Source organism: Giraffa tippelskirchi, chromosome 11 (assembly GCF_054371585.1).
Source record: "Giraffa tippelskirchi isolate mGirTip1 chromosome 11, T2T-mGirTip1v1.2.pri, whole genome shotgun sequence".
Lineage (NCBI taxonomy): Eukaryota > Metazoa > Chordata > Mammalia > Artiodactyla > Giraffidae > Giraffa > Giraffa tippelskirchi.
The window spans coordinates 44,289,660-44,361,748 of NC_137285.1; positions in this window are offsets into that span (position 1 = coordinate 44,289,660).

Consider the following 72,089-nt stretch of genomic DNA (forward strand, 5'->3'; position numbering starts at 1 on the left):
TGGCATTGTATGGAGAGTACTTGTCCCCAGGGGACATGGCTTCAGGCTGATCCGTGCCTGTGGCAATAACAGGGGGTCCATGTGCTCTCTCTTGGGGGGGCATTTTATCTCTCAGTTAAACTGGCTGCCTGGGGTTTACAGGGGACATGGAAGTGCATTGAATGACTTCTTCAAAAACTCAACCTCATGTATTTTAAGAAGTAAAAAGAATGCCTTGGCCACTATCTATGATCATTGGAATTCTGAAGGCAATAAAGAGTGTTCTTGTGAGGCCTTGAATTGGGGGCTTCGTGCAGATAGTGACATCTTTACCTTTATTTAAAGTTTAGGTCTCTGTGAGGCAAGAGATTTTCAGAGTCCTTTACCTCGTTAAAATATATATATATATATATATATTTATTTATTTATTTTTGGTTGCTCTAGATCTCCGTTGCTGCATGCAGGCTGGAGGACGGGCTCAAAAGTTGTGGCACACAGACTTAGTTGCTCCATGGTTATGTGGAATCTTCCCAGACCGGGGAGAGAACGGGTGTTCCCCGAATTGGCAGGTGGATTCCTATCCATGGCACCACCTACGAAGTCCCAAAAGGAGCAACTCTCATGTAGTACATGTGTGTGTGCTAAGTTGCTTCAGTCATGTCTGACTCTGCGCAACCCTATGGACTGTAATCCCCCAGGCTCCTCCGTCCATGGGGATTCTCCAGGCAAGAATACTGGAGTGGGTTGCCATGCACTCCTCCAGGGGATCTTCCCAACCCAGGGATCAAACCCTGGTCTCCTGCATTGCAGGCAGATCCTTTACTATCTGAGCTACCAGGGAAGCCTGTGGCACTAATTAGTTTATTTTAAAAATGTACAGTAAACGGGTATTTACTGGCCTGGGTCTCTGGTCCTAAGGTGATTTCTGGTGTGTAGTCACCTGTGCTGACCCTCAGGTCCCTATCATTTATTAAGAACATACTGGTTTGGAATGGGAAGCAGCAATATTCCACTGAGCTCCAGCACATATAATGGTGACAATATGGTGCATAAACTGTGTAAAGTCCCATTAATATTCACTCAGTTGCTCCCAAGAGACTCTCCAGGTTGCCAAGGGGGCTGGGAGTACACTGACCTCCTCTAGCACCGTGACATCTGACAAGGGATTGAGGAGAAGTGAGGCTCTTCCTCCTTCAGGGTGATATGTTAGAGGGTCCAAGTTTGGCTCCAGGCTATAGAAAGGAGCCATGGTCACTGCGCAGAGCTGGTACAGTGCTGGCTGCTTCCATAATGTAAGGAACAAGGGCCAGCTTGGAGAGGGGGAATAGATGTCCAGGGTCTGTGAGAAACTGTTTTCTGAATAGCTTAGCATGTGGCCAACAGTCATCACTCTAACGGCATATAGCACAAGGCCAAGGGAGCAGTTTCCTGTATGAGAAGATCATAGGCAACTTGTGGCCTCTGTACATGGTCCAGAGATGCCAGGAGCCATGAGCGGAGGTTGCTAAAGTCTCTACAGTGAAGGAATCTCTGAGGACACTAATGGGAGTACCTGCGCATTTCAATTTGGACAGATTCTAGGCCTTTTTGTTTGAAGGTTCTCCAATAAAGTTGGGCTGATTTGTAAGCAACTGCATAAATGGGCTTAAGTAAAATTGTAGATAAGTAATATGTGGCCTCCCAAACTCCTGAAGACCTGAAAGATGTTGGATTGTATAAACATTGTAGGTGCTGAGAAGGATCAATTTCTGTTTTCATTTTTTTTTCAATTGGGATGGGGCAGCCCTCAGTTTGCCAAAGAATTTAACAGAAGTTCCAAGGCCTACCACTCTGGAGAGGGCAATGGCCCATCCCCTTTTTGTGAGCTCCTTTGTGAGAATTTGTATGTCCTAAACATGTGTGTGAGATGAATCTCCTCAGATGTCATCAGTGTAATACAATACCTGTGCTCTTGGAGAAGGCTGCATGCAATTCCTGTCTTAGCAACAAAGACTGTAATAGCAAGACTGCTGGAGTCCCATGAGTAGCCTGATAAAGGTATATTACTTTGGAGGTGAAGGCAGCATGGGCTTAGAGGTTGTTGAAATAGGCATTAAATAGAACAAAATAGCCAAATCCATAATTTTTGTCCATGGGGTTGCAAAGAGTCAGACACCATTGAGCAACTGAACTGAACTGAATAGCCAAATCTGTAGTAGTTAAATAGGTATGGGTTGTCAATTGGATTAAATCAATAATTAAAAAAAAAAATAGGTATTGAGGACTTCCCTGTGGCTCAGACGGTAAAGGATCTGTCTGCAGTGCAGGAGACCCGTGTTCAATCCCTGAGGTGGGAAGATTCCATGGAGAAGGAAATGGCAACCCACTCCAGTATTTTTGCCTGGAGAATCCCATTAACAGAGGAGTCTGGCAGGTTACAGTCCGTGGGTTCACAAAGAGTTGGACATGACTGAGTGACTAAGCCCATACACACACATACTAGGTTTTGAGTGTGGGGGTCTTACTGGATTGAACCGCAGCATTAAGGTTGTTGTAATCTACCATGAGGTGCTATTTATTTTAAATTGGAAGCTTGAAATGAGCTTTGGGTTCATGAGTAAAATCTTATGAGTATGACAGAGAATGTCATGAAGATTCACTAGATGAGAGAGAGTTTGTGGGATTCTTGATGGTATATTTTATATTGTTACTAAGGCTCTATGTGGAGAAGGCAATGGCACCCCACTCCAGTACTCTTGCCTGGAAAATCCCATGGACAGAGGAGCCTGGTAGGCTATAGTCCATGGGGTCGCTACGAGTCAGACACGACTGAGCGACTTCACTTTCACTTTTAACTTTCATACACTGGAGAAGGAAATGGCAACCCACTCCAGTATTCTTGCCTGGAGAATCCCAGGGACGGCAGAGCCTGGTGGGCTGCTGTCTATGGGGTCACACAGAGTCGGACATGACTGAAGCGACTTAGCAGCAGCAGCAGCAAGGCTGTATGGAAGGCACTGATATGTTTGACAATGGGTCATACTTGGAAATTGATAATCTAAATACAAAATATAAGTAGTTTATTTCTTTCATCACAAATCAATAAATGAGATCACAAAATATAATATATAATCCCGTTTTCTCCAAAAGCAACTATTATAATCATTTATTTTTCATTTTGATTAGTAACAATTTTATCCTTATCTTGAGATTGAGTGGAACTTTTTAGTTCAATAATGATAATATCAAATGTGATATGCATTTGTTCTATTTGATATAGATTAGAATGGTGATTATTTATACAATTGTCTTTAAAGCTATAATTACATACAAAAATTTAATTTAAAGCCTGATAGAGCTTTTCTCTCATTACTTTGGTTTACTCAGCACATTACTCTAGTTTGAATAGCATCTGAAATTAGTGTCCAAATAGTATCAGGCAACTTGCAAGCTTCAGTCCTTGAGGTCAATTTAATTACACTGTGCGTGACAGAAACTAGGCCATTTGGGTATTGCCTTTGCCACCAGCAATTGACACCTGAGTGTTAATGAGCTGGTAATTAAGAGCTGGCACATACAGACACATTTTACTGTTTGGGACTAGGATAACCATATGCTACATAACTTCAGTGCTAAGTATTTTGTTAGCTCCAGAATTTACACAATTATGTTTGTGAGGGATTTATTTTTTATCTCAACTTTTTCATAGTAAAAAAGGACAGTTATTTCAAAGATTTAAGGAACTGTACTCACCATTTTCAAGTTGTGAAACTTTCTGTAACTAGCGGGATTATAATTGGAGAGCAAATATTCAAAACAAAATAAACTTGCAAAATTTGTGTAATAGCAGTTACTTTCCATTTAAAACCACATTTTCAGGACTTGTATTTTGGAAATTCTTTGATGATATTTAAAAAAATACCAAAAGTGACTTAATATGAGTATGTTTCAGTAGGGAAGGCAGCCTCTAGGATGGCCCATGATGATTTCTACCACCTGGTATCACACACTTGTGTTTAGAGGTTCACAAGTATGTGATTACCCCTTCCCTGAAGGTAGGTGGGAGGGAGCAACCCACTTCAAAGAGGGCTTCCCAGGCGGCGCTAGTGGTAAAGAACTCGTCTGCCAATGCAAGAGACATAAGAAATAGAATGTGGGAGAGTGAGGGGATGTCACTTCTGACATTAGTTACAAAAGGTGATGGTTTCCATCTTGCGGACCTTCTTGTATCCTCTCTCACTCTCTGTTGGATTGCTTGTGGAGATGCCACAGAGGCAGCTCTGTGAGACCCAGGTGGCAAGAGATTGAGGCCTAACAACCACCATGTGAGTGAGCTTGGCAGCGAACCCTCTCCCTCAAGCGAGTTCATCTTCAAAGGACACCATGGCTCCTGCCAAGAGCTTGACTGTGGATCTCAAGAGAGACCATAGTTAGATGCATCCAACTTAGCCTCACCAAGGATTTTTGAACCCCAGCAATTGTGGGCTGTAGTCCATGGGTTTGCAAAGACCCTGGACACAACTGAGTACATGGCACATACACACCCACACTCACATGATTATGAGATAATAATATGTTTGGGGGTATATTTTTATGTAGCAATAGATAACAAATACAATATATAAGTGAGAATGCTAATACCTGCTACACAGTTATAAGTGTTGATTTTTCTAGTGTGATGTGGCCATTTTCAATAAATAATTTGTATAATACATTTGTACCACCTCATCGCTTTCCTCCTCCGTTTTCAGGTATCCATTCCCCTTCTCTTCCCTACCTCACAAAAAAGTCCCCATCAGTTTCTGGATTCATCTTCTAGAGACTTAAAAAAAAAAAAAAAACTTCTTATCAGACAAAAAATGTATTAGCGTAAGTGAATTTTAGTTGTGGGAATTACTTCTAATTTTCTTCTTTGAAAGAGTTTGCATTTCCATCCAACCCTCTGTAGGACATATAGCCTTTTATATGCAGATTGGTATAATTATGCTTTGAAATAGCTTTGAATTCCCTGTAGCTGAAACTGAGAACATGAAAGGCCAAATGTTATATCGAACTGAAAGATATAAAAGTGCACGTACATCAGTCCAAAATGAGATATAGAAATGAACAGCTCTTTACACAGTGATGTCAGTTTTTGACAGATTATTGAAGGATCTTGATAACTGCCGCGACTGCCTTGGGTAGGATGAAAACTCCGCCTGGGGACAGGCTTATCGGTTTGTATTTTTTATTCTTTCAGCACCAAAAGGTGAGTAGATGTTAAGTGAAACAAGAAAAATACTCTGTGACAAAAGCTTTAGCTCTTTTCTCCGAAGATGACACCTGGCCCCAAATGGTAAAACACAGTGGGATCAGATGATGGAATCATCTACCCAATCTGTCACGCTAGAGATGGCAGCCTAGATGAGGAGGTTACATTTTAGGAAGTCGATAGAAAACCCACATGGCAATCTTCATCTCCGAAGAGATCCCAGTGACAGACAAGGGCCTTCTCTGCACAGAAGGCGAGTTTATTGTGCTAGTGGCAGATGCATCTAGAGGATTTAAAACACCCACATTCTTCCTTATCACCAGCAGGAAGATAAAAGAAACACAGTGAATTTTTGTATGTTTAAAACCTTGAAACCAACACCATGTTTATTAAAAACAGATCCTTAAAAAAACCTGAGTTTATACTGAAAGAGTATGTCCTGTGAACATTTAATATCCTGACTGCTACAAGTTAAGTGAAAGTACCTCTTAGAATTTCCTTTTGTATCAACTATAAATAAAGATTTTTTTTTCCTACTTAAAGGGCATATCTTCTCCTGAAATTACAATGCAAACAAATGAATGGAATATCCACCTCATCTCAGTTTGTAAAGTAGAAACGAATATGTCTTAAAATTGAAGATAAAAATGCTCTAAAATTCTGGTGTTTCTAGAATGTACAGATATTATGTACAATTGAAATCATAACAAGAGGGGTTAAAACATTTTTTCACAAAATATATAGTTCGGATGATAAAGAATCTTCCTTCAATGCAGGAGACCCAGGTTCGATCCCTGGGTGGGGAAGATCCCCTGGAGAAGGGAATGGCTACCCACTCCAGTATTCTTGCCTGGAGAATTCCATAGACAGGGGAGCCTGGGCTACAGTCCATAAGGTTGCGAAGAGTCAGACACAAATGAGCGACTAACACTTTCACTTTCACATACATTGAAATTATACTGATTCCATTCCATCAGAACTGAGTAGGTGATGCATGTAATACTTGTGTATTCAACCTAGTCCAGGAAATTTTACCGTGTTTGGAACTTTGCAAAGCAAACCACTTACTAATTTGCAAAGCAGTTGTTAAGAAAAACGTAATTGTTAATTAGCTCTGACACTGCAATTAAAATAATCTAAAATGCCTCTTTTCTGAAATAATCCGCATGAATTTGAGAACAATTAAAGGCTTTAAACATATAACTCAATGTAGACATTAGGTTAGTACCACTCTCCATTAACTTCGATACTGTAGGAAATATCATATAGAGACAATGTGTAAAGGACAGAATGATGTCTCTGAAATTATTTCAAGTTGGGTTTTATTCTAGTTCTGCCACTTAAAATGATGTGGCCTTGGTAAAGTTTTGTAGTTAATTTGGAGACCGAGATCAGTTCTCATATCTAAATTAGGGTCATGAATTGAATTTTAGTTGGAAACGATGTCAGACAAAACAATCTCCATTTTGTAGGGAGAATCTTCTATGTTCTGGGAAGGGGGAACATACTCATCCAATAAATTTACATGCATTTCTCTGTTCAGTGGAAGTTTTGGGTAGAAATAAAAACACACAACACCCTCCCCCCAACTACATTCTGAACAATCTACTAAAATGTTTCTAGTTATTAGTGATAGGGAATAGCAACTTCTACGTTACACTGGCAGGTGTTACCGGAAAACTTCCTGACAAAGATGATAAAAATGCATTCCTACCATGAATTTTTATACAAATCCAAACTGTAGCACAAACCAAGATAAGCATAGAGGAGTTGCCTTAAGATCAAAACTAAGATAGTTCTAAAGTTGCAGTGAAAGTTAATGTTATTGAGTGTGCCATGTGACAAGTATTGTGCCTGTTATTACAACACTTATATGAAAAAGATGATAGTTTTAACCCATTTACAGATGATGAAACTCTGAGAAGCTTATATACTTGACTATTAATTATAAGGCTAGTGAGTGTTGGAGCTGGCAGCTAACTTCTGTCTTAAGGAACCCTGCTGTTAGCTACCTTAAATAGTATGGAATAAGATAAAATAAAATGAAGCAATTAAGCAAATAATATTTCATTAGAAATGTACAAAATAGATTTATCATATACTGAATTTTAAAGAGAAACTATTTTTAGATACATAAATTCCTCTCACATTTAAACCTCAAAGCCTTGTGATTTAAACAAAGCTTATGCTCCAAGTATCAGAAATGATAAAAAGACTTTAAGATATAAATTGTAGGTTATATTGCTTTTTCTCACATTTTCAAGCTATAATAGTATGTCTCACACTACACTGAGTGTGTGTGTGTGCGTGTGTGTGTGTGTGCCTGCATGCACGCTCTTGTGTAAAATGAAATTGTGATTGAACGGTCACAATATTGAAAATAAAATATTATAGAATAGCATATGATGGGGTATACCAGAGTAAAATAGGATTTAGAGATCTCCTTGTCTAAAATTCCTAAATCAACATTCCATGAACCCTTACCTAGATTGAAGGTGGGAGAAAAAGGAGTATAAAAATTTTCATTTTCAACAAATGGATGTTCAGCCTAGTATTCCTTACAATTGACCACGAAAATCTCTTTTTTGCTACAAAATGAGCATATCAAAAGGAGAATTTTGACGTACAAACTTCAGGAAATGTTAATTTATCATTTCACATATTTTGTGGAAGAGGAAAATCAAGCCCTGTGGAGTGTGAATTAAAGTGTAGCAACCTAGTTGCAGAAATGAACTATCCACAGGCAGTGCATTTTATACACATGTCAAACTTAAGTTATAAAATTAGATGGTCTGGGTTAAAATGCATTTTATAATACTGTAAATCTGTGTGGCTTTTACAATATCACTTAAGCAATCTGTTTTGCTTTTTTTCTTTGTAATTTGCAACTGTTGATTTAACTTTTTGCACTGGGTTGTTGGCATATTCTATTTTTTAATTCTTATGAAATTTATATTATTGAACATATGTATAATAAGTGTAGCATCCACATTACTTTTTTTATTGTAGTATGCTATATATGCTTATATGTATATTACAGAAGTGAGAAGAAACATTACAAGGCACTTTGTGCTACAGATTCTATATACCTCTTTTTTCTGAATCTTGCATACAGAGCTCTAAGATTTAATTTTGTATTATGAGTAATATAGAGACAGTCCTATTGAATTTTTACCTTAAAAAAGCAAAACCTTGGGCACTACCTTAAAAGAATTTCATGTCTGACACACTAGTAGTAATCTGGCAGTAATTAAAATGGCGACATGGGCTTTGATATCCATGTATGTGGATTCTAATTTTGGCCAAATGACTCATTGTAATGGACAAACACTGACTGTTGGAGGATTAAATAAGTCCTTCTGTAAATAGCAATTTTTAACAATATTTGAAAAACATATCCATTGGTTCTGATTATCATACTTGTAGCAATGATTTTTCTTCTAGAAGTCAAAATGAATCAGACCACTTGTCATGGACATAATAATGCCAGTGGTGTTTGAATTTCTACTGGAAGACTTATTGGAGAATATTGAAAAGAAGGAGATGGATTGTTAAGTCTACATGAAGATAATAGAAATGGTTTATCAGTTTAAGAATATTTAAAAGGTAAAAGAGAATCCAAAATGACTATAATTATGACAATAGTGAAACACTTTAGAATCTGTTTTTCAGACGTTTTACTTTTTCAGAAAAATAGTGCTTATCTTCACCTGACTACCCTTTTCCTCCTCAATAGTACAGATTTGATAGGAGTTACGTCAATGGATGAATGTTATATTTGAATTTTATCTAACTAGACCTTAAATAGGCTTCCCTGCTGGCTCAGATCATAAGGAATCTGCTGGCCGTGCGGGAGGCCTGGGTTCAATCCCTGGATAGAGACCTTAAATGGGCTTTCCAGGTGGCACTAGTAGCAAAGAACCCACCTACCAATGTAGGAAATGCAGGAGACCCTGGTTCAATTCCTTTGTCGGGAAGATCCTCTTGAGGAGGGCATGACACCCCATTCTTGCCTGGAGAATCCCATGGACAGTGGAGACTGGTGGCCTGCAGTCCATAGGGTCACAAAGAATTGGACACAACTGAAGCGACTTAGCACACACGCATACCCTAAGTATTTACATAGAAGAGCTTTAGCTGAGCGTTCGGTTTGTAACAACGTTGACTTTCATAAAATTTTTTTATATTATCAACATACACAATTTCAACCACTTGAAGAATACATTGTTTTTACATGGTGTATAGGGAACCTGGGAATGCATCTACAAGATTATGTCTATAAAAAAAGTGCCATGTTTTAAAAGTTCATCTTAAGTAAAGGAATTATTTGCAAGTTGGGGACTGTTGAACAGTAAATTTTTTAAACCATATCTTTTGAATAGTACCAATGAAAATAAAATTAAATGCTTTTTATTTCTCTTTCTGCATATGTAGATTAAAAAACTTTTTATTGATATGACTTTAGAAAATTGCTCTGGGGTGTGATTTCTTTTACATAGAAATACAATGAATACAGGCATAGAATTTATTTTTATTTTCACATACTGATATGTTTGAACTCTCATAATTTCTAAAATCAGAAAATTAAAAAAAACTTGTTTTTACAAAGTTATGTATAGAATATGTACACCCATATACTATATTTTAGGTGTATGTGTGTGTAAATATATACATAAACATAAATATAGAGACTCCTGTGTTATATTTACATATCTTTACACACATATATAATTTATAGATGCTTCACCAAATGATCTAAAAGTATATCCATCATCCTTCAGAAACCATGTGAAAAAACAATACTCTTTGTTTAAAAACAGGTTATTAGTAATCGATTTGCATGTAATCAAGGCCAATAAGGATCTCTTCATTATTTATTCTTAATTAAAAAAGGATTGAAAACACACCTTAAGGGAGAGAGGGGAATTAATGTAAGCATTTGAAGGAATAATTTTTCCCCTTTCTAATAAGAAGCTTTTCTAACATGATTTACCTGATTAATATTTGATGTGAACAATTATCAGCAATAGCACATCATGTAACTATTTTTTCAACTTTGAATAGTTCATGCAGAGTAAGAATGCATACATTCCCAATTCAAAAAACAAGGAATATGAAAACCAACATAAAATTAGATTTAAGAAATTTGTTCTGAGAAATGTTTTTCACTAAATTCGGTTTGTCTTACATAGTTTGTTAAATTTCATTAAATCATTTAACATATAGTTAAATATTGCTCTGCAATCTCATTGTAGTCTATTTTCAATTCCTTTCCTTTTCAAATGTTACATTATAACTACTTTTCTCAAACCTGAATCCAAGTCCACCTCACTCACACCTTTCAATGGATGATCTTACTTCCTAGTTCAGAACTTCCAACTTCTTCTAAGAGTCTCATAATCTCAGCATTATCAGTCCTCATCCTTACATCTTAAAAGGAAAATTTTATGTCACCATTTGTATTAATCAGGACTGCTGGGATTACAAGCCACAGAGTGTCAACCTGTATTGCCTTAACAGAAAAAGATCACTTTGGCTCAGGTAACTGAAAGAGCTATACATGGGTTCAAAGATTCAGATAAGAAAACAAATTGTCTAATTCCAAGGCTGATGCAAGCACCAGTGTGTTTAAGGTCGTTTCTTCCTGTCTGCTTTCTTTGAAGTCATTCTCCATCAATCATCTCTTTAACCTCCTCTCCACTATTTTTTACCCTCAGTACATATTTATATCTATATTCAAACTTTCCTAACTTAAAACTATATCCTTCCATATCTAGATTCATTTACATGTGTATCAATACACTCACTTTGTTTCAATACACCTCAACTCAACTACCAGGTGTACCTTTACCTCAAACCCTCAAGTTCAATATATCTGAAAACGAACGTCTCTCCTTGGACCCTGCAGAACTTGGGCTGGGTGCTACTGACTTACTTCTGCCACAGAAATGATTAAGGTATTTTTTAAAACCAACACCACTCATAATTCAGTGTCTGAGCACCCTTGGTCTCTAACTCCTCTGCTCGCCGTTTAAGAGGCTTTCAGGCTTCACTTCGAACTCATACAAGCCAAGGCCTCTTCTTCATTTCAGTTCAGTCTCTCAGTCATGTTTGACTTTTTTCGACCCCATGGACCACACAGCACTCCAGGCTTCCCTGTCTATCACCAACTCCCGGAGCTTACTAAAACTCATGTCATTGAGTCAGTGATGCCATCCAACCATCTCATCCTCTGTCGTCCCCTTCTCTTCCTGCCCCCAATCCTTCCCAGAATCAGGGTCTTTTCCAATGAGTCAGGTCTTCGCATGAGGTGGCCAAAGTACTGGAGTTTCAGATTCAGCATCAGTCCATCCAATGAATATTCAGGACTGATATCCTATAGGATCGGTTGGTTGGATCTCCTTGCTGTCCAAGGGACTCTCAAGAGTCTTCTCCAACACCAGAGTTCAAAAGTATCAATTCTTCAGTGCTCAGCTCTCTTTATAGTCCAACTCTCACATCCATACATGACTACTGGAAAAACCAAAGCTTTGACTAGACGGACCTTTGTTGGCAAAGTAATGTCTCTGCTTTTTAATATGCTGTCTAGGTTTGTCATAACTTTTCTTCCAAGGAACAAGTGTATTTTAATTTCATGGCTGCAGTCACCATCTGCAGTGATTTTGGAGCCCCCCAAAATAAACTCTGTCACTGTTTCCACTGTTTCCCCATCTATTTGCCATGAAGTGATGGGACCACATGTCATGATCTTAGTTTTCTGAATGTTGAGCTTTAAGCCAACTTTTTCACTCTCCTCTTTCACTTTCATCAAGATGCTCTTTAGTTCTTCACTTTCTGTCATAAGGGTGGTGTCATCTGCCTATCTGAGGTGATTGATATTTCTCCCAGCAATCTAGATTATAGCTTGTGCTTCATCCAGTCCAGCACTTCTCATGATGTACTCTGCATATAAGTTAAATAAGCAGGGTGACAACATACAGACTTGACATACTCTTTTCCCAATTTGAAACCAGTCTGCTGTTTCATATCCAGTTCTAACTGTTGCTTCTTGACCTGCATACAGATTTCTCAGGAGGCAGGTAAAGTGGCCTGGTATTCCTATCTGTTTAAGAATGTTCCACAGTTCGTTGTGATCCACACAGTCAAAGGCTTTGGCATAGTCAATAAAGCAGAAATAGATGTTTTTCTGGAACTTTCTCACTTTTTTTGGTGATCCAACAGATATTTGCATTTGATCTCTGGTTCCTCTGCCTTTTCTAAATCTAGCTTGAAAATATGGAATTTCACAGTTCATGTACTGCTCAATGCTGGCTTGGAGAGTTATGAGCACTACTTTGCTAGTTTGTGAGATGAGTGCGGTTGTGCACTAGTTTAAGCATTCTTTGGCATTTCCTTTCTTTGGGACTAGAATGAAAACTGATCTTTTCCAAGCCTGTGCCCACTGTTGAGTTTTCCAAATTTGCTGGCTTATTGAGTGCAGCACTTTCATAGCGTCATCTTTTAGGATTTGAAATAGCTCAACTGGAATTCCATCACCTCCACTAGCTTTGTTTGCAGTGATGCTTCCTAAGGCCCACTTGACTTCACATTCCAGGATGTCTGGCTATAGATGAGTGATCACACCATCCTGATTATCTGGGTCATGAAGATCTTTTTTGTATAGTTCTTCTGTGTACTCTTGCCACCTTTTCTTAATATCCTCTGCTTCTGTTAGGTCCATACCATTTTGTCCTTTATTGTGTCTATCTTTGCATGAAATGTTCCCTTGGTATCTCTAATTTTCTTGAAGAGATCTCTAGACTTTCCCATTCTATTGTTTTCTTCTATTTGTTTGCAGTGATCACTGAGGAAGGCTTTCTTATCTCTCCTTGCTATTCTTTGGAACTCTGCATTCAAATGGATATATATTTCCTTTTCTCCTTTGCCTTGAGCTTCTCTTCTATTCACAGTTATTTGTAAGGATTCAGATAACCATTTCGCCTTTTTGATTTTCTGTCTTGGGAATGGTCTTGATCACTGCCTCCTGTACAATGTAAAGAACCTCAGTCCATAGTTCTTCAGGCACTCTGTCTATCAGATCTAATCCCTTGAATCTATTTGTCTCTTCTACCATATAATCATAAGGGATTTGATTTAGGTCATACCTGAATGATCTAGTGGTTTTCCCTACTTTCTTCAATTTAAGTTTGAATTTGGCAGTAAGGAGTTCATGATCTGAGCCACAGTCAGCTCCTGGTCTTGTTTTTGCTGACTGTATAGAGCTTCTCCACCTTCGGCTGCAAAGAATATAATCAATCTGATTTCAGTGTTGACCACCTGTTGATGTCCATGTGTAGAGTCTTCTCTTATGTTGTTGGAAGAGGGTGTTTGCTATGACCAGTGCACTCTCTTGGTAAAACTCTATTAGCCTTTGCCCTGCTTTGTTCTGTACTCATGGCCAAATTTGCCTGTTACTTCAGGTATTTCTTGACTTCCTACTTTTGTATTCCAGTCCCCTGTAATGAAAAGGACATCTCTTTTGGGTGTTAGTTCTAGAAGGTCTTGTAGGTCTTCTTACTGGTCAGGGCATATACTTGGATTACTGTGATATGGAATTGTTTGTCTTGGAAACGAGCAGAGATCATTCTGTCATTTTTAAGATTGCATCCAAGTACTGCACTTTGGACTCTTTTGTTGACTATGATGGCTAATCTGTTCCTTTAAGGGATTCTTGCTCACAGTAATAGATATAATGGTCATCTGAGTTCAATTCACCCATTCTAGTCCATTTTAATTTGCTGATTCCTAAAATGTTGATGTTCTCTCTTGCCATCTCCTGTTTGAGCACTTTCAATTTGCCTTGATTCATGGACCTAACATTCCTATGCAATATTGCTCTTTACAGCATCAGATTTTGTTCTATCACCAGTCACATCCACAACTGGGTGTTTTTGCTTTGGCTCTGTCTCTTCATTCTTTCTGGAGTTATTTCTCCACTGATCTCCAGTAGCATGTTGGCCACCTATTGACCTGCGGAGTTCATCTTTCAATGTCCTATCTTTTTGCCTTTTGATACTGTTCTTGGGGTTCTCAAGGCAAGAATACTGAAGTTGTTTGTCATTCCTTTCTCCAGTGGACCACATTTTGTCAGAACTCTCCACCATGACCCGTCTGTCTTGGGTGGCCCTACATGGCATGGCTCATAGTTTCATTGAGTTAGACGATGCTGTGGTCTATGTGATCAGATTGGTTAGTTTTCTGTGATTGTGGTTTTCATTCTGACTGCCGTCTGTTGGAGAAGGTTAAGAGGCTTATGGAAGCTTCCTGATGGGAGATACTGACTGAGGGGTTAATTGGGTCTTGTTCTGATAGAGTTATGTCCCCTCTCCTTCTCTTACTGAAGGCCCTTTGCAAAAACGTGAAGCCGCTATCTCCACATAATATCATTTCCTTAAACTTAGAGGACAGAGCTGCTTGCGGTAAGGGAGGCTACTGTGATAGGAGGTTAGACAACAAAATCTTTGGTCACCATTTCAACTACTGGTGTTCTGTTTGTATCTGTTTTATGTCTAAGGTACTAAACTATATTCTAAATACTTTCACTGTGAAAGACTATTTGAACACTATTGCTTTTTAAAAAAAAAATTTGTTTATTTTTGACTGTGCTGGGTTTTCATTGCTTCTTGGGTTTCCTCTAGCTGCAGCTAGCATGGTCTACTCTCTAGTTGTGGTGAGCAGGCTTCTCATTGCGGTGGCTTCTCTTGTTGCAGAGCATGGGCTCTAGGCCTGTAGGCTTCAGTAGTTGCTGCACGGAGGCTCATAGTTGTGACTCGCAGGCTCTAGGGTGTGGGCTCAGTTGCTCCACTGCATGTTGGAATCTTCCCGGACGAGGAATGGAACCCATGTCCCCTACACTGGCAGGTAGAGTCTTATCTACTGCACCATCAGGGGAGTCCTGAACACCGTTGTTTTACTGGGTAAAATATAAACAACATCAGTTCATACTCTGTCCAATGAATTTAACCTTCATTTTTATATTTTTGCTTTATATTTTTCAGTTTAGGAACCCTGAATTGTATTTCCCATTGAACAACCCTCCCTCAACCACTGTGCCCCTTACACTTGATGTGCTTTTTCTGTGCAACGTGCTCAGTCACATTTTTGTTTGGCGAACACCTCTTCATCCTTTACTCCTTTATGATGCAAGTGTTAATTTCTCTGACATCTTTGCCTTCTATAGATAAGTGTCTACACTTCTTTTACTTGATTCCCCTTTACTTCTCAAAGTGACTTGAAAGTGAATCCCAGCATGATTTTTGCCTTCATGGTGTCTATAATCTGGAGATATCTAAGAATCTTAAACAAAACGCTTAGGAATGTGTAGGACAATATACAAGCGTTGTCTAAGATATGCTCATGATGTAAGAGCTTACTGAGTGAAGCTCTATGTAAAGTTTATCGGAGACTTTTTTTATAGAGATTAGTTTAAGTAGAGATCAGAGAAGACAAATGAAACTATATCATGCATGAGTTGATTATCTTTATTATACTGTAATTTGTCAGTAATAATCTGTAAGTTCTTTATAAATGTGGTGGTGGAGACCACTTCATCTTATTTTCTTGATGCAATAGTGCCTACATATTAAAGCAATATGTTGACAAGTGAACAGTTTAATATAACAACCATAGAGGAATTTTAAATTATTTTGTAAATATTCATTTGTTGTTGAATATGTCAGTTACAGTCTTATCTACATACTGCCATCAAATCAGAGCCTAAACTTTTCAGAATATTGAAATAGAAGGTATTTTGAGTTTCTCCCTCAAGTTCATCTAAATTACTTGGGAAGTATTTTTCTATTTTTAGGGTTTAGTTTGATGGTTGTGTTATCAATATTAGCAGCTATGAAGAATTCACTTTTTTTTCATCTCAAATGTTTAGCAACATGCCCATCATTTAGTGTACTTAGTTTAATAAATTAGGATGCTTAGCATGGATAAATATAAATTGAAAGGCTTTATTAATGAAACTATTTAATTCAGATTGATGTTCTCTGTTAATCAGAGAAGTATTGTACCTTATTTTCATGGAATACAGAGACCAACTTATTTGGGAACAGAAGGGATATATGGAAAACTTTTCAAGTTAAGTCTTCATAGTGTGACTTAACTGCTTTTAATGAAATGTAAATTCTTCAAATAATTTACATATCTTATGAGAAAAGTGCACATGTTTGAAAACAGCTATCAAAAAAGTTCACTATTTTTTATTTTTCATGTTATATTTTAACATAAAAATATACAAAATATTTGTGGTTGGGTTTTTGGCTTGTTTTTTTCTGTGGAATCTGCATTTTTCCGTTTAGATGCATCTTATTTTCTCTGATATTCCTCCATTTCTTACTACAGTGTTATTTTGTTTTCTAAATACGATTATGTAATTTAATCACAGAGAGAAAATAGGCTTCAAACAGGAAATTCCTATGGGATGTTTTTTTCTTTAAAACAGAGGAGAAACTTGAACAGATACAAAAGCTTTAGTTACACAAGCAGGAGAATCAGTAAATCCCCATTGTGCTCAGTTGATTAAAAGGGTAGTTGGGAAAGGCAAATAGTGGCAACATCTCTAGAATGCCATAGTAAAAGCACTATTTTACACTAAAGGAGCTTTCTGTTATTCATTCCTTGAGTTTTCTTAAACAAACCTGTGTTTAATGTTCAGCTTTGCCGTTTTCAAAGTTTGTAACCATGGATGATGTCTCCTCCTCTGAGTCCCCATGGGTAAATTTGGGTTTGTAGTACTCTTCTCCAAGCCTTGTTATATGGACAAACTATAAAGTGACAATAATAAAACAGCAAAATAATAAAATTTATAATAGACATTTTACTGTTTCTAGGATGTTGATGACAAGAATGGTGATTTTTAAGTGAGTCACCATACCAGGCTCTGAGCTTGAAGGTTAACCTCATATTCTAACGTTCCTATTACATACACACACACACACACACACACACACACAACTCTTCCATACTTTTGAAAAACACAGTGATGTAAACTAAGACTGAACTATCTTCATATGGTCTGAATGTCTCACTTTCTTCTTATATCAGATGGAGCAGAAGACTATCCTTTGTCTTGAGATCAATATTTAGATGAGTAAGCTTGGAGTACAGCTGAAGAGAAGTTGTATTCATCATTCAATCATCAAGTATATCATGTGTTCCACACTCTGTTTAAAAGCCAGTGATCATATATTTTTTTAAAGAACACAATCTATTTTTTTCTTGAGATACAAATGTTCAGTTTGGATGATTAGAATGAACTAGCTCTACCATTTACTCCAATGAATTCCGATGGAGGAAGAGGATAAATAGTCTCTAGACTATTCAGTTTATCAAATCTACAGCCTGGTATTTCTATAGCAGGATTGACCCAACAAGGCCAGATATGACAAGTGTTGAAGAATATGGTGAATATGGACAAGTCAACAGGTACATGCAGTCTAGTCTGCTATCTCTGTACGCTCTCCAAAATTCTGTATTTGGTCAGAGCTGGGAGTGATACCGTGGTGCTGGCCCATCTTGGCTCCACTGCTCTTCTGAATCTACTTTGCTGTTTTGGGAGAATAGATTCAGATCCTTTAGGAGCTGGTGGAGACCATTCTTTTGGCAGCTTGCTGGGCTAACTAGTACTTATATCTTTTGGTCTTGGGCCTCCCAAAGTTCAGGACAGACATAGGTACCCTCACAGTGACATTGACCAAGTGAGACAAAATTCATATTTTATGGCAAGACAAGAAAAATATAAACATAAAATTCTACTCTGCCCTTTGGCCTCCCCTCTCCCCACACTATGCATTGTGTATTTGCATTATGTATTGCCCAAACCTCCCCCATGAGCAGGTATAAATGGCAACATTCTCCTAGCACCAACAAGACAACTCCTTAAGGGATAACATTACTTCTTGATCTTGTAAGGGGTCATATGACCCACCAGGATGTTGCTTAGAGCTGAATTATATAAACAGTCAATAATACATCATTTGATGCTCAGTCCTCTGTCTCAAACAATTTTACATAACCGTGCCTTGATTTCTAACTGGCAGAACAGTTCTCAGAACTTTCTGATATGCTCTTCTCAGGTTATAATCCTCAAATTTGCCTTGAATAAAATTTTCTAATTATTTCTTAGATTGACTTATTAATTTCATGAGAAATCGCCACCTCATACCAATATTCATCCCACTCTGTGATGGACTATTCTGGTAACTTCAATGCATGTGGGGGTAACCACAACACCAGGATTCCTGTGGAAGTGGCAACAACTACTTTAGAATTTATCTCTCATTCAACATTATTCTTCACCTCCATCTCCAGGTGACTTCTTTTTAGATATTTCACTGTTATCTCACTTGCTTTGGCTTCCCTGGAGGCTGAGCCAGTAAAGAATCTGCCTGCAACACAGAAGACCTGGGTTTGAATCCTGGGTAAGGATGATCCCCTGGCCAAAGGAATGGAAACCTACTCCAGTATTCTTGCCTGGAGAATTCCATGGACAGAGCCTACAGTCCATAGGGTTGCAAAGAGTCAGAAACAACTGAGCCACTAACACTTTCACTCTCCCCTGCCTTGGTCTGGATTTTCTCTCAATCTCCTTCTTAGCAATTTCTCCTTTTCAAACAGATTCTTTTCTTTTTTTTTAAGGAGCTTCTTTTTTTTTTTTTTTAGGAGCTGCATATATAGCCAGTCCTTGAGGTATAGTCCATCAGAGCCCATAGATTATTTTCACTGAGCCCGGATAACCTGGGATTCCCAGTTCCTCCTCCAATTGCGTGAGGACGAGCTCCAGGTTGTCTCGGGGATGCTGTTTCCCCGTCCTCCACCAGACTGTGGAACGGTGTTGCCGATGTCGGCTAGGGCTGCAGGCTCTCACTTTCCACAGGTGCAACTAGCAATGCCAGTTCCTCGATTGAGAGAGGGGCTGAAGTGGAACTCTGAAGACGTAGGCGGGGGCAGCCTCATTCAAGCAGCCAGGAGCTCCCCACCTCCTGCTCGCAGCAGCTGCTCCGTCCGCCCCTGCCAGGCCACGTAGGCGCTGCCACCATGTTCCCTGCAGGGAAGACAGACCGCACAGAGGAGTCTGGTAGAGTGTCTGATCTGTAACTGAGTAAGAAGGCATCAGAATCTTCCGCTAGGATGAGGTCAACATCCCCAGATTACAATAAACTGCAATAGATAATAAGGAGAAATTGCTAAAATTGGCCAGGAATTTCTCAAATTCTCATGAATTTCTTTGCCACTTAACTTTGGTCAAAAGTATTTCATCTATTGGCTTCTGTGGTGGCTCAGATGATAAAGAATCTTGCAATGTCGGAGACTCAGGTTTCATCTACAATTGCTTTATATCTGTTGACTGGGGAAAAAAAAAAAAAAAGCACAACCTGAAAGTTGAGCGTTATGTTTTATTCATGCTTCCCAGGTGGCTCATTGGTAAAACAATCTGCCTCCCAATGCAGGATTGCAGGTTCAATGCCTGGGTTGGGCAGATCCCCTGGAGGAGGAAATGGCAATCCTCTCCAGTATTCTTACCTTGGAAATCCCAGGGACAGAGGAGCCTGGTGGACTACAGTCCATGGGGGTTGCAAAGAGTTAGACACTGAGCTTACACACGTTTTATTCATCGGACATTCTTAGGACTTCAGGCCTTGGAGACGGCATCTCAACTCGGAGAGACTGCTCCAAAGAGGAAGGGAGGAGGGCAGGATGTCTAGGATATTTCTGCAAAAGAACCAGGTAGCGGAACATCCGAACATCAAAAGATTATTGTTAACAAAAGAAAACCAGATAGCTCAAGTAAAGGAATTTAGCACTTTTCCTTGTATGGGAAAATGGAGGCGTCTGGGCTCATTGAAATCATTCTTTTGATATGCACCCCAGCTATCTGGGGCCAGTATCCTGTGGTTTCTCATTTGGGGTTTCCTCAGGCTGCACCATTAGGAATGGCTTCAGTATGAAGCCTGCTAAAAGGTGGGAATTCCTTGTTTCCTTCCTGAGTTGCCATCCAGCATCTGTAATGTGATAGTTTGCAAATGTTGTAGCCACACGTTCTGGGAAACAAACTCACTCAGAAGGACAATGCAGGTAGTGGAGTGCAGTTTATTACACAGGTGGGCCCAAGGCAGAGTCTTCTCTTAGCCAAGGACCCCAGCCAGCATTTGTGAAAATATTTTATACCCTACGTGTACGTGTCTGAACCCACCACCCCAAATTCCTTGAGACTTACATAAACAAAGGAAGGGTAAATACAATCACAATAACCCCACCGTTCATGTGTTATAAGACTAGATAAACAGTGGACATTTATCAATAGGCCTGTGGTCATATCCTGATAAACATAATGGAATTTATGACTTTGTTCTGTTACAGAGATAACTAGCATATTCTTTTAGGCAACGGAGAGTTCAAGTACAAGTCCTAAGGCTGTTTTATCTGGGGGGGTCTGGTTTTCCATCGGTATGCCATTTCTATAGACACTGGGCACAAAGTTCAGAGTCCATTGGGAGCGTGACCATGCGTGTAGCCTAATGTTCGCAGTCTGGCCTAAGATGGAGTCCAGCTCGGTCTGTTTCCTCCTTCAAGTTGATGGCTGTGACATCCTTTGTTTACTGATATGGCAGGCAATAATTTAGTTCTCATACTGAATACATATTTGAATTCTCAATAATTGTGATACAAACATTTGTTGAACATTGATTATTTCTCAATCACTGAGTTAAACAGTTTATATTTCATTCTTACAACACACACTATTGGTCAGATTACCGTGAGAAGGAAAAAAGTCCCTCCAGCTATGTTAAGCAGAAAGGAATTTATTATAGATTATTAAATATCTCACACAATCCTGGGCAGGGTTAAAGAAAGAGAGATCGCTGATTGATATAACCCTTTTCAAAGCTATACAGTAGGAATGAGTTTCTAAGGGAACTGTTGTCTATGTTCAATACGTGTATCAACAGTACACTGCCATAATCAGGAAACTGCCTCAATGAGGAAGCCATCATGACTTTGTGTATGAAAAACTTTACTAAGCAAAAAGCTCTCTAAACTATTCAGTTCAGTTCAGTTCAGTTCAGTCGCTCAGTCGTGTCCGACTCTCTGCGACCCCATGAATTGCAGCACGCCAGGCCTCTCTGTCCATCACCAACTCCCGGAGTCTACCCAAACCCATGTTCATCGAGTCGGTGATGCCATCCAACCATCTCATCCTCTGTCATCCCCTTCTCCTCCCGCCCCCTTTCTACATAAATAAAACAAACACATCCTTTTGTGTTTATGAGATACATGTTAGCATAAGGCCACTAAAGAAGAACTTCTCTGTATAGAGAGGAATTGTGTGCTATTATTTCCTAAAAACTGGGAATATATGTGTCTTGAGCAAATTCTCTGCTTTGAGTTCTGCAGTGAGCTCCATAGTATACAAAGCATCCTTTGAGTTTGAAGTCAAATCTAAAATGGAGCATAATATGAGTAGTCTGATGAAGTTTATATAGGCAACAAGTGCTGACTTTTTTTACTCATCAAAGTTAAGCATCAGTGGTAATTGATATTGACATACTTCAAATCTAAAAGAAACTGCTAATAATGATATATTTGTTGACTCCTTTAAAAGTTAACTGGGCTTTTTCAGAGACAGATTTTTTTTTGAGATTTTGTGTTTCTTTATTACAAATAGTTTGAAATGTCAGTGTTATTTCACTCATACACATGAAATAGTACAACTTGATATCTTTTATTATTTACTATAAAAATATCTTGGATCATCTAATGAGTTGTAGACCAAATAATGTGTTCAACAAGAGAGCCTGCTAAAAATCTCTCATGCAGATCTGCTTCTGATATTATGTTTGTCATTTCACATTCACTAAATTTCTTTACGTTTTCAGACATTGTATCAGACTACGTGTCCTTGGCAAGTAACATGATGTGATATATACTACAAGGCCAACATAGATGACATCATTTCTAATATGTACAAGAATCAGAGAAACAGAGCTGCCACATTGATTAATAACTTGATGTATTCTCAAGTTAATATTCTTTAGTGGACATCATCAGAAATTTACTAAAGATTTTCATAGGAGAAAACAGAGCAGAATGTTTAATACTATGTAGTGACCATGCTTTCTTTCGAAAACCTCCACTAACTATATCTCTTTTGTAAATCTCTCTACTCTGCCTTCCAGCCTCTGTGCCTTTGTTTGCTCCTTTTCTTCAAAGCCCAGTGTTTGCTGTGTGAGTATCCCTTTCCTGGATAACTTCCATGAGGATGCAAATTTAGTTGGTGATCTGTGTTCAGTTGTAATTAACTCTCTGTAGTCGGAGAAGGCAATGGCACCCCACTCCAGTACTCTTGCCTGGAAAATCCCAATGGATGGAGGAGCCTGGTGGGCTGCCGTCCATGGGGACGCTAGGGGTCGGACACGACTGAGCGACTTCGTTTTCACTTTTCACTTTCATGCACTGGAGAAGGAAATGGCAACCCACTCCAGTGTTCTTGCCTGGAGAATCTCAGGGACGGCGGAGCCTGGTGGGCTGCCGTCTATGGGATCGCACAGAGTCGGACACGACTGAAGTGTCTTAGCAGTAGGTTTCAGGATGGCAAGGGTCTTCTTTTACAGCAACATTATTTTGCTTGTTAAAACAGTAAAAAAAAAAAATTTCCAAAGGTTTAAGATTTAGTACTTAGAAATAATGAGTTATATAACACTTAGCGGTAAAAACCATTCATTTACACTGTATAAGAAAAAACTGAAATAAATAGAGTCAGCTGGATGCACTCTTGCCTCACATCTTACACAAGTCAATTATAGACTGAGTGCATGCTGCTGCTGCTGCTGCTGCTAAGTCGCTTCAGTCCTGTCCGACTCTGTGCGACCCCACAGACGGCAGCCCACCAGCCTCCCCCGTCCCTGGGATTCTCCAGGCAAGAACACTGGAGTGGGTTGCCATTTCCTTCTCCAATGCATGAAAGTGAAAAGTGAAAGTGAATTCGCTCAGTCGTGTCCGACCCTTAGCGACCCCATGGACTGCAGCACACCAGGCTCCTCCGTCCATAGGATTTTCTAGGCAAGAGTACTGGAGTGGGGTGCCATTGCCTTCTCCTGATTGAGTGCATACTTTAGAGAAAATATCATGCAGTGTCTTTGTGACTTTGGAGTAGATAGGATTTCTTAGACATAACTAATGATAAATGGAAATAATAATTTGTACTGCATTAAATTATTTGACCTTCCAGATGTTCAAGCTGGATTTAGAAAAGGCAGAGGAACCAGAGATCAAATTGCCAACATCCATTGGATCATCAAAAAAGCAAAAGAGTTCCAGAAAAACATCTACTTCTGGTTTAGTGACTATGCCAAGGCCTTTGACTGTGTGGATCACAACAAGCTGGAAAATTCTGAAAGAGATGGGAATACCAGACCATGTTACCTGCCTCCTGAGAAATCTGTATGCAGATCAGGAAGCAACAGTTAGAACTGGACATGGAACAATGGATTGGTTCCAAATCGGGAAAGGAGAACATCAAGGCTTTATATTGTCACCCTGCTTATTTAACTTATATAGAGAGTACATCATGGCTTTATATTGTCACCCTGCTTATGTAACTTATATACAGAGTACATCATGTGAAATGCCAGGCTGGATGAAGCACAAGCTGGAATCAAGATTGCTGGGAGAAGTATCAACCACCTCAGATATGCAGATGACACCACCCTTATGGCAGAAAGTGAAGAAGAACTAAAGAGCCTCTTGATGAAAGTGAAAGAGGAGAGTGAAAAAGTTGGCTTAAAACTCAACGGTCAGAAAACTAAGAAAATGGCATCTGGTCCCATCACTTCATGGCAAATAGATGGGGATTACATTGCAAACAGTGACAGACTTTATTTTCTTGGGCTCCAAAATCACTGCAGGTGGTGATTGCAGCCATGAAATTAAAAGACACTTGCTCCTTGGAAGAAAAGTTATGACCAACATAGACAGCCTAGTAAAAAGCAGAGACATTACTTTGCCAACAAAGGTCCGTCTAGCCAAAGCTATGGTTTTTCCAGTAGTCATGCATGGATGTGAGTTGGACCATAAAGAAAGCTGAGCACTGAAGAATTGATGCTTTTAAACTCTGGTGTTGGAGAAGACTCTTGAGAATCCCTTGGACTGCAAGGAGATCTAGCCAGTCAATCCTAAAGGAAATCAGTCCTGAATATTCATTGGATGGACTGATGCTGAAGCTGAAACTCCAATATTTTGGCCACCTGATGCGAAGAACTGACTCATGTGAAAAGACCCTGATGCTGGGAAAGATTGAAGGCAGGAGGAGAAGGAGACGACAGAGGATGAGATGGTTGGATGGCATTACTGACTCAGTGGACATGAATTTGAGCAGGTTCTGGGAGTTGATGATGGACAGGGAGGTCTGGCGTGCTGCAGTCCATGGGGTTGCAACAAGTCAGACCTGACTGAATGACTGAACTGAACTGCATTAAAAATAATAATATCATTTGTCTCATGCATCGAACATGGAATAGTGTTCTGTTTCACATATGATAATATACATGTTTCAATGCTATTCTCCCAGAACGTCCCACCCTCACCTTCTCCCTCAGAGTCCATAAGGCTGTTCTATGCATCTGTGTCTCTTATTCTGTCTCACATAAAGGGTTATCATTACCATCTTTCAAATTCCATATATATGCATTAGTATACTGTATTGGTGTTTTTCTTTCTGGCTTACTTCACTCTGTATAATGGGCTCCAGTTTCATCCATCTCAATAGAACTGATTCAAATGTATTTTTTTAATGGCTGAGTAATATTCCATTGTGTATATGTACCACAGCTTCCTTATCCATTCGTCTGCTGATGGACATCTAGGTTGCTTCCATGTCCTGGCTATTGTAAACAGTGCTGCGATGAACATTGGGGTACACGCGTCTCTTTCAATTCTGGTTTCCTCGGTGTGTATGGGGCAATGGGATGACACAGAGGGATGGGATGGGGAGGGAGGTGGGAGGGGGGTCCAGGAAGGGGAACACATGTAAACCCATGGCTGATTCATGTCAATGTATGGCAAAAACTACTACAATATTGTAAAGTAATTAGCCCCCAACTAAAAAAAAAAAAATAATAATATCAGCCTTCACGAGACACTAAAGATAGGGTTACAAAGCACCCTACATAAGGAAGATGATTTCATAGTACGTGTATCCAAATAAAGTACTTTTATCCAAAATAAATAAAGAACTCCTACAAACTAACAGTAAAAAGACAGCAACTTGGTGAGTAGAAGGTTTCAGCAGACAGAAGAAAAAAATCCAAATGACCAATAACAGTAAACATGAAAAAGTGCTAAGTAAATTGGTCATCAGACATTGTATAATCCTGTTTTGAATAGCATAACAAAAGAGGCAAATTTGAACTATTGTGTAACAGTTTAGGCTAATGGTTATCATTTGTTCTGTAATACCTGAAAGGGGATCAAGAGGAATTCTAGAGTGCTAGGATAATTCCATTTCTTGATCTGGGTGCTGGTTATTTCAGTTCAGTCGCTCAGTCGTGTTTGACTCTTGGCAACCCCATGGACTGCAGCACGCCAGGCCTCCCTGTCCATCACCAACTCCCGGAGTTTACTCAAACTCATGTCCATTGAGTCAGTGAGCTGGTTATTTAGGTGTGCTTAATTTGTGAGCAAATCTGTGATTATGTCAGATGCATTTTTCTATATGCAATTTAAATTATAGCCAAAAGTTAAAGAAACTGAAAGAACACAATTACTCAATAGAGACACACAAATAAGGCTCTTCTCAGACTGCTGGATAATTTTGTTGTGGGGATAAAATGCATCAGATGCGCAAACTGGTAGTAGTCAAGAAAAAAAACAAAAAACAAAAACCTGTGATAGAGACGAATCATTTGTGCACAAAATAGCATAAAACATGGAGGTACAAGTTCAGCTGTTACCATGTTACTCTAAATTAGAAATACCTCTCATTAGAGGGAAATTTTCTCTCATATTAAAAGAATGATGCATGCCACTCCCAGTTGGCTCCCAACTCAATAGCATTGACTGTTAGTGTCATTTTTTATTTTTTTTAATTACTGAAAATGTAAAGAATGGAGGGGTTGTTCCTGATGGGGTTGTATGACTGACAAGTTGTCTTCTGTTTTGTGCTAGATAGTCATATTCAGTTCTGCTGTTGATTGAAGTTCTGTGTTGTAGGTATACTCCAGTACCTGTGTGTGGCAGAAACAGAACATTTCCTGATTTCCTAAATTAAATTGCACATGACTCTACTATCACTTTTACCGGACTAAGTAGATGTCCAACTCATGTGGACCTTTCCTCTTTTGCTGCTCATCTTCTTTTGACAAAAGCTGTTAAGTTGTGTGTGTACACTCAGATCAGTAGAAAAACATGTATATTAACAGAAATTTTTCTTTTGCTTTAAACGTATATACATCATAATTACTAAATCCAGCATGCCCTTTGATTTTGTTTGTTAACTTGATATTATGATGGCATTTAAAATATTTTCTCATCAGATGCTTACTTTTTAAAATTGTATTCTGAAGAATTATTTTTTCTGATTTTCTTAGGTCTTTATAACTTCTCCATCTAAGTTTTTAAAGATGCTGTCTTATTCAGTATTGGGTTTTCCCAAAGTTCCTTTCTGGATCTTCTTTTTATCTTACCTTACATCCTGTGTCTGAAAAGTATCTCTACCCTTTCATATTTTTAACTGATACCTACACTTTTGTATTTTCAGGACTGGCAATTTATCTTAGTTCTCAATCCAGGATTAACTGCTGCCTGATGATCATTATTACATATGGTACCTTACTTTTCTATAGTCACTAATCAAGATGAATAAAATTATTTTCATTGTTAAACCAAAAGTTTTCCTCTTTCTGAAATATCTGTATAAAATTAACTTTTTCTTTTAATTTATCAGTAAAACACATTCTAGACCCACATCTCTTTAATGTCTGTCTCCTACCATCCCAGTCAGCTTAACCTAATTAAAGCTTTCTTCACTGTTTCCCATAATTCATTGCAATGATTTTTTTTTTTTACTCATTACCAAACCTCATCTCTTTCCCTTTTAATACATCAGCATCAAACTCATGTTTCAAAAGATAACCATCACATTATTTGTTTTGCTTAATTTTATCAGAGATTCCCCATGTTATAGCAGGTGAAGGATAAACTTCCTCCAATGTGAAAACACTCCTTTCAGCCTCATTTTGTACTACTTCCCACTATATGCTATGCTCTGTCTACTAAGGGAGAGTTGTTTACCATCTGTTGATGTCTCCTTATCTCATTCCAAATTCATTCTTCTTACCTGGAATACTTTTCTTCTGCACTTTGCACTTTGAAAATTTCTACTCTATCTTTTGTTTTCATGCAATTATCACTTGTTCTCTTTTCTCCCTGATAGGTTTAAGTGTAAAAAGGTGTAAGGTGTACAAAAAGACAAAGTCCCTGCCCTCATGGAGACAGCGTTCTACCTAGAACTGGAGACAAAATAAATAAATGAATGAATAAATAAGAAAATCACATGTTAATATACATGCTTGGAAATAAAAAAAGTTTTAGGCTCTGGAATGTAACTGGTTGGGGGGGAAATAAAAAAAGTTTTAGGCTCTGGAACGTAACTGGTTGGGGACAGAGTTAAAATAAGTCTTATGTATGAGTGCAGAACTTTAGCAGGGGTTTTGTACTGGTTAGTAATGACGTTTAAATATAGTTTTTTTTTTTTGGTTTTCTAATTCTAGAATTCTAAAAGTAGTCTGTTGCTACAGTGGTTTGGTAGTTCAGTGATGAAACCATGATTTAGTTTTCCTTAGCTCTTAGCTTTCTACTTTAAACTTATTGCTTCATGGTTATCTCATGGCTGCTGCATCTCCATTCATCCCACCACTGTTCAAAGCAGAAAGAATTACCTCTTATTGAATAGTTACATGTCTGTTTTGGGAGGAGCAGTGGACTTTGCAGAAAGTGTACAACATATTTTTACTAACATTATATTGCCAACAACTGGGAAATATGTATGCACTAGTAGTAAAAAAAGTTTAAGAAACTATAGACTTATTGTTATATTTGGCTTGGAATAAGTATGGTCTCATCTTCTATACAAACTTTTGAGCAAGAAGATAGAAAAGAAGCGTACTGAATAGGCAACTGTTAGTGGATGCTGTAGACCTTAAGGTTGAGAAACAGTTGGTCATGTCAAGCATCCCAGGTGGAGAGAAACTCCAGGGGAAAGCTTTTGTGTATCTGAGGAATAAAGTAAGATTGAAGTCTGATAGAAGTGAGAAAGATGGGGTTTGGTAGGTGATGGATTCAGAGATACAAAGTCTAGATAATATCTATTTCCTGCATGGGCTCTTCAGTTAGTCAAGTTGAAGGCCTACTTTTTATGCATTTCTTTATTCTAAGCACCTTGCAGAGTTCTAGGCTAATAGTAAGCCTCCTTTTTTTTTTTGATGAGTGAATTTAGGGTAACACTTTATATAAATATATCGAAGAACTCTGTGATTTACTTTTTTATATATAGTTTAAACTGTATTCACAGGAATATATGTTAATTGGTCAAAATCTTATGATGGCTAGTCTTCATTTTAGCATCAGTTCAGTTCAGTTCGGTTGCTCAGTCATGTCCGACTCTGCGACCCCACGGACTGCAGCACGCCAGGCCTCCCTGTCCATCACCAGCTCCGGGAACCTGCTCAAATTCATATCCATTGTGTTGGTGATGCCATCCAACCATCTCATCCTCTGCTGTCCCCTTCTCCTTCCACCTTCAATCATTCCCAGTATCAAGGTCTTCTCCAATGAGTCAGTTCTTCACATCAGGTGGCCAAAGTATTGGAGTTTCAGCTTCAGCATCAGTCCATCCAATGAATATTCAGGACTGATTTCCTTTAGGATTGACTGGTTTGACCTTGCAGTCCAAGGGACTCTCAAGAGTCTTCTCCAACACCACAGTCCAAAAGCATCAGTTCTTCGGTGTTCAGCTCTCTTTATAGTCAACTCTCACATCCATGCACGACTACTGAAAAAACCATAGCCTTGACTAGACGGACCTTTGTTGGCAAATTAATGTGTCTGCATTTTAATAAGCTATCTAGGTTGGTTATAGCTTTTCTTCCAAGGAGTAAGCATATTTTAATTTCATAGCTGCAGTCACCATCTGCAGTGATTATGGAGCCCCCAAAAATAAAGTCTGCCACTGTTTCCCCAACTATTTGCCATGAAGTGATGGGACCAGATGCCATATTCTTAGTTTTTGAATGTTGAGTTTCAAGCCAGCTTTTTCACTCTCCTCTTTCACTTTCATTAAGAAGCTCTTTAGTTCTTCACTTTCTGCCATAAGGGTGATGTCTCTGCATGTCTGAGATTATTGATATTTCTCCTGGCAATCTTGATTTCAGCTTGTGCTTCATCCAGCTCGACATTTCTCATGATGTACTCTGCATATAATTTAAATAAGAAGGGTGACACTGTACAGCCTTGACGTACTCCTTTCCCGATTTGGAACCAGACCATTGTTCCATGTCCAGTTCTAACTGTTGCTTCCTGACCTGCATACAGATTTCTCAGGAGGTAGGTCAGGTGGTCTGGTATTCCCATTTCCTGAAGAAAGATCTACACAGTCAAAGGCACTGGTGCAGTTAATAAAGCAGAAATAGGTGTTTTTCCTAAACTCTCCTGTTTTCTGTGATCCGGCAGATGTTGGCAACTTGATCTCTGGTTCCTCTGCCAGCATAGATTTCTCTAAACTTAATCATATTATTTGAAAACACAAAGGCCTACCTTTAATTGTCAATTGTTCTAATGTTATAATTTCTGCCTACATATGATATTTTGTTTTGTTTGGTAAAAGAAGTCATATGAAAAATATATCAGTATGTTGGTCTCAACTATCAAAATAATTTCATAAATTCTGTTTATTTTTAACTGTGGAGCTGTGATCACATTTGATATTTCACAGCTGTGAGAAACTCACAAATACCTTTGTTCAATAATATTTGATTAAAAAATTATGGATTCTGATTTTTAAAATTGGGCACTGAATTTTGAGTAAATGGTCTATTTAATGAAATGTTGTACTGAATATATGATACATTAGCCCTGTTTTAGGTGGTGTGCAGGTTTTAATCATATGACCTGAAAAGAAATGATTGACCCTATTATTTTCAAAGGTAATATGCTAAATTGCAACTAGTTTCACACATCACATTAAGCAGGACATATTTTTTCTTTGTAATTGCTCTTTACAGTTCTTTTTAAATACAAAGTCTGAGGTCCAATGAGGAAAATATTAGCAGTAATTTTTCTTATAGTCATAATAAACAGCTATTTGTGGAAAAGTTGATAATATGCTGCAGTTTATTTATATTCAGTAAGATACTATGTGTTATAACATTCAGAAAATTTTTGTGATTTATTTATTTTTCAAGATCTATGGAACCACTCAATAGTTTCCATTTTCTGTTTCACTTCATTAGGACCAAATATGTTTACATAAATATATATACATATAATTTTTGGTTTAATTTTTTCCTATCCAGCACTAATTAAAAATGTCTGCTAAATTTTGTTTAACTAACAAATGTTTATAAAACATGGAGTTACTTTCAAGGTTCCCATGTACCTTATACTGAATTATTTTGAAAGTGTGATTTTTGTTTCTTGTGTCTCCTATCTGGTCTTCTTACATTATCTTTCTATTATCTTTTTCCAAAATAATGCTGGGAAATGGAGTGTTGATTTCTTCTTTACTAAAATATATTTTCATTATTTTTGAAGTAATGAAAACATTTCTATTTTTGTTGAGTTAGCTGACAACACCTTTTTCCATTATTTTATTTTTAGCTGGCTAAGTTTAAACTTGACTGTGTGCCTTTTAAAATTCAAAGTGAAATAATCAGACCATTTTACTTCCATTTGCCATCAGCTGAAAGATTAGGTACTTCAACTAGAGGACAATATAATCAATAATGACTAAATTTATGCCCAAGATGACCATCCTTGAAGATATCTTTTTCCTTCTTGGAAGCATAGTTAAGTCCATCATAAATTTGGCCAGGAAAAATACCCTCGATTCTTTTTAAGTATCTTACTCTCCTAGAGTCCATTTTTATGGGAAGGAGGTAAAATAATAAATCACACACCATTAGTTATGAAAAGTCAATCATATCTTCTGAAAATATTCTACTCTACCACTTAAGATCTAGAGAGTTTTTATACATAGCCAAGAAAGCAAACTTTTTGCATTTTCATTCTAATGGGATCACCAAAAAGTGCATAATAAAACTTGGAATTTTCAGGATAATTTAGATTTATATTATTTTCCTGGTTTAAAAAAATAATTCAGTAGGCCTGTACTTCTTTTGTTACTCTACTATAGTTTCAGTCTTCATATGGTCCCAGAGTGTATGTCACAGTACCTGGTAAATATTAAATAAATATTCTAATGCTTATAATACTTCTAGGTTCAGAATCAATTGAAGATAAAAAGCAAGATTTTACTGTGCTCACCATACTCATTCTAGAAACACGAAACTATATCAACAATTGAAATACAGAGGAAATATAGAAGTAACACAACAGTATTACTCTCTTATTACTGGAAGCCAAACCTGTTTATTCTTGTAAAAAGCTATAGTCAGGTAGTCTGCAAATAGAATCATGCATATTTATTTTTTCTGACTACAAAACCTACAAAGTACTTCATTAAAGCATTATTTTTCTCAATTAAACATTGCCATTCCCTTCAGTACCATAATGTATGTCTTTATAACTTCTCCTTACCCCTTCCCTTTTCAAACAAATTCAAGTATGTATTTCTTTTTGTTAGTCACAGATTCGTTCTATCCTCCCAAATTAGAATACAGCATTTTCCAGTGAAATATTATTCTGTTCTTAACTTCTTAACACTTCATGGTGTATTCCAGAGGAGGTGGTCCATGTAAGAGCCCTTCATATAAGTAAGGACAGCTTGGAGAAGGACATTAAATTATCTTTTCTACAGACTGAAGATCTCTATTTTCTCCATAATCTTCTATTGCTGTGTCAAGTTTTCAATCATTCTAACTAATGTTAAAAACCACCCCAAAGAGCTGCCTCTTAAATTACATTGTTCAAAAGTGTATGCACTCTCCTAGCAAAATCTTGACCATTGCTCATTATGGCAGAAAGACTGCTGGATTCTTTTCCTTTGTTTTGCATCAGTATATCAAAATGTTATATCATAACATCATTTAAATGTTATGCTTTTTAATTTATAATCGTGTCATCTGGCATTACTGATTCTCCTCTCCTCAAAATACTCTCCTCTCTTGGTTTTCATGACACTGCCTCCCATTACTTTCACATATTTATCTCTGTCTGTGATCGCTCCTTCTCCTCTCTTTGTGTACTTTCTTTTCTTGGGTTCTGCTTCTGGTGTTAGCCTCTCTTTACTCTTGCTGGCTTTTCATAGTCACAGTCATATCGTAAACTATCATCAATATAACTATACTTTATGGGTTGCATTTCAACCTTTCTCCAAATCCTTCCATCCTACTAGACATCCCCATTTGGAGGTCCCAATCTTCCTTCCATCTTTCCCTCAGCACATCCAGGTAAATGAATGGTGTTATCTGTCTCCAAATGTTGAAGTCTGAAACTTGGAAGCCCCTCTTTATCCAATGTCACTGTCTTAGTTCAGAGAGTGCACTTAGCTTATTCTACTGGCTCCCTTATTCTTTTATTTCTGTCTCTAATTTCCTATGATCTTCTCTTATCCCTACTACTGACGTTTTCAATGTATCTTTAAATATTGCCACAGTATTTTCTGTAATATGCCAGTTAGATAGTACACTGTTTCTCTTGCCTGGACTGTCCTTTCTCACTCTTTGGTTATTGCTTTCGTGTAAAATATAACAAACTAGGATGTCTCTAGAACATCCCACTTCATGTTTCCATTAAACTTTGTATGACTGCCACTTTATTGAGTGTAAAGCGCTGGTTGTTATTTCTGTAGTATGACTAGACTCCATCACTGGACAAGGTGAGGCATTATCCTCCTATGCCATGCCTTGCTAAGTCGCTTCAGTCATGTCCAACTCTTTGCGACTCTATGGACTGTAACTTGCCAGGCTACTCAGTCCGTGGGATTCTCCAGGCAAGAATACTAGAGTGAGTTGCCATTGCCTTCTCCAGAGGATCTTTCAGACCCAGGGATTGAACCTGTGTCCCTAAACTCTCCCATATTGGCAGGCAAGATTTTACCAATAGTGCCACCCTCCTTGAATGTCTAGTAAAGTGCTTGTGGCAGGTAAAGACTCAATAAATATTTGTCAGAAATCAATGAATGCATGCATGAACACAAAAAAGAATGCATATGTTCTTCACAGCCAGAGACTCTCATGATAAATAGCTACCAAAGACACTTCAGGTGTAGCATTGGGAACTTAAATTTTCTTAGTCATTCCAGAGATTTTTATATTGTAGATAAGAATGAATGCTATTTCAATTTACATGAAACATTTCAATTTATGAATTTATTTAAGGAGTTCTTTTTTCAGTATGTGAAGTGCTCAGATTTCTTCTTTATAGCATCATTCCTCCTCATGTGGAATAACTTGGAAGATACTTAATAAATGATGAACTAATTAGAAAACTACATGAAGCGCAAAATGTAAGAGACGTAGATTCTTCATTCATTTATTTGCTCAGCAAATATTCATTGAGTGTATACAGTGGGTCAGGAACTATTAGGTTGTAGATGCACAGTAGAGATAATGTACTCCCTCCAAGTTTCCTGACAGCTGCAGATGTGTCTGGGCTTCTCAGTTGTCTCAGTAGCAAAGAATACACCTGCCTGTACTGGAGCCGCAGGAAACGTGGGTTTGATCCCTGGGTCATGAAGATCCTTTGGAGGAGGCAATGGCAACCTGCCCAGTATTCTTGCCAGATAATCCCATGACCAGAGGAACCTGGTGGGCTACAGTCCATGGGGTTGCAAAGAGCCAGACACGACTGAGCAGGCACAGATGGTCTATCGAGCTTCATACTCAGAATTCCCACTCAGATGTTCAATATGTGACTAAAACTTTACATATCTAAAACCAAGGTTTTGAAAACATTTTCCAAACTCCTATTGCTGTCAAAGTCTTTCTTATCTCAGTTAATGGAACTACTGTCTACATAGTTTCCCTTGCAGATATTAAATACCTGTAAGTCATTATTAATTTTTCTTCATATCTTAAACCCAATGCAACAGTGAATGTATCAACTCTATATTCAAAGTATTTTCTTTTTTGTTGACTTATTTGCCACTCTAATTCATGCCTAGACTTTTACAGTAGTCCACTAACTAATACTTCCATTTTTGTTCACTAAGTATTACCCTTGTACAGAGACTAGAAACCTCTTAGAAAGTTAACTTGAACATATTACTACCTTCCAAACCTCCTTTTTTCCAGCCAACTTCCATTGGTTTCTCTTTGCATCCAAATTAAAAATAGTTTGTTAAATAGTATAATGGCTTTATGTAATACAACCTCTCTTTTCCCTCTGAATGCATTTTCTAACACTCTCCTCTCATTCTCAGAGCATGAACAACAGTGACCTTTGAATACTAAGCTTTACTGTTGTTGCCTGTTCCACTCTTTCCATGAGTCTTTCCTATACTAGCTTCTTTTTGTCAGTCAAATCTTAGTTAAAAAGTCACCTCTGGGAGGCCGTTCTTTACTTCACTAAAATTCTAACTTACTTTTCACAAGTTGAACTTCCCAGCTCTGCATGCCAAGAATCTGCATGCCAAGCCAGAGAAATGGGTTCCATCCCTGGGTTGTGAAGATCCCCTGGAGAAGGAAATGGCAACCCACTCCAATATTCTTGCCTGGAAAATCCCATGGACAGAGGAGCCTGGCAAGCTACAGTCCATAGAGTCTCAAAAGAGTCAGACATGACTGAGTATGCACACACACACACTCACAAGTTCCTTTCTAGACCATTTCTTTATTTTTGTTTCATAATACATGATAATTAGGACTCATCTTGTTTATTTTGTTTACCTGCTTGGTCTCTCTATCCAACCAGTGCTATAGATAAGCACTATGCAAGCAGAAATTCTCAGTTTCATTCATATTTTCAGTGTGCAGAAGAACACTCTTGTGAAATTTAAATTTTGGAAAAGGTCTCCTAAATCTTAGAAAAGACACTTTGATGTTCATACCCTAAAATATTTGATCTCCTTTTGATATTCTTTTCTTTTCTTTTTTTGGCTGCACTGGGTCTTCATTGTGGCATGTGAGCTCCAGTGCACCCATGGGTGCCCACTAATTGTGGGGCACTGGCTTAGTTGTGGTATGTGGGATCCTAGTTCCCCACCAAGGATTGAATTTAGGCTCCCTGCTTTGCGACCATGGAGCCCTAACCATTGGACCACCACAGAAGCCCCCCTTTTGATATTCTTGATTTCCATATCTGTAGTGCCTCTCCTATTGAAAGTACTCGGCTCAGGCTGAAAACAATTTTGCCTGCCCATAAAATCAGCTTAGTTGCCTATATAGAATTGCATTTGGTTAGATACATCGTATGTATCTGTGTTTATGGGGTTCTCAAGGCAAGAATACTGAAGTGATTTGCAATTCCCTTCTCCAGTGGACCACGTTTTGTCGGAACTCTCCACCATGAGCTGTCCATCTTGGGTGGCCGTACATGGCATGGTTGATAGTTTCACTGAGTTAGACAAGGCTGTGGTCAATGAGCAGTATGAAAAGGCAAAAAGATAGGACACTGAAAGATGGACTCCCCAGGTCGGTAGGTGCCCAGTATGCTACTGGAGATCAGTGGAGAAATAACTCCAGAAAGAATGAAGAGATGGAGCCAAAGCAAAAACAGCACCCAATTGTGGATGTGACTGGTGACGGAAGTAAAGTCTGATGCTGTAAAGAGCAATATTGCATAGGAACCCGGAATGTTAGGTCCATGAATCAAAGCAAATTGGAGGTAGTCAAACAGGAAATGGCAAGAGGGAACATCGACATTTTAGGAATCAGCAAATTAAAATGGAATGGAATGGGTGAATCAGATAATCATTATATCTACTAATGTGGGCAAGAATCCCTTAGAAGAAACGGATTAGCCATCATAGTCAACAAGAGTCTGAAGTGCAGTACTTGCATGCAAACTCAAAAACAACAGAATGATCTCTGTTCGTTTCCAAGGCAAACCATTCAATATCACAGGAATCCAAGTCTATGCCCTGACCAGTAATGCTGAAGAAGCTGAAGTTGAATGGTTCTATGAAGACCTACAATAACTACTAGAACTAACACCCCAAAAAGATGTCCTTTTCATTATAGGGGACTGGTATGCAAAAGTAGGAAGTCAAGAAATACCTGGTGTAACAGACAAATTTGGCCTTGGAGTACAGAATGAAACAGGGCAAAGGCTAACAGAGTTTTGCCAAGAGAACACACTGGTCATAGCAAACACCCTCTTACAACAACATAAGAGAAGACTCTACACATGGACATCACCAGATGGTCAATGACAAAATCAGATTGATTATATTTTCTGCAGCCAAAGATGGAGAAGTTCTATACAGTCAGCAAAAACAAGACCAGGAGCTGACTGTGGCACAGATCATGAAATCCTTATTGCCAAATTCAGTCTTAAAGAAAGTCGGGAAAACCTCTAGACCATTCGGGTATGATCTAAATCAAATCCCTTAGGATTATACAGTGGAAGTGGCAAATAGATTCAAGGGATTAGATCTGATAGACAGAGTGCCTGAACAACTATGGATGGAGGTTTGTGACACTGTACAGGAGGCAGTGATTAAGACCATCTCCAAGAAAAAGAAATGCAAAAAGGCAAACTGGTTGCCTGATGAGGCCTTACAAATAGCTGTGAATAGAAGAGAAGTGAAAGGCAAAGGAGAAAAGCAAAGATATACCCGTTTGAATGCAAAGTTCCAAAGAATAGCAAGGAGAGAAAAGAAAGCCTTACTCAGTGATCAATGCAAAGAAATGGAGGAAAACAATAGAATGGGAAAGACTGAGATCTCTTCAAGAAAATTAGAGATACCAAGACAATATTTCATGCAAAGATGGGCACAATAAAGGACGAAAATAGTATGGACCTAACAGAAGCAAAAGATATTAAGAACAGGTGGCAAGAATACACGGAAGAACTGTACAAAAAAAGATCTTCATGAGCCAGATAACCACGATGATGTGATCACTCACCTAGAGCCAGGCATCCTAGAGTGCAAAGTCAAGTGGGCCTTAGGAAGCATCACTACGAACAGAGCTAGTGGAGGTGATGGAATTCCAGTTGAGTTATTTCAAATCCTAAAAGATGATGCTATGAAAGTGCTGCACTCAATAAGCCAGCAAATTTGGAAAACTTAACAGTGGCCACAGGACTGGAAAAGGTCAGTTTTCATTCCAATACCAAAGAAAGGCAATGCCAAAGAATGCTAAAACTACCGCACAATCACACTCATCTCACACGCTAGTAAAGGAATGCTGAAAATTCTGCAAGCCAGGTTTCAACATATGTGAACCGTGAACTACCAGATGTTCAAGCTAGATTTAGAAAAGGCAGAGGAACCAGAGATCAAATTGCCAACATCCGTTGGATCATCAAGAAAGCAAGCGAGTTCCAGAAAAACATCTATTTCTGTTTTATTGACTATGTCAAAGCCTTTGACTGTGTGGACCACAACAAACTCTGGAAAATTCTGAAAGAGATGGGTATACCAGACCACCTGACCTGCCTCTTGAGAAATCTGTATGCAGATTAGGAAGCAACAGTTGGAACTGGACATGGAACAACAGACAGTTTCCAAATAAGGAAAATAGTACATCAAGGCTGGATATTATCACCCTGCTTATTTAACTTATATGCAGAGTACATCATGTGAAACACTGGGCTGGATGAAGCACAAGCTGGAATCAAGATTGCTGGAAGAAATATTAATAACCTCAGCTATGCAGATGATACCATCCTTTTGGCAGAAAGTGAAGAACTAAAGAGCCTCTTGATGAAAGTGAAAGAAGAGAGTGAAAAAGTTGGCTTAAAACTCAACATTCAGAAAACTAAGATTATGGCATCCGTTCCCATTACTTCATGGCAAATAGTGACAGTGACAGACTTTATCTTTGGAGGCTCCAAAATCCCTGCAGATGGTGACTGCAGCCATGAAATTAAAAGACACTTGCTCCTTGGAATAAAAGCTATGACCAACGTAGAAAGCATATTAAAAAGCAGAGACATTACTTTGCCAACAAAGGTCCATCTAGTCAAAACTATGGTTTTTCCAGTAGTTGTGTATGGATGTGAGAGTTGGACTATAAAGAAAGCTGAGCACCGAAGAACTGATGCTTTTGAACTGTAGTGTTGGAGAAGACTCTTGAGAGTCCCTTGGACTGCAAGGAGATCCAACCAGTCCATCCTAAAGGAAGTCAGCCTGGGTGTTCATTAGTAGGACTGATGTTGAAGCTGAAACTCCAATATTTGGCCACCTGATGTGAAGAACTGACTCATTTGAAAAGACCCTGATGCTGGGAAAGTTTGAAGGCAGGAGAAGAAGGGGACGACAAAGGACGAGATGGTTGGATGACATCACCGACTCAATGGACATGAGTTTGAGTAAACTCCAGGAACTGGTGATAGACAGGGAGGCCTGGAGTGCTGCAGTCACAAAGAGTCGGACATGACTGAGCAACTGAACTGAACTGAATTGATGTGTCTGTGTGTTTACTTGCAGATAGCAGTGATTCTCAAGCATTTGGTCAGCAACTCTGAAATACTCCTGAAAATGACTGAGGACACTGTTGAGCTTTTGTTTACATGGATTTTGTCTTTAATATTTTCTGTATTAATAAAAACCAAGGGAGTTCCTGGCAGTCTTGTGGTTAAGATTTTGTGCTTTCACTGCCACAGCCTGGGTTCTGTCTCTGGTCGGGGAACTAAGATCATACAGACATGTGGCATGGCCAAAAAAAGGGAGAGAAAAAGATAAAATTTTAAATATTTCTATAGTAACTTACTATGAAAGTAAAAATCATTACATATTACCATAAATGATGTTTTTATAAATAATAACTATATTTCCAAAACAAAAGGATATTGACAAGAGTCATCTTATTTCACAACTTTGTAAAGCTTTGATGTCTAGATATTACCAAACGGATTCTTATAAGTGCTCCCACGTTCGATCTCTAGCTCTATAATTCTGTGATTAAAGAACATAAAGTAATCATCTGGAGAAGGCACACAGATGTGTAGCTGGAAAGGGGTGTTTTAAAAGCCTTTTCAATGATATGGGTATTTTTCTTTGATACTACACTCAAACTTGATGGATTGTTTCTAAGTTAGTGGCAGTGTAGGAGCTGAGTCAAAAGCATTTTCAAACTCATAGTATTATGAAAAGAGTTTTGACATTGTGGACCCCATGGAAGTGGCTCAGGAAACCCAGAGTTCGTGAACCATATTTTCAGAACCATAGGCATATAGAATCATGATATTTGAGAGTTCATTTTATCATGTACAATCATGGTATTAGGTGCTCGGAAGACAACAAAGGGATGGCTAGTCAGTTTCAAGGCCACACCACTACAACTATGAAAATGTTAGTTAACTAAGGGGAAGGTTCATAGCAATACAGGCGTACCTCAAGAAACAAGAAAAAAATCAAATAAATCAACTAACTCTACACCTAAAGCAACTAGAGAAGGAAGAAATGAAAAACCCCAGGGTCAGTAGAAGGAAAGAAATCTTAAAAATTAGGGCAGAAATAAATGCAAAAGAAACAAAAGAGACCATAGCAAAAATCAACAAAACTAAAAGCTGGTTTTTCGAGAAGATAAACAAAATTGATAAGCCATTAGCCAGACTCATCAAGAAACAAAGGGAGAAGAATCAGATCAACAAAATTAGAAATGAAAATGGAGAGATCACAACAGATTCCACAGAAATACAAAGGATCATAAGAGACTACTACCAACAGCTATATGCCAATAAAATGGACAACTTGGAAGAAATGGACAAATTCTTAGAAAAGTATAACTTTCCAAAACTGAACCAGGAAGAAATAGAAGATCTTAACAGACCCATCACAAGCACGGAAATCGAAAGTGTAATCAGAAATCTTCCAGCAAACAAAAGCCCAGGACCAGACGGCTTCACAGCGGAATTCTACCAAAAATTTAGAGAAGAGCTAACACCTATCCTGCTCAAACTCTTCCAGAAAATTGCAGAAGATGGTAAACTTCCAAACTCATTCTATGAGGCCACCATCACCCTAATTCCAAAACTAGACAAAGATGTCACAAAAAAGGAAAACTACAGGCCAATATCACTGATGAACATAGATGCAAAAATCCTTAATAAAATTCTAGCAAACAGAATCCAACATCATATTAAAAAGATCATACATCATGACCAAGTGGGCTTTATCCCAGGAATGCAAGGTTTTTTTAACATCCGCAAATCAATCAATGTAATACACCACATTAACAAATTGAAAGAAAAAAACCATATGGTTATCTCAATAGATGCAGAAAAAGCCTTTGACAAAATTCAGCATCCATTTATGATTAAAACCCTCCAGAAAGCAGGAATAGAAGGAACATATCTCAACATAATAAAAGCTATATATGACAAACCCACAGCAAACATTATCCTCAATGGTGAAAAATTGAAAGCATTTCCCCTAAAGTCAGGAACAAGGCAAGGATGCCCACTTTCACCACTACTATTCAACATAGTTTTGGAAGTTTTGGCCACAGCAATCAGAGCTGAAAAAGAAATAAAAGGAATACAGATAGGAAAAGAAGAAGTAAAACTCTCACTGTTTGCAGATGACATGATCCTCTACATAGAAAACCCTAAAGACTCTACTAGAAAATTACTAGAGTTGATCAATGAATATAGTAAAGTTGCAGGATATAAAATTAACACACAGAAATCCCTTGCATTCCTATACTCCAATAATGAGAAAACAGAAAGAGAAATTAAGGAAACAATACCATTCACCATTGCATCAAAAAGAATAAAATACTTAGGAATATATCTACCTAAAGAAACAAAAGACTTATATATAGAAAACTATAAAACACTGATGAAAGAAATCAAAGAGGACACAAACAGATGGAGAAATATACCGTGTTCATGGATTGGAAGAATTAATATAGTGAAAATGAGTATTCTACCCAAAGCAATCTACAGATTCAATGCAATCCCTATCAAGCTACCAATGGTATTTTTCACAGAACTAGAACAAATCATCTCACAATTTGTATGGAAATATAAGAAACCTCGAATAGCCAAAGCAATCTTGAGGAAGAAGAATGGAACTGGAGGAATCAACCTGCCTGACTTCAGACTCTACTACAAAGCCACAGTCATCAAGACAGTATGGTACTGGCACAAAGATAGAAATATAGATCAATGGAACAAAATAGAAAGCCCAGAGATAAACCCACGCACATATGGACACCTTATCTTCGACAAAGGAGGCCAGAATATACAATGGAGAAAAGACAATCTCTTTAACAAGTGGTGCTGGGAAAACTGGTCAACCACTTGTAAAAGAATGAAACTAGAACACTTCCTAACACCGTACACAAAAATAAACTCAAAATGGATTAAAGATCTAAACGTAAGACCAGAAACAATAAAACTCCTAGAGGAAAACATAGGCAAAACACTCTCCGACATAAATCACAGCAGGATCCTCCATGACCCACCTCCCAGAATATTGGAAATAAAAGCAAAAATAAACAAATGGGACCTAATTAAAATTAAAAGCTTTTGCACAACAAAGGAAACTATAAACAAGGTGAAAAGACAGCCTTCAGAATGGGAGAAAATAATAGCAAATGAAGCAACAGACAAACAATTAATCTCAAAAATATACAAGCAACTTCTGCAGCTGAATTCCCGAAAAATAAATGACCCAATCAAAAAATGGGCCAAAGAACTAAACAGACATTTCTCCAAAGAAGACATACAGATGGCTAACAAACACATGAAAAGATGCTCAACATCACTCATTATTAGAGAAATGCAAATCAAAACCACAATGAGGTATCATTTCACACCAGTCAGAATGGCTGCTATCCAAAAGTCTACAAGCAATAAATGCTGGAGAGGGTGTGGAGAAAAGGGAACCCTCTTACACTGTTGGTGGGAATGCAAACTAGTACAGCCACTATGGAGAACAGTGTGGAGATTCCTTAAAAAACTGGGAATAGAACTGCCATATGACCCAGCAATCCCACTGCTGGGCATATACACCGAGGAAACCAGAATTGAAAGAGACGCGTGTACCCCAATGTTCATCGCAGCACTGTTTACAATAGCCAGGACATGGAAGCAACCTAGATGTCCATCAGCAGATGAATGGATAAGGAAGCTGTGGTACATATACACAATGGAATATTACTCAGCCATTAAAAAAAATACATTTGAACCGGTTCTACTGAGATGGATGAAACTGGAGCCCATTATACAGAGTGAAGTAAGCCAGAAAGAAAAACAACAATACAGTATACTAATGCATATATATGGAATCTGAAAGATGGTAACGATAACCCTATATGCGGGACAGAATGAGAGACACAGATGCATGGAACAATTTTATGGACTCTGAGGGAGAAGGTGAGGGTGGGCCGTTCTGGGAGAATGGCATTGAGACATGTGTATTGTCATATGTGAAACAGAGCACCATTCCATGTTCGATGCATGTGACAAGGGCTCGGGGCCGGGGCAGTGGGATGATCCAGAGGGATGGGAGGGGGAGGGAGGTGGGTGGGGGGTTCGGGAAGGGGAACACATGTAAACCCATGGCTGATTCTTGTCAATGTATGGCAAAAACTATTACAATATTGTAAAGTAATTAGCCCCCAAGTAAAATAAATAAATTTATTAAAAAAAAAAAAAAAAAAAAAAAAGACCCTATGCAGCTAAATAAATAAATAAATATTTAAAAGAAAAAAAAAAAAAAAAAAAAGAAAATGTTAGTTAATGTTAGGTCAGGAGCTGAAACAATGCAGGTTATAGTGAGCTGGCTTCCACAGGGTGTAGATTGTGTTGGATTTAAGAAAGAAAAGATCTCTGAGCTCTCAAATTCTAATATTTTAGACAAGTGATTTTTTTTTTTTAAACTGGAGGTATGGTGGCAGCTTTCAGTTAATAGATCCTTAGTTTTCAAAACTGCTTCTTATATGTTATTTTTTTCACAGATCTGTGACCATTCTGATCACACTTTTCTGGAGGAACTCTAATTTGATAACATTGTTAAAATGTGATAATCAAAAAAAAAAATCCAAAAGTGAGTGTTCTAGTACAGAGTATATCTTACATACATAAATAATGTGAAGAAATTGAAATTCCTCATTGATTTGTAATAAATTGTTAATTGTACCCTGGAAAACATTATTTAATCTCTGACTAACTCAGTTTTCTCATTAGTAAGATAATATTTTACCTAGAGATGACCTCTAGGCCCTTTCTGGTGTCTTCATGTAATTCTATGATATTATGCTGTAGGGCCAGTGTAACATATTACTCAATATTAGTGATATTTTAATAATTTGTTATATATTACTGAAAAAAACTCACTGATTATTGTTTTACTTAAGTTACAATTAATATCACATGCTGTCAACAATACATTAAGTAGGTTGTTATATTTTGGATATTATTCACATAAAATTGACTCAAAAATTTGTAAATTAAATCAAAAGCTAGTTCATTCAATAATTGATATTTTTCTAAAATAGTCATTTATTCTATTACTGATCAAGAAGATCATTTATTTTAGTTCAGTTTCAATGATCTAAAATAAAAATGGAGAGAATACATTTGTTTTTAAAAAACTGTTTAGCATGCAATCATTAATAAAAGTCTTTTGATACATGAAATTCCTCTTTATAGCTTTTAAGACAGTTATCATGGCTTTATTTAAATATTTTGAGTGCTACATAGTTTATGAAGCCCTCATTGAATTGTTGTTCTTCACTAGATAGGTTTTTAAAAATCTTTGTCTGAAGTCAAGTTCTGTCCAGTTGTAACTTCAACTTAATATTCCTAACGTGGCCTTTGGAACTACAGCGGCTCCTCTTCTAACAAATAGTCCCTTAAGGATTTTTTAGGGATCGTTAGGGATCAAAACTGTCCCCCCTGCATTGAGAGCATAGTCTTAACCAGGGAAATTCCAGGATGCCTTCCAAAGTGTCTATGCTTTTACTAGGCAGTGATCTAAGTTTCTGAATCAACAGACTACTTTATGAAGCTAATTTACACACACACATCTTAGGTTTTCTAGTATAACATGATGTTAAAATAATTTCATTTTGAGAATCTTCTATTTACTTAGAAACTACTTCAGTGGGAAATTAAATTTTCAGATAGTGCTTCACTAATACTGCAAGGAAAAATATATTTCCTTTACTGTATATAACATTTTATGTAATCAACATTTTTATGTCTTATACAAAGAGGGAAAACTTATTTGTTGATACTTCGGTTATTACTACTATCAATCCAATTTGTTGTGACTGGCACAAATTGTTCATAATTGCCATATACTAACAAAATGTTTAATGCTTTATTTTTATCTTACATCAAGTTAGAGATTTTTAAGGCTTTTCATTTGCAAACTCTCTGATTTTAATTTTCTTCAAGTCTATAACTCCCTTTAGGATGTGAATGACCTTCTCTTACTTATTTTATAGGAAATGTTTCCATTTCTATAATTTTGTCATTTCAAGCGTTTTCTACAAATAGATTCATTTCATATAGTATATAACTTTAGAGGAAGTTACAAGTGTTAATCACTTAGTTGTGTATGACTCTTTGGGACCCCATGGACTGTAATCAGTCAGGCTCCTCTGTCCATGGGATTCTCCAGGCATGAATACTGGAGTGGGATGCCATTCCCTTCTCCAGGGGATCTTCTTGACCCAGAGTTTGAAGCTGGGTCTCCCACATTGCAGTTAGATTCTTTACCATCTGAACCACCAGGGAATCCCCATGTAGCCTTTGGGGATTTTTTTTTTTTCCACCCAGAATCGTTCTCTGGAGATTCATCCATGTTGTTGCATGTATCAGTAGTTCATTTCTTGGTTATTTCTGAGTGCTACTCCATGGTATGGAAGTACCATGGTTTGTTTAGTCATTCACTCATTGAAGAGCATCTGAGTTGTTTCTATTTTCTGACAGTATGAATACAGTTTCTATAAACATCTGAAGTGAACGCAGATTTTTATTTTTTCTGAGCTAAAATCCCCAAGAGTATAATTCTTTGGCTGTAAGGTAATTGCATTTTCAATTTTTTAAGAAACTGCCAAACTCTTTTTCAGAATGTCTATACAATTTTATATTCTAGACACCAAATTATGTGATAAGAGTTTCATTGTATCCATGCTGGTATTTGTTATTATCAAATGTTTTAATTTTAGCAGTTCTGATAGATGTCTAGTGATACATCCTTGGAGGGGTTAATTCCCATTTTCTTAATGCCTAACGTTATTGAATATTTTTCCATGCACTCACTTGGTATCCATATGTCCTCTTCAGTGAAATTTCTCCTCATGTCTTCTGCCCATTTTCTAACTGACTTTTAAAATATATTTTTTTCTGTTGAGTTTTGAGACCTCCTTTGTATGTTCTAGACACAAGTATTTTGTCAGATATGTGGTTTACAAACTTTTTCTCCCAATCTTTAACTCACTTAATTTTTCTAGTTTCTTTGAGGTCAAATTTAGCAGTTTTTGCTCTTATGGCTAGTGCTTTCTGTGTTAAGCTACAGAAGTCTTTGCTTATAGTCCTAAATCCTTAAAATATATTTACTATATTTATGTGTATATGCATATATACACACATGTATATATGTATTTTGTAAATAATACATTTTATATATGTATGTGGGTATACATATACATACATACATATATGTGTGTGGGTATATATATATATATATATATATATATATATGTTCTTGGTAATTAGCTAATTCTGATTTTTGGCCAAGAGAACCAAGGAATATTGCTTTATTCTTACAAGAAATTACAAACTTCTTATGTGTGTGTATCAGAAGTTGGTGAAACAAATCTAGCTGAAAGGGTTACAGCTGGCACTGAAATTCAGAGCAGAAAAACAACACAATAGCAGAGATGGGTTTGTGTTGGATGTAGGGCCATAATGACACTGAAGTGGTACAACGAACAGTGCTACAGCAAATACACACCAATCCACGTGAGTCAATAGACTGTACTTTCTTACAAGAAAGAGGAGGGAGACAGATCCTTCAATTTACAAAGAAATGTGGACTATATATAGATTTGTTTAATTAAACATAGTACCTGCCTCTTCCTAGCTACTACATGTAATTTATCCTAGTAGAAGAGATGTGTGTGTGTGTGTGTGTGTGTGTGTGTGTGTGTGTGTGTGTGTGTGTGTGTGTTAGTCACTCAGTCGTGTCTGACTTTTTGCGACCCCATGGACCATATAGAGCTTACCAGGCTCCCCTGTCCATGGAATTCTCCAGGCGAGAATACCGCAGTGGGTTGCCATTCCCTTTTCCAGGGGATCTTTCTGACCCAGGGATCAGACCCAGGTCTCCTGCATTGCGGGCAGATTCTTTACCATCTGAGCCACCAGGGAAGCCCAGGAGAAGAGACAGGTGTACAAAATATAGGAAACACTAGAAAGATAAATAATGATAAAACTGGCAAAGTCGTACTGTAAAAATATTGAATCAAAAGTGATGGTGATGTGGATTGCAGGTAAGAACTTCAAGCATGCCTGAAGTTTATTTCTTTTCCAGTTAAATTGCCTTCACTTCCAAGTGTGTGAAGGTAAACATTCATGGACTGTGACGGAGTTTAAGGGTTAGAGAAGGTTATCTAAATGCAACATACTGATCTGTCCTCTGCTCTGCTCTGTATAGCTTCTTTTGTAGAGAAAATTTTTAAAAGTCCTTATATTAAAGACTAACCTTTAACCTGTCATTGTTTTTGTTGGTTTTCTACAATCGAGTGTTGTCATTCTTGTGAAAAAATTGCTATCAAGAAATAATCCAGAATGGCATTCTAAATAGTGACTGCCATGGCAAAGTGACTCCATTAGATTGGAATGTAAAAGAACAGCTTCTCATGGGAATGTCATTGGAGTTGAAACCTGATACAATTCATTTAGTACACAATAATTGAGTGTAAAATTCCAGGGAGATTGAAGCATAAAGAGGAGAAAGAAGAGCAGTATGCATGAAGCATAATGTATAAAAGGGAGGAAGTAGGAGAGGAAAGAAGAAAGTGACCAGATCATGGATCAAACTTTAAACCACAGTAAGAATTTGGGGTTTTAATTTGCATGCAATGGTAAGGCTTTGGGTTTTATATAGTGGCATGGTATTCAAATGGCTGGGTAGAAAAAGTGTTGTAGGGGTATTGTCATAAAAATTGGATTTGACTCTCTCAAAATTGTGTTTCATCTGCTGTTTATTTCCTAGGGTTGGGAAGCTAACTTTTATTTTTTTTACAGACTCTTTTTTAAGTAAGGTTTTGAATACGAAGAAGGTTCTGTTCATTAGACACTTTACGTGGAAAGAAGAAGTGATGTGGACACTAACTCTTGTGGTTCCTGGATTTGGTAGATTCAACAAAGTTGTGAGATTTTTGAAAAAGCTCTAAACCTGAGGTCCCCTAGGTTTCAAGAAAAATAGCGGGAGGGAAAACCTGTTGATCAGACACAAAATACCTGAATCTGAGCTTCAATTCCTGTTCCCCAGTTTGCAGGTATCAGAGATTTCCCTGAGGCAGTAATAATTTCAGACCTTGAAAAACAAAGCTACACTCATGACGTCAGTGATAGTAGCTCCAGTCTCAGGAAGGTTTTGTACCATTTTGTGAGTGTATATGAGAGGCATAACCCAATCTACCTGCCTTTACAAAATTGGTAACCAAATTTTTGTTGTTGTTCAATAGCTAAGTTGTGTGTCTGACTCTTTGCAACCCCATGGACTGCGGCATGCCAGGCTTCCCTGTCCTTCACTATATCCTGGAGTTTGCTTAAATTCATATTGCTTGAGTTGGTGATGCTATCTAACTATCTCATCCACTGTCTCTTCTCCTTTTGCCTTTAATCTTTCCCCCAGCAACAGGGTCTTTTTCAGTGAATGGTTCATCATATTAAATTGTTTCTTCCATAAAGATTACAGTAGTTTTGTTTCCTGAACTCAGGATGAGAGTGGGATCAGGGACACCAGTGTTAGGATTCTGTTTTGGAATTTAGACTTGTGAGGTTGGCTGGATCATGATATTATTACTGTCAATATTGACAGGTGATCATATGTTGGATGTATTTAGAAGGCAGGGGATTATCATCATGGCTGGATGGGGGATGCTCTGTTTATGGGCTTCTAGTTTTTCATTTTCACTACAACTGCTCTTCCTTTACAAGTCAGGAAACCAATGAGAGTGTTTGGTCAGCTGCTAAGTATATGCATTCTCATTATAGACTAAGGGATTAAGAAATGACCAATGCATGCACGTAATTATCAAGAACTATGAAGAGTCTGATTTTGCACTATTTTCAAGATAAGAAGTTAGCCTTCCACAGTGTCAGGGTTGCTGACATATCCTTGGATCAGAGACAGAAGACAGTTGATTACTAACAGCGGTAGTTGTTTATGAGTTCCTCAAGCTCTAATTCCCACAGGCTAATATTGATTATGTCAAAGCCTTTGACTGTGTGGATCACAATAAACCGTGGAAAATTCTGAAAGAGATGGGGATACCAGACCATGTTACCTACCTCCTGAGAAATCTGTATGCAGATCAGGAAGCAACAGTTAGAACTGGACATGGAACAATGGATTGGTTCCAAATCGGGAAAGGAGAACATCAAGGCTTTATATTGTCACCCTGCTTATTTAACTTATATACAGAGTACATCATGTGAAATGCCAGGCTGGATAAAGCACAAGCTGGAATCAAGATTGCTGGGAGAAATGTCAATCACCTCAGATATGCAGATGACACCACCCTTATGGCAGAAAGTGAAGAAGAACTAAAGAGCCTCTTGATGAAAGTGAAAGAGGAGAGTGAAAAAGTTGGCTTAAAACTCAGCACTCAAAAAACTAAGATCATGGAGTCCGGTCCCATCACTTCATGGTGAATAAATGAGGAAAGAGTGGAAACAATGGCTGACTTTATTTCTTGGGCTCCAAAATCACTGCAGGTGGTGATTGCAGCCATGAAATTAAAAGACTCTTACTCCTTGGAAGGAAAGTTATGACCAACCTAGACAGCATATGAAAAACCAGAGATATCAGTTTACCAACAAAGGTCCATCTAGTCAAGGCTATGGTTTTTCCAGTAGTCATGTATGGATGTAAGAGTTGGACTATAAAGAAAGCTGAGCACCAAAAAATTGATGCTTTTGAACTGTGGTGTTGGAGAAGACTCTTGAGAGTCCTTTGGACTGCAAGGAGATCCAACTAGTCCATCCTAAAGGAGATCAGTCCTGAGTGTTCTTTGGAAGGACTGATGTTGAAGCTGAAACTCCAACACTTTGGCCACCTGATGCGAACAGCTGACTCATTTGAAAAGCCTCTGATGCTGGGAAAGATTGAAGGTGGGAGGAGAAGGGGACAACAGAGGATGAGATGGTTGGATAGCATCACCGACTCAATGGAGATGAATTTGAGTAAATTCTGGGAGTTGGTGATGGACAGGGAGGCCTGGTGTGCTGTGGTCCATGAGGTCACGAAGAGTTGGACACGACTAAGCAACTGAACTGGACTGAACTGAACTGAATATGAAGAGGGCCATCACATAAATGAGTTGCATGATATCAGAGGAAGTCTGAGCTTAAGGTACCTGAATCATTTACAATGAGCAGTAAGCATGTCTTCTCTTTGCACCTGAGGGACTCAGATTTTATTATATTGAGCAGCAAACCTCCCTGTCATTTGCCCCAGAGGGAGACATTATCCCTGTCTTCTAAGGCTTCACTCAAGGCAAAAATACCAACTCTACCTTCCAAGGCTGTTTACTATATAATACCTTTGAAAAGCTGATGAAGAACAATGGACAGACAGAGCCAGTGCCTCATTCATCAGAGGGGCAGAAATGTGAGAAACACGTGGTCTGGCTTATCTTCAACCCAGAACTTCCATTAACACTTCCAGAAGTTATGGTGGTCTCTGTGATGTATTCTTTCTGTCTGAACCTTTTTGCCCTTTTGCTTTTTTTTAAGCTTACTACTCTCTTCTCTTCTAGTACGTCCCTTATATCTGACAAAAAATATACTATCATTCTTATAGTTTTCTCTAGGAAAAATGAAGCTTTTTTTCTTTTGGTTGATTTGAAGACTTGCTTTTTATAACTGTTTTTAAGTCATTTGATTTTGATGTACCTTGGCATAGGTTTCTTTGTGTTTCATTTTGGAGTGTGTTGGGTTCTTTGGATATGTGGCTTTATAGATTCAGTCGAGTTTGAAAAATCTCAGCCATTAGTTCTTCAAATATTTTTCTCTCCCACCTTTTTCTCCTCCCCATTGGAGAATACAATTATATTTTCTCCTCCCCATTGAAGAATGCAATTATATTGCATATTAGGCCTCTTATTGATGATCCATTTGTTTCTTTCTTATTTCCTTTATTTTTCATTTTTGGTAATTTCTATTGCTGTTGCTCTTCAAGGAGCTGGTAAGAATAGGAATTATTGTCAGCCCTATGTAATACACAGATAGTGTTTCCGTTAATCTTTGATCCCACCTTGGGTATTTTCCTCAAAGGTATGTCTAAAAAGGATTCATCTGTAGACTCAAGAGCTTCTCTCTGCAGATCTAAAGGCTCCTCATTATCTCTTCTCTGATATTCTTTCTTCAGTGGACTTCAGCTTCCTTGTTCTTTCTGGATTCTCGGCTTCATCTCCTCCCCTTGCGGAGGCTATCAGGTTTCACCTGAATGCTGTCTTACCATGGTCTTCAAAATGTAATTGCAAGGGCAATTGTAGAGTTCATCTTGTTTCCCATCTCTCAGGGATTAATGTCATTCATCGTCCAATGTCTTGAACACTGATACTTCACATATTTTGTCACGTTTTTAGCCATTTCAACTGGGCGAGTCAATCCTTTGTCTGTTACTCCACCTTGACTGGAGGCCAAGTTTCCTGGATCATTCTGATCCCAATTGTTTTTGGTTAGGTTCCTGTGAAGTAGAATGTAGACAGGGATTCAGGTGAAAGTGACTTTTTGATGGACCATGTATTTGGGGGAAAAAAACAACTTTAAGGGAGTAAATGGATTCTGACTTTTTAACAGTTGTGTACTAAGATATGAGGAGAGTAGAACCCATTTAACTTTCAGTAGAGAGAAGCAAGGGTATACTCAGCAGGAATGAGAATTCAAAATTAAGAAACTGAGTAAAAATTATAAGATTTCATTTAGATAGTTAAAAGACAGAAATAGCAAACCTCAACATAAAAAACCATTGCCTCAATTTCCTCCATTGAATTGGAAGTCTGAGTGCATGTACTATTTAAAAGCATAGATTCGATATGTAAAACTTCATTAAAAAAATCTTGTTAGATAGCTAACATAATTGTAAATGATATTCTGAGTATATATATATTTAAGTTTATTTCATAATCATGCATCTAATTGTGTGTTAGAAGGAATGAACTTTTACATTTTGTAGGTAAGTGCCTAGATAACTTTCATTTGTTTTTTTCTTATTCCTACAATTCCAGTCACAACTCTGAGTTCTCTTTTCAAATCAATAAACTTTTATGTATCTGATTTAGTGAATGCTAAAGTTTTCAGCAAAAGTAAGAGATATGAAATTAAAGAATATTTGTGAAAATCAGACTTTATTTCTTATTGATACTTTCAGATGTTTTCAGGTAATGTTTTAATTTAGTGTCTTTCAAAAACAGCTTTATTAGAAATGCAATTTACATCACAGTCTAGTACTTAAATACATACATAGAGACATAGAAATAAACATAATCAAAACATAAGTTTCATCAAGTACTTCTTGGCTCCACTACATGATATTTATACATCTGGTATTTATTGGTGCATCTTCTGTTTTATAAGCTTTTATGCTAAGGAAAAAAGGGATAATGTATGTCAAATCCACAGTTTGGAAACATGAATAAATGCCAAAAACAAGAATACTGTTAAGCAAGTTGGGCTTGTAAATTTTGTTTGCACTGTTCTTACCAACTATTATTATTCATCCAAAGGGTGGACAAACTACTAATTCTTTGGAAGAAAGATGCTTCTTCATTAAGCGTGTTGTTCTTTCTCAGTAGAATGACATTTTGGGCCTCAACTAATGAGTAGGTAATAGGTAACTCTAATATATATTAGTAGGCTTTAGTGAAATTCATTTTTAAACAATAAACAAAGGTTCTACAAAACGGTTTCTTTTTCCCTTCAGAATAACAACAGCAAAATATCTTTTGCATCAATTTACAGTAAATAGAAGCAAACTCCTATGTCATTAGTTTAGAATACTTTCCTCTACCTACCCATCATAGGTAACTTATTTAACCTACCACAATTTTAATGCCTTTGATCATATTAAAATATTCAACTAGACCTCCAAGGAAAAAATTTTGCACTAATTTATGTGCTTTCCAGTTGGCTCAGTGGTAAAGAATCCACCGCCAAGCAGGAGACACATGTTTGGTCCCTGGGTTGAGAAAGATTTCCTGGAGGAGAAAATGGCAACCCACTCTAGGATTCTTGCCTGGAGAATCTCATGGACAGCGGAGCCTGCTGGTTTACAATCCATGGGGTCGCAAAGAGTTGGACATGACTTTAGCGATTCACAGCAGCAGCATGTTTAACATTAAGCATAGGCTCCCAAATGACTTAGAAGAAAAATAGTTTTGAAAATGTTTGAATCAGTTTTATCAGCATTAAGATAAGTATATTATCTTCCAATGGGTTTATGAGCCATCATAATGACTTAAATATCACCTGCTGATATACACCCTACTCAATAAACATAAACACACATCATAACACATGTTTCTTTTGATTTATGACCTTTCCTTCTTTCCTTAGCAACTAGATCTGGCGATCTGGCATATACAACTGGCATATACGATGTACTCAATAAATAGTTCTACTTAACTGAACAGCACTGTAACAGTTTTATATAATCATATTCTCATAAATTATGACATACATTGAATGTTATATTGACCAAGAGGAAATAGCTTTGCAAGACAGTAAAAACTTCAAGAAAGGAACAGTGCTATTTTAATGAGTTATTGATGAATTGCTCCAGGATAGCAGAATAGCATTTATATACTGTAGCTAGTTTAAAGACAGGTGACCTTTTAAGGGATTAGTTAACCTTTCTGAAATTTTGGAGAGTTACTGTTTGGAAAGATAAAGGTCAGAGTAGAACTCAGAATGCAGTTATTGTCTCCTCTGTTTGTTGCTATGCCTCTTAATTTCCGATAAATTAATTCAAAATGTTGAGTCTTCAGAAGTAGATCCAATTTTAAGATGAAAGAATGGTTTCGGTTCAAGTATTTTTCAGGTACTAGAAATAAATAATCAAAACACGAAAGCTCAAAATCCTAATTTACTGGAGAATTTTCTCTTTAATTTCATTTTGTGCTAAACGTTACTAAGACAAAATGTGTTGGATTGGAAGAAAAAAGCATGATGCTTGTAGCTATTATTTTTGGCCAGGAGGCATGTGGGATCGTCCCCAACGTGGGAGACCATGTGCTGCCTGCATTGGAAGCGCAGAGTCTTAACCATTGGACCGCCAGGGAAGCCTATTGTTTCTCTTTAAGAAAAATTTATCCCATTTTTCACCCCCAAAATCTTTTTTCCCCCTCACTTAGTCATCATAATTCTTTTCCTATAAGCCCCTGCAGGTATAAACCCAGTGTTTACATATATCCTTAGATGTGTTAACACCAAAAGGAAAATTGGATGGAGTGTTTAGAAAACAGTGTATAAAATAGCACTGCTGTGCCAAGCTTTCAAATACTTGAAACACTTCAGGAAATAATGTTAAAATATTTTAACGTTTATAAATTTTGGTCAGGTTGTGATAAGCAAAGGATCATTAACCTGACCTACATGCTGTCTTTCTTCTTTGTAGTTTCCTATATCCATATTTTAAAATGCATATAATTTTCTTCTTGACTTTTTCATTTCCAAAGAAAGCACCCTCTAGTTTGCAAATGAAGAAAATGTGTTTTTCAGCTATGTTTGATGATATTTACAAAGAGGTCAAGCCAAATTTACATTACCTGAACATATAACTTAGTTTCTGATGTTTTATTCATACTCAACTCGGAAATAAATATAGATAATACACTTCCCAGACTTAAGAAAGCTTAAAAAAATCATAGGGTAAAAACACCGTAGTTTAACAGCGATAGTCCTACTTGAATGAGCTAGCAGTATTTTGGAGATGGCAATAAACATACTGATAGAACTTTTAGTTATTCAAAAATCTGTCTGTGTTTTTACAATAAATTTCATTTTATAAGATAATTATTATTCATTAGTTCTCATCATTTCAACATCAATGTAATCTTAAAAATTAAAGAAACCTTGATTGATGTTTGAATTGTCTGGACATTCATTAAATAAACACAAAGAGGAAAGGAGAAGAAAACTGAACTTAGGTGAAGGATATTTTAATTAATAAGATTTTTTTTCCAGTGTAATTCATGTGAAAGTCTGTTTGAGTGGTGGAATAGTATTAAAAACATGGGCATAATCCTTATTGGTACACAATTCTGTAAGAAGGCCATATTGAGGGCAACTGCCAAAAATATCTCTCATTGTTAAAAAGTCAGGTGGTAACTCCTGGTTTGGTAAAGAGATTCTTCCATCCAACAAATATGATATCTCTGAATGTGAGTACTTTGTGCTTCTGTGCTGAGATGATCATACTGTATGAAATTACATCATATTCTAAGCAGCTGAGTAGAGGGATGGACAAAGACACAGTGGCAAGTTGGTCCACCATTTGTCTTTGACCCTCAGTATACTCTTAATGAGCAGTGTGTTTAATTTTAGTTTTTGCTTCCATTTCTGAACATTTTAAACTATTTGCCATGTTTAATATTTTACGATTTTCTTTTGAGTCTTCTGAAGTTCAGAGAAAAATATCTTTAAAATATTTTTAATATTTGAATAAAATTCACTGTATCTTACAATTACTTGTATGGGTTTATTGGATCCTCTTATATCAAATGGATTGTGCTCAGTTGTGCAGTTGTGTTTGACTCTTTGCCACCCCATGGACTGTAGCCCACCAGGCTCCTCTGTCCATAGAATTCTACAGGCAAGAATACTGGAGAAGGTTGCCATTTCCTACTCTAGGTTAAATACATTATGGGTTCTTAAATTCTTTTTTTTTTTGTCTTGAAACTTTTGCTGTCATCATCTTAGGAAGTATTTTATCACTCATCAGTTATTCTAAAACATGCTAAAAAAGATGCATATGAAGAGATGTTATAATAACGTCACCAGTTTACTATTCAGTTTCCCCAGGTATTGCCTTATTATTTAAAGAAGGTACAAAGGAAACCGTTAGCCTGCTTTTAGCTTTCATTGAACACAACTGAGAATTCAGAGTTTCTCATTTCCACCCATAACGGCAAAGAGAAGAAAATTCGTGAGGTTAGTTTTGTAACTGCTAGAAAATAAAAACAAGAGACATTGAATTGTCTAGAGCTCTGTTGTCCCGTATGGCAGCCACTAATAGCCAGATGTAGCTAGTAAGCTCCTGCTTCTGCTGCTGCTAAGTCGCTGCAGTCGTGTCTGACTCTGTGTGACCCCACAGACGGCAGCCCACCAGGTTTCCCCGTCCCTGGGATTCTCCAGGCAGGAATACTGGAGTGGGTTGCCATTTCCTTCTCCAGTGCATGAAAGTGAAAAGTGAATGTGAAGTCGCTCAGTCATGTCCAACTCTTAGCGACCCCATGGACTGCAGCCTACCAGGCTTCTCCATCCACGGAATTTGCCAGGCAAGAGTACCGGAGTGGGGTGCCATTGCCTTCTCTGAAATGTGATCAAATTAAGATATTTATCACCTGGTGGTGGTTTAGTTGCTAAGTCACATCAGACTATTGTGACCCCATGGATTGTAGCCCATCAGGTTCCTCTATCTATAAGATTTTCCAGATGAGAATACTGCAGTGGGTTGCCATTTTCTTCTCCAGGGGATCTTCCTGACCCAGAGATCGAACCCAGGTCTCCTTCACTGCAGGCAGATTCTTGGCCAACTGAGCTACCAGGGAATCCCGTTTATTACATATAAACTACATACAATGTTTTGAAAAATTTGCATAAGGAAAAACCAAAACAAAACACCTCATAATTTATATTTATTTTGGATTGGAATGATAGTATTTTGGATGTATTAAATTATTTAGTAAAATAGTTTTGGGGGGAGGGATAAATTGGGAGGTTTGGGTTGACATACACACTACTGCATGTAAAATAGGGGCCTTCCCTGGTGGCTCAGCAGTGAAGAATTTGCCTGCTAACGCAGGAGATGTGGATTTGATACCTGGTTCAAGAAGATCCCCTGGAGAAAGAAATGGCAACCCGCTCCAGTATTCTTGCCTGAGAAATCCAATGGACAGAGAGGCTTGGAAGGCTACAGTCCATGGGGTCACAAAGAGCCCAACACAACTTAGTGACTTAACAACAGCAGCAGCAAGAACAACAACATATATAAAATAGATATAAAATAAGAACCTACTTTATAGCACAGGGAACTCTACTCAATAATAGTCTATAATGACTATATGAGAAAGAATCTGAAAAAGAGTAGATATATGGATACATATAACTGATACACTTCTCTGTACAGAAGAAATCAAAACAAATTTTAAATCAACCATACTTCAATAAAAATTAATTTAAAAAATAGTTTCATCCATTTTTTTAAACATTTTCAATGTGACTCTAAGAAATTTTAACATCAGACATTTGGCTCATATGATTTTATTAGGCATCACTATCCTAGGATCTAACACTCATAGTGAAATTGACCCTATAAATGCAATCTCAGGTTACAAATTCTCAGACTACAGTGTACTAGTTAAATTTTCTAAAACTCAAGAATCAGTTTGTAAAATATGTTTCCTAGTAAATATATATGATATCCTCATCCAGGTAGTCATTCAACAGAAAGAATCTCCTCGTATAATACATTTCTAAAAGAACTGGACTATCCTTTTTCGTTATATGGAAGAATGGCAGTGTCCTTTCAGCCTTTATGATACTTGTGTTCCAAAATATACCTGGTACAGAAAGGTTTGCTTATTTTTCTAACTTTTAAAAATATTTATTCATATATACATCATTTACAATGTTGCGTATTATACTTATTTTTTATTAAAATTCCTAATAAAGAATTTTTTTTACTCTCCCTTCATTCTTACTCTACCAGTATTCATAAAATGATTTTTTAAAAACTCAAAAAGGTCCTTTGCAGCCAGGTGGTAACTGGTGATAACAATTTCCGGGTATATTTAGGGTTAAGAATTTTTTTTCCAGAAGATGTGGCTCAAAAATTTGTATATTTCACTGTCCAGAACTTTGTCACATCTACTGGTAAAGTAGTTACCAGGAATTACAGTGTCCATTTAAAATGATTATGTGTTTTGCTAAAATACTTAGAGGTTTTTATTTCTAAAGCAGTAGGAAAGAGTAGATATTGGGCCAATCTCTGCCAAAGACCACCTGACCTGCCTCTTGAGAAACCTGTATGCAGGTCTGGAAGCAACAGTTAAACCTGAACATGGAACAACAGACTGGTTCCAAATAGGAAAAGGAGTACGTCAAGGCTATATATTGTCACCCTGCTTATTTAACTTATATGCAGAGTACATCATGAGAAACGCTGGGCTGGAGGAAGCACAAGCTGGAATCAAGATTGCTGGGAGAAATATCAATAACCTCAGATATGCAGATGACACCACCCTTATGGCAGAAAGTGAAGAAGAACTAAAGAGCCTCTTGATGAAAATGAAAGAGGAGAGTGAAAAAGTGGGCTTAAAGCTCAGCATTCAGAAAACTAAGATCATGGCATCTGGTCCCATCACTTCATGGTAAATAGATGGGGAAACAGTGGAAACAGTGGCTGACTTTATATTTCTGGGCTGCAAAATCACTGCATATGGTGACTGCAGCCTTAAAATTAAAAGACGCTTACTCCTTGGAAGGAAAGTTATGACCAACCTAGACAGCATATTGAAGAGCAGAGACATGCCTTTGTCAACAGAGGTCCATCTAGTCAAGGCTATGGTTTTTCCAGTGGTCATGTATGGATGTGAGCATTGGACTATAAAGAAAGCTGAGTGCTGAAGAATGGATGCGTTTGAACTGTGGTGTTGGAGAAGACTCTTGAGAGTCCCTTGGACTGCAAGGAGATCCAACCAGTCCATCCAAAGGCGATCAGTCCTGGGTGTTCATTGGTAGGACTGATGTTGAAGCTGAAACTCCAATACTTTGGCCACCTGATGTGAAGACCTGACTTATTTGAAAAGGCCCTGATGCTTGCAAAGATTGAGGGCAGGAGGAGAATGGGACAACAGAGGATGGGATGGTTGGATGGCATCACTGACTCAATGGACATGGGTTTGAGTGGACTCCAGGAGTTGGTGATGGACAGGGAGGCCTGGCGTGCAGCAGTTCATAGGGTCGCAAAGAGTCAGACACGACTGAGCGACTGAACTGAACTGAACTGCCAAAGTGTCTACTCACATTTTTTCTCCAATTTTGGCTTAGAACATTTGACAAAAATGCTTAAATACTTACCTATTATAGGCATGATTTAAACTGCATCACAATCCAAAATTTTATATTCTTCACTTAGATGGGAAGGAAAAAATTACTTTTTATTAATATTTATTGTACATTTTCTAAAGCTACTGTCAAGAATCCCTGTCCTTTGTCTACTCTGTTATTACTTGAAGCAGTTTTTCTCATTTTAACAAGTTTCTTTATAGCTACTTCCTTCTCCCTCTCCCTGTTGTGTTCCAGAAAGCACTTGAGTGTGAAAGTTTCTGTAACCCCTGGATGGAGGAGGAGACTTCATAACATAATGCAGAGCTTTTTTCTTTGACCTTGAGTTGGACTCAGATACAAGATTATTGGCTTGAGTGGTCTCCAAATTGCTTGTACTTGTATCTGTCAAGATGACCACTGTTGAAAATTTCCATTCTCTTGTTGGACGAGTGCCCAGTGTATCTCCCTGCCAACCCAGTTTTAATCACACAGAGTTGGCAGACTCTTCTTGAGTTTCATCCATGTCCTCCACCTGGAGCCTGGGTTAAGGTGTCCATCTATTATCACCCTTTAGGATAAGGTCATCTTGCTCCTTGCATGACACAGCTATGAATCTCAACTCAGCCTTGAGGTGTGCTGGAAATTTGAGGTACATTTTCCTGATGAATAGAATTTATAAAAACCTCTGGAGTACTACTCTGGTACTCTCTCAGCCTGCCAGGTCATTTTTAGTTTGTTTTAGACTTTCTGGCTTAATTTGGGAATGCCTTCTTGGTGGACACCTCCCAAAATGCCAGAGGTGGATCAGGGTACAATTTTTTGATTTTCTATCCAAATTATGTAAAATCTCACTTTCTAAGATTTTTTCGTAGGGGATCGGAACAGGAACCAATTTGTCTGATATTATGAATTCCCTACAGCTACCCCCCCATTCTCTTTCTTTCCTGCTAGGAACAGGTATGCTGTGTTTTACTCTTCCGTTACATTTGGTGGGGGCACCGACTATGTCATCAGAGCCTTCTCCTTCCCCAAGTTGAATTTATCTCTCTCATTCCTTGAAATCAAAAAAAAAAAATCACTGAGCAGATAGATGGTAAAACCTTAGCTAGAAAACTAAGATGATTACTTGAGAATATTTTAATGCCACTATAAAATTACCAATAATTAATGAATAAGATCACAAGCAAGTTAAGAAAAAGTAAGTTTTTTTTTTTTTTAAATGAGGATCTATAGCTAAGGCAATAGATGTTCTTTGGTATACAACACAGCACCTAACCTCATGTCTCAAGTATATAGCCAAGCAGTCATGAAAAGGATAAATACAACCCTTAGATGGCACCTATCATGTTAAATGAGTTCCATAGGAGTGCAGAAGTAGAGCCAATGATTTCTGAATGACACAGATAAGTCAGCACAAAATGTTGAATGATATTCAAAGGGGTCCTTAAATAAGTTCTGATTTACTTTATTTTTTTTTTCCAGTTAGAAGAGTCTCAAAAGACTGAATTTATTACTAAAATCATATACCATCATCACAGGCAAGGATCAAACAATATAGCTTTTAACAAAGAAATAACCAATGTAAGCCTTCCTTTATAGTAACTTCGTGAGTAAACATTTAGTGATTGATAAATTACACATACACACAGACACGCACACACTTATACACAGTGTGGAGAGAGAGAGAGTGAAGTCGCTCAGTCATGTCCAACTCTTTGCGACCCCATGGAATGTAGCCTATCAGGCTCCTCTATCCATGGAATTTTCCAAGCAAGAGTACTGGAGTGGGTTGCCATTTCCTTCTCCATGATTTACTTTAATACAGAGTAGAATTTGAGTTTCTTTGGATTAGATTATATTGCAATTGATAACCACTATTCATTATATTAAAGATTATATTGGATACCTACCTTTCATCAGGAAGGTACAAGAAAATGGTATACAAGTGATCTCATTTGGTCCTGAAGGTTTTTGAGGATGGGTGCTACTTTGAAATGATTTGCAGGAACACTGATATGGCAGGAATCTGAAGGAAAGACTGAGATGAGGAGAGGCTTGGGGAAGACTACTGGGTATATCTAGGCATCAGGTAATAAGAACAAGAATGAGGAGTACAGAGGACAGCAGCAATGAGTTTGAGAAGTATTTGAATGCTGTAGTAGCTGAAGTATAAAGAATGATGGACAACAGTGTGAGTCACAGCTGTGACTGAAGCTTACGTGCTTCTGGGTTGTGTGGCCCTGGAGAATTTCTTCAACCTGTCTTACTTCAAAAATGAGAATAAAAGTAACTGACTTATAGGTCCATCATCGTGATTAAAAAACATTTAATGAGAAAATTTAAGCATGATATAATGTCTAGAAAATTGTAAAGGCTCAAAGTGATGTAAGTATTGATAATAATAAATGATTCAATGGAAATAAAAAGGGAAATGAATCTTTGGATCTACAGTGAAGGCAGTATGAAAATATAGATATTATCATGAGTCATGAGGAATCATGAAGATTAAAGAAGTAAACTTTTGAGATGGAAGTGCACAAATGGGCAGCTTAAATAACCATCCCCCTACTCTGTTAACTCTCAGACCAGAAATGTGTTTTTGAGGCATTATTCCCAGGTGGCACTATGGGTAAAGGGTACCCCTGACAATGCAGGTGACCCAAGAGACACAGATTTGGTCTCTGAGCCTGGAAGATCCCCTGGAGGAGGGCATGGCAACCCACTCCTGCATTCTTGCCCAGGAAATCCTATGGACAGAGGAGCCTGGCTGGCTACAGTTCATAGGATCACATAGTCAGACACAACTGAAGCGACTGAGCCCACAGGCCCTGGCATGCCTGTTTATTTGCTTTCACTCTCCCCTGGAACAGGGATGAACATGGCCTTCCAATCTTCGATTGTGTGTAACTCTCCTGTGAATGCCAGAAGGTAAATTTGCCAAAGCATTATAGTTTGCTGTCAGGACAGTACAAAGAGGACAAGAAGGAAGTAGCTTTTATAAAAAAGCTTTAAATGGATGTATTGACTAATTCTAGTTAATTTTAGATCACTTTGCAGAGAAATAGCCTTGGTTCTTCCCTTCATATACTGACATTGTTACATACCTGTAGAAAATATGCCTCCGAAAAAGATGGCAATGTATCTTTACCTCCTTCAGTTATTATATAATCCAGAACATCTTGTAAAACGCTATCTATAGTTTTTTTCTGACAAAAACATCACCCTTTGAGTCTGGAAAATTCTCTCAAGCGTGGGGTTTACATGCAAGATTTTACCTTAGAATCCTCTGCTGTCTTGGATGTAAGTAGAAGCTTGGAAGCTAAGGGAGGCATATTAGCCTCCCCTAAACACAGATGTTTAGCCCAGGCCTGAACATCGGACTCAAACTGGGCTAATCTGCCCTCTTTCCCAGGGTAGTCCTGTACGTCCGCCCTGGTAGCAGTGATATGAGGAAATAGAGTTTTTGATAGTCCCTGTTTGTGCTGTGTCGAAAAAGGTGGCCAGCATCCTAAAGATGGAAGGTCTAGAAATGACAAAGGAGAGTAGTAGGTGCCAAAGGCGTGGGGAACTGGGAGAGAGATGCAGGAGAGAAAGGGGGACAGAAGGGTGGAGGGAGGGAAGGAAAGGGGAAGGGCGGAGGTGGTTCTGTGAAATTCCCTTTTTTTTTTTTTGCTCAAGGATGTATCAGATTAATTTTATCCCATTTGTAGTGGAATAAAAAGTTTTCACAATTATGTCTGTTTTCTGGAGTTTATATTCCCCCAGTGCCCATGATGATTTTTAAATGACTGTTTAGCTAATATCTTTGTCAGAGATTATACACTACTCTTTTCAAATTAAATTCATAGTTTAGTCACAAAGAATTACTAGGCTCTGATATCAAATACAGACCGAATATTTATCATGTGAATAAAAAATTATTCACCTCGAATCACTGACCTGGGATCTGCATTTGAAAACCAGTTGAAATAAGGATATTGCAGGGATTTTTCTCTCTCTCCTTATATAAATCACAGGCTTTCTTAAGATTTTCTAAGTAACTTTTCCGCACTTTGTGTCTTATGGTCTGAGTCTAACTTCTGAAATTTAATATTAGCAAGATAATTTAATTTAAGTATTTATACAGACTATCATCATCTCTGAGATTTTAAAATTAAACAGTGCTCTGTAACAATGAATCATGCAGTAGAGTAAATTACTAGCCTGCAGATGAATCTCATTGAGTTAGTAAAAATATTGAACAAATGAGCAAATATATGTGTTTTACTATGTTATCAGCTCTGTTCCATTAAATACCTGATGATAGCACTTAAAGTAACAAAGTTTTAAAATGTTAAAATGTTGTGATGTTACTAAGAAAAAGATATCAAATAGCTTGTTTTCTAATATAATTGTAATTTTATTACCTGGCATATTTTTTTTAATAAGAACTAACAAAAGAAAAAAAAAGTTAAAAAGCTGCCTGTAACTTTCATATATAGAAGAATATTATTGGTGGTCATTCCTAGCTTGTGATTTTGGGAAAGATGAAAATATGTTTCTGTTATTAAAGGTGATACTATTGTTATTAGAAGTGAGTTAATTCTTACAAATGAAGCATAGGTTGATAACTTAGCTAAGTACTTCTTATTTGATTAAAATGTCACTTTCTTACTTTTCTCTTTGCTTTAGTTGTTCATTTTTGATTTTTATTTATTTCTTTGGCTGATCCAGGCCCCCTCTTCCTCCTTTCCTCACTTCCTGCTTCCCTCCTTTCTCCCATTCCTTTTTTCCCCCGACACCTTGTACTTACTGAGTGTTCACTCTGTGCTTAAGACTCTGCTAGGAGAAGGGAACAAGTAAATAAGAAACCACAGAACAGGACAAGTTCTCTTCCAGGAGTAGGAACTTGGTCATAAGGTTGCATAAATTCACCTATGAAATGTTCAAAACGGACCTTGCTGAAAGTCAGAAAACATGATCCAAAGAAGGAAAATTTAAACTGATGATTAGTGTATATCAAAGAAAGGAAGGTGAGTGTGAGGAAAAATATTTCCTGGAAAGAAAATAGCATGCTCAAAGGTAAAGAGGTCAATATCATGAATGTGACACTTTAATGGGGCTGAAAATAATTTAGAAATATACTTAGCATGCTGCACTGGTTCTTGACTATGGGTAACTTGTAAATCAAGAAGCACAATAATTGCTGCTAAGTCGCTTCAGTCGTGTCCGACTCTGTGCGACCCCCTAGACGGCAGCCCACCAGGCTCCCCCGTCCCTGGGATTCTCCAGGCAAGAACACTGGAGTGGGTTGCCGTTTCCTTCTCCAGTGCATGAAAGGGAAAGTGAAGTCGCTCAGTCGTGTCCTACTCTTAGCAACCCCATGGACTGCAGCCCACCAGGCTCCTCCGTCCATGGGATTTTCCAGGCAAGAGTACTGGAGTGGGGTGCCATTAAAGGGATTAAATAAGAGATAGGTATAATAAGTTTGGTGACTGGGTGAAGGATGGATTGAATGCTGGATTGAACAATTTGAGATTGTTCTGTAAGGTAGGTGAGATAGGCTGGAATAGGACAGCAACAGACTCTGAGAATATTAATTAACATTTGGAGAAATTAGGGATGTGAAATCCATAAAAATTAATAACTATATTAGGAATTAAGAGCCTGGAGAGAGTGATTCCAAAGTTTATACCTTAAGGAACAGTGACTTTTGCCATCATATGTTTTGAAGGTAAAATGATCCATACAGGTATATGGGGATGTGAAAGTAGACATTTAATAACATTTAGAAAGAAGATAAATATTTTATAGAGCATAGAGATAAATGAGCACCCTATGTATGCCTGGAGAGGCAGGATATAGAAGATTAAGGGCCAAGGCTAAGGATGAGAAGGGTCAGCAGTGTTTGTTCTCAGTAAATATTCTGTCACATATTTTGTTTTTCTCTGAAAATGACAAGTTTATGTTGTCTATGTTCTAGAGTTAAGTTCAAAGTTTAGTGCTTATTATTAATCTGTATCAATAAGTGAATGAAATACAAAGCCATATTAAGATATTAGTGGAAAAAAGGCTGTGATGCTGGGAAAGGTTGAGAGTAGGAGGAGAAGGGGATGACAGAGGATGAGATGGTTGGATGGTATCACCAACTCAATGGACATGAGTTTGAGCAAGCTTCGGGTGTTGGTGATGGACCGGGAAGCCTTGCGTGCTGCAGTCCAGGGGGTAGCAAAGAGCTGGACAAGACTGCATGGCTGAACAACAACAAATAGTACTAGGCACTCGAGTTGAAGTTATGTCACTGAACAAGTGACAGCCACTGGAACTCTTGTCCAGGAACAAGAAAACCAGTGTACAGAACTGAAAATGCTATCAGATATTATGAGAGTTGGAAGAAACCACACAGGGGAATCAGTTAACCTCTTCTATCCACTCCCAGAACCTCTACAGAATTCTGACAGATAGCTAGCTGGTTTGTATATAATTTCTTGAAAACACGATCTCCTATATCCAAGACTTCCTTCTGAGTATAAAGTAGGAACTCTACCTGAAAACAAAGTGAATGTGATTTGGTGAAATTGGTTTTTGATAAGCTAATATTGACTATTGAATCAACTAAGGAAGTACTAAAATTACTACGAAACAAGGAAGAGAGAGAACATAAATGCCCCAAACTTAAAATGGACTTTCCCTCAGAATGCAAACATGTTCCAGTAATAGTTAAGTTGCATAATGCAATGTTGAATTTCATATTTACTTTTAGCTTTGTCCATGTAGAATATTGAACATAATTATGTTGTATTTAATATGGAATATTGAATATTCTACATTATATAACTCCACATAATAATTTAGAAGTCTATAACATGCCTAAATCTGTATTAATATATGCACATTTAAATGTATTTACAAATCAGAAATTTTCAGTAAACTATTTTGACATTTCAAGTAATTTAATATAAAATAATACTATAGGTCAATAGTCAAGAAAATTTGCTTACTAAATTACTAAAAAAAATCATAATATGCCTTCCTTAAAAGGAAATCTCCTTGCCTATTAGATTGTATCATAATGAGTCTCCATAAGTACTTTAAGTGTTTTTACACTTTTCATGTAAAATATTTTAAAACAAATGCTTTCAATCTATTTCCTGCTGGCTGTTATATTTCATATACATCTGGCTCTTCAGGGTTGAGGGTATACAAGTAAAATATTTAAATCTGTAACTTTATATATTGAGTATTGTTTAATATTTTGGCTATGAACATGAAGTAAAGCTTACAAGTCTTGTATATTAATATTAAAGTCATAAATTGTGTGAAAAGCAAAGTAATTATCACAAACGTATATTTTAATTTGTTCATAGTTTGCAATTTAATTAGCTATGCAGTATAATTTATTGGTCATTGTATACAAAATCATATAAGAAATAAAAATATAAAAGAAATGTTTTTGAAATGTTCACTAGTTTAACATTACCCTTCTTAGTTCACTGACATCAATATTTCAGCTTCACTTCATATATCTAGATTATACAGACAATAGAATACATTGGTTGGAAGTAGGGGTGAAAAACAAAGAAATATCTGGGTTTGATCAAGGACTCTAGTATGTCATTTAAGAAATGATTATAGGAATGATTAAGAAATTTTGCTCAGTTGGTCCTGTAGAATGTTCAGTTCAGTTCAGTTGCTCAGTCGTGTCCGACTCTCTGCGACCCCATGAATTGCAGCACGCCAGGCCTCCCTGTCCATCACCAACTCCCGGAGTCTACCCAAACCCATGTTCATCGAGTCGGTGATGCCATCCAACCATCTCGTCCTCTGTTGTCCCCTTCTCCTCCCGCCCCCAATCCTACCCAGCATCAGGGTCTTTTCCAATGAGTCAACCCTTCGCATGAGGTGGCCAAAGTATTGGAGCTTCAGCTTCAACATCAGACCTTCCAATGAACACCCAGGATTGATCTCCTTTAGGATGGATTGATTGGATCTCCTTGCAGTCCAAGGGACTCTCAAGAGTCTTCTCCAACACCACAGTTCAAAAGCATCAATTCTGCGGTGCTCAGCTTTCTTCACCGTCCAACTCTCACATCCATACACGACCACTGGAAAAACCATAGTCTTGACTAGACGGACTTTTGTTGGCAAAGTAATGTCTCTGCTTTTAAACATGCTATCTAGGTTGGCCATAACCTTCCTTCCAAGGAGTAAGCGTCTTTTAATTTCATGGCTGCAGTCACCATCAGCAGTGATTCTGGAGCCCAAAACAGTAAAGTCTGACACTGTTTCCACTGTTTCCCCATCTATTTCCCATGGAGTGATGGGACCAGATGCCATGATCTTAGTTTTCTGAACATTGAGCCTTAAGCCAACTTTTTCAATCTCCTCCTTCACCTTCATCAAGAGGCTCTTTAGTTCTTCTTCACTTTCTGCCATAAGGGTGGTGTCATACGCATATCTGAGGTTATTGATATTTCTCCCGGCAATCTTGATTCCAGCCTGTGTTTCTTCCAGCCCAGCGTTTCTCATGATGTACTCTGCATATAAGTTAAATAAGCAGGGTGACAATATACAGCCTTGACGTACTCCTTTTCCTATTTGGAACCAGTCTGTTGTTCCATGTCCAGTTCTAACTGTTGCTTCCTGACCTGCATACAGGTTTCTCAAGAGACAGGTCAGATGGTCTGGTATTCCCATCTCTTTCAGAATTTTCCACAGTTTATTGTGATCCACACAGTCAAAGGCTTTGGCATAGTCAATAAAGCAGAAATAGATGTTTTTCTGGAACTCTCTTGCTTTTTCGATGATCCAGCGGATATTGGCAATTTGATCTCTGGTTCCTCTGCCTTTTCTAAAACCAGCTTGAACATCTGGAAGTTCACGGTTCAAGTATTGCTGAAGCCTGGCTTGGAGAATTTTGAGCATTACTTTACTAGCATGTGAGATGAGTGCAATTGTGTGGTAGTTTGAGCATTCTTTGGCATTGCCTTTCTTTGGGATTGGAACAAAGACTGACCTCTTCCAGTCCTGTGGCCACTGCTGAGTTTTCCAAATTTGCTGGCATATCGAGTGCAGCACTTTCACAGCATCACCTTTGAGGATTTGAAATAGCTCAACTGGAATTCCATCACCTCCACTAGCTTTGTTCGTAGTGATGCTTTCTAAGGCCCACTTGACTTCACATTCCAAGATGTCTGGCTCTAGGTTAGTGATCACACCATCGTGATTATCTGGGTCGTGAAGATCCTTTTTGTACAGTTCTTCTGTGTATTCTTGCCACCTCTTCTTAATATCTTCTGCTTCTGTTAGGTCCATACCATTTCTGTCCTTTATCAAGCCTATCTTTGCATGAAATGTTCCTTTGGTATCTCTAATTTTCTTGAAGAGGTCTCTAGTCTTTCCCAATCTGTTGTTTTCCTCTATTTGTTTGCACTGATCGCTGAGGAAGGCTTTCTTATCTCTCCTTGCTATTCTTTGGAACTCTGCATTCAGATGAGAATATCTTTCCTTTTCTCCTTTGCTTTTCGCTTCTCTTCTCTTCCCAGCTATCTGTAAGGCCTTCTCAGACAGCCATTTTGCTTTTTTGCATTTCTTTTCCATGGAGATTGTCTTGATCCCTGTCTCCTGTACAATTCACGAACCTCTGTCCATAGTTCATCAGGCATTCTCTCTATCAGGTCTAGTCCCTTAAATCTATTTGTCACTTCCACTGTATACTCATAAGGGATTTGATCTAGGTCATACCTGAATGGTCTAGTGGTTTTCCCTACTTTCTTCAATTTAAGTCTGAATTTGGCAATAAGAAGTTCATGATCTGAGCCACAGTCTGCTCCCGGTCTTGTTTTTGCTGACTGTATAGAGCTTCTCCATCTTTGGCTGCAAAGAATATAATCAATGTAGAATGTTCATATATTTACAAATTTAAACTCAAATAATTTTTTCCATTTTGATACTTAATGGCCACTATGGTAATAAGTGTGGTCATGTCCTTAACTAGCATTTAAAAGCTGTATCAGCTATAATATAATAATTAATTCATGGCATATATAGATTTGTTGAATAAATAAGTTGATTATATTTCTATGTTATGTATGCTGCTGCTGCTGCTGCTGCTAAGTTGCTTCAGTCGTGTCCGACTCTGTGCGACCCCATAGACGGCAGTCCACCAGGCTCCCCCATCCCTGGGATTCTCCAGGCAAGAACACAGGAGGGGGTTGCCATTGCCTTCTCCAATGCATTAAAGTGAAAAGTGAAAGTAAAGTCGCTCAGTCGTGTCCGACTCTTAGCGACCTCATGGACTGCAGCCTACCAGGCTCCTTTGTCCATGGGATTTTCCAGGCAAGAGTACTGGAGTGGGTTGCCATTGCCTTCTCCGATGTTATGTATACTTCATATTAATTCAATAGGAATTAGTGTATTATATCTAATAACAGACTGTCCTTCTTTTTATCTTTTATAAGACTGGAATCATGTTAATCCAATGGTTTTAAGTTTTTCAGTTTTAATAATATTCAGAGTTTACAGAATTCTTATTTAACAAATATCTATTTCTTGGCCTAAATAAGTCTACCCAATTTAACCTTATGCAATATATTTTATTTTCTTATCCCCATTTTACACATGAAGAAAGTAAAGATCAGGAAGTTTAAGTATCTTGCCCAAGGGCACAGAATTATAAAATGGAAGGCAAGACTCCATGCATAGTTCTTTTAAATTCATATCCAATACTATTTCCATGATTCTGCTGCCTCGCTAATTAATTTTTGTGAAAGTCATATTAAAGTTAGAATGCTAAATTATTAATTTATTATAAATGATAATATTATCAAATGAAAAAGATTAGTAGTTAATAAATTCTTTCTTTCCCTAGCAAAGACCCACCATTTTACTTTTAACGACCCTGGAGTATTAGGTTTCAAGAGTTGTTTTCATGAGGCCATAGGTAATTTAAATTTTTGTTTTTGCATTATAGAGAGATAGCTGCCAAGTCAGGCCCATGTATTGTATGTTGTTTGTACAGTTGCTAAGTTATGTCTGACTTTCTGACCCCATGGACTGCAGCATGCCAGGTTTCCCTGTCCTTTACTGTCTCCTGGAGTCCATTGAGTTGGAGATGCATCCAACATCTCACCTTCTCCTCCTGCCCCCAGTCTTTCCCAGCATGAGTGTATTTTACAGTGAGTCAGCTCTTTGTATCAGGTGGCCAAAGTATTAGAGCTTCAGCTTCAGCATCTGTCCTTCCAATGAATATTCAGGATTGACTGGTTTGATCTCCTGGCTGTTCAAGGGACTCTCAAGAGTGTCCTCCAGCACCACAATTTGAAAGCATCAATTTTTCAATTTAGATGGCTTGAATTTCTGTTCAAATTGCAGTTTTTAAAGTAATGCTCACATTTTGGTCAAAATTCATTCTTCTCTAGCCTCTGTGAATTCTTAAACACACAGTTGCAGGTTGAGATTATTCCCTGGGTGTGATGGTTAATTTCATGTTAACTTGAGGTAGGCTAAGAGAGAGCTCAGGTGGTTCCAGAAGAGATTAGCATTTGAGTTGGTAGCCTGAGTAAGCAATAACCCCCTTACCAATACAGGTTGTCATCATCCAGTCTTTTGAGGACCTGAATAGAAGAAAAAGCTCGAGTAAGGGCAAGTTTTCTCTCTGGTTGAGCTGGGGCATCCATCTTATCCCAACCTTGAACATTGGCACTCTTGACTTTCAGGCCTCTGACTCAGACTGAATTATAACACTGGCTTTCCTGGATCTACAGTTTACAGGTGGTAAATCATGGCAGGTCTCAGCCTCCATAATTGCATGAGTCAACTGCTATAATAAATTCCTCCCTGTCTCTTTCTGTATATGTATCCTCTTTCTGTTCTGTTTTTGTGGGGAACCCTGGCTAATATACTAGCTCCTACAGTTACTCTGTGATTTAAACCTTTTTCATTCTTTCCAGAATTATTTATTGATGTTTGTTAATACTTGATTATGTTGTTATCTCTTGTGCATTAGATTTTTTTTTTAAAAAATAGCCCCTTTACCCATTTCTCCCCTCCTCCTATTCTATTTTTGGATTTAAGACTTATTTAAAATCTTTCAATTGGGTAAAAGATCTCTTAGCAATTTTTTAAATAAAAAAGTTCAAAAAACTTTTTAAAATATTTTATATCCCATTTGTGGAAAATGCAAACTTTTATCATTAATATATGCTAACATAAGACTCAAAGTTGAGGTTCTTTTCTTTAATTGTGCAATATTTTATAAATTTTAGTGGTTTTATAATTTTAGTAGTTAAATGTTGCAGAGCAAAAGTGCTTCAAAGAAAATGTTTTAAAACAGTCTTTTAATTTCTGATGCTTTAAATATTTTGTCTAGTTTCATTATTGGAATCAGTGATTTTTTCAATTACAAATTCATATGGAAATTACACAAAAATCACTATTTCACATATGTATATTACCTTGACATAATTCTTTGTTTGAATGTCCCAAATTGATATTATGAGAAATTATGTAAAATTTCTAATTCATCAGAAGTTAACTTCATTACCTTTTTAAAATTCCATCTTGTACTCACTGAAATTTGTCTATATCACATCTTTAGATCAAACACATTCCCTAGAAATCTAGGTAAGAAAAAGATTAAACAAGTAACTGTGAAAAGACTAATTAGTGTACTTTACCTTTATCATCAAACATAAGTAGAGAAGTGATCAAAACCTTTTAATGGCCAGAAGTGGGAGAGTTTGTGGGCATTATCTTTTATCTAAAATAGCTCTCTTATGCATTATTTCTGAAGGTCAGTTTTTGGCCTTGTTTGGAATAGGTTCAAAAATTTTAGATTTAAAAGAAAATTTTAGAATGATATTTTTAAAACTTTATTTCATGCATACATTTTTCATAATGTGAAGTATATGAAAGAACTTCAAAAGTGGGAGAAATTAATTCTACAAAATTATTAAAAATAATATAAACTTCATTGTAAAATTAGCCATAATTATATTTATATAGTCATTTATTTTGTGTGTGTGCATGAGTGCTAAGTCACTTCAGTCAT